The 72,089-nt window shown below is 23.6% G+C and overlaps 4 protein-coding genes across 4 annotated transcripts; 1 reads left to right on the top strand and 3 right to left on the bottom strand.

Moving 5' to 3' along the window:
- The first annotated feature begins 15,837 nt into the window (after positions 1 to 15,837).
- Positions 15,838 to 31,144, top strand: Dnmt3 (DNA methyltransferase 3). Its single transcript, XM_011503860.1, has 18 exons — positions 15,838 to 16,059; positions 23,083 to 24,025; positions 24,948 to 25,036; positions 25,686 to 25,814; positions 25,905 to 25,992; positions 26,119 to 26,232; positions 26,673 to 26,819; positions 26,909 to 27,000; positions 27,080 to 27,190; positions 27,261 to 27,480; positions 27,662 to 27,786; positions 27,883 to 27,930; positions 28,005 to 28,069; positions 28,518 to 28,783; positions 29,412 to 29,648; positions 29,723 to 29,864; positions 30,006 to 30,211; positions 30,903 to 31,144. Exons 1-18 carry the CDS (start codon positions 16,009 to 16,011, stop codon positions 31,097 to 31,099), a joined length of 3,270 nt encoding a protein of 1,089 aa, XP_011502162.1. The 5' UTR covers positions 15,838 to 16,008; the 3' UTR covers positions 31,100 to 31,144.
- A 1,144-nt stretch (positions 31,145 to 32,288) lies between these two features.
- Positions 32,289 to 36,506, bottom strand: LOC105365642 (polynucleotide 5'-hydroxyl-kinase NOL9). The gene is made up of 7 exons (XM_011503859.1): positions 36,061 to 36,506; positions 35,667 to 35,838; positions 34,228 to 35,593; positions 33,778 to 33,968; positions 33,651 to 33,698; positions 33,382 to 33,578; positions 32,289 to 32,680 (listed from the first exon to the last, which is right to left on the bottom strand). The coding sequence occupies exons 1-7, from the start codon at positions 36,338 to 36,340 to the stop codon at positions 32,463 to 32,465; spliced, it is 2,472 nt and encodes an 823-aa protein (XP_011502161.1). The 5' UTR covers positions 36,341 to 36,506; the 3' UTR covers positions 32,289 to 32,462.
- A 2,075-nt stretch (positions 36,507 to 38,581) lies between these two features.
- Positions 38,582 to 41,223, bottom strand: LOC105365641 (pre-mRNA-splicing factor CWC22 homolog). Its single transcript, XM_011503858.1, has 6 exons — positions 40,987 to 41,223; positions 39,643 to 40,702; positions 39,242 to 39,522; positions 39,050 to 39,151; positions 38,738 to 38,848; positions 38,582 to 38,662 (listed from the first exon to the last, which is right to left on the bottom strand). Exons 1-6 carry the CDS (start codon positions 41,151 to 41,153, stop codon positions 38,593 to 38,595), a joined length of 1,791 nt encoding a protein of 596 aa, XP_011502160.1. The 5' UTR covers positions 41,154 to 41,223; the 3' UTR covers positions 38,582 to 38,592.
- Positions 41,214 to 42,789, bottom strand: LOC105365719 (uncharacterized; the record flags this gene model as incomplete). The annotated part of the gene is made up of 2 exons (XM_011503952.1): positions 42,717 to 42,789; positions 41,214 to 41,827 (listed from the first exon to the last, which is right to left on the bottom strand). A coding segment is annotated over exon 2 (567 nt), but the record flags the coding sequence as incomplete, so codon positions are not given.
- Between the last annotated feature and the right edge of the window lie 29,300 nt (positions 42,790 to 72,089).

Raw genomic sequence — 72,089 nt, 5'->3', positions numbered from 1 at the left:
TTTATAACTCAAATTTATTTGTACTTATTGGAACTGATTTTAGCAAATTATTAATTTGAATCAAATATTCATGTTCGTGTTAAAATGCGGTTAAATGAGGTTAATTTTGAAGTCCAAATAAATAATTCAGCATACGACGAAAGATATTTATATATATTTATATATAATTTCGAAAAAGTGTTTACATATATGAGCTCACAAAAATGTAAAAATTACCAACGTATATTTGTATTCAGGTAACAATACAATTTGGTTGATGTTTTGTAATATAATTTTGTTTTATTACTTGGAATTCTAAATAATGGTTTAACGATATTTTACAACATTATTGAATGAATATTTAATTATGACAATACTATGTCAGCACTATTAAATATCAATGTATGTATTTATCATAAACATTAAAATATTTTATTAATTGAACCCATATAATAATCACATAAGAATGAATGAAAATAACTAAGATTATAAAACAACGTTATTTTATTCTCTAAATATATGTTATTTCAATATTTTCTCATTTCAATAATACTAAATAGATTATTATAAGTATTGCTAAAAATAATTACAATATAATTTAGAAGTTTTTGAAAAATGTTGTCAATTGAAAAGCTTATAAATCTAAAGAGAGCCATTAGAGTAGTCGTATTACAATGAATATTAATAAATTACATATGAAAAAAAAAAGAAACAGTACGCAAAATAGAGTATAAACGAAAAGAAGTAAGCAATGCAATATAAGAAAAGAATCCGAAAAGTCAAAGCACAGAAAGGAACAAGAAAATAAGGAAGAAAGAAAATAATAAAAATGTGTTAGCAAAAAAAAAAGATAGAAAATGACAATTTGAAAAAAAGTTTAACGAAAAAAAGGAAAAGGTTATAAAGAACAAGAGACACAGAGAAAAGAGAGAAAGTAGAAGAAAAAAATGTCGAGTCCGAAAGGTCGAGCGTAGTATGGGAGGAAACGGAGTATTAGTGAAACAACCCGTGCAAAAATGAATACTCACTCGCATGTATAGACGTCTATTTGTTGTATTTGTGCATTCGTGCATGCACTGCGCAAAATCTATATATGTGTGGGTGAACCTTCTCGTGCATGCACGTTTGCGCTTCCATTTACCTGCGACCCTTTATCAATGATGAGCACATGTATATAAATATACTAACCACACATGTACGTATTTGAGCATGTATATTTAGGGGGAAGTGAAGAGTGGAAAAAAATAATGAAAGAAATAAAGGATTTTGTAGTGCATGTGGGTGTGTATTTTGTAAGAGATTTCTCCATTTCGTTCTATATCTTCAATCTCACTCTGTACGTACATACACCTAATTTCTTGTTAACTCAATAAATTTGTATAATTATGAATGTAATTAGACAGTGCTCTATTTAATTATTGAATATACAGATAGGCTAATTAATGTTTTCATCCTTTTTTCAAAAAAATATCCATTATAAGAACGTTTATTAAAAGAATGTTTTAATACAAATAAAATAATATTATAAATAATTTTTGTAGTTTTACGACTTTATTAAAAAAATTTTATAATTACATTCGTAGAAATTGTTTAAAATTCTTTATAAATCTTAAATTCTACAATAATTATTGATATTATGTTGAAGAATGGAAAAGCAAAAGATTTTAACATTGTTTGATATACTTATGTGATGTTATAATATTATTCTGAATAATACATTTTTCTATCCTTTTAAAATCTAGTTCTTAAGAAAATACTACATACATATCACAAAATTTACTAGTATTTAGCATTTTATAAATACATATCTATTCGAAGACATCAATGAAATCTGTTTTTTAATTTAAATACGTTTCGATATCTGCAGAAGTCTACAAGAAATAAAATAATATGTTGTATAAAGAAAACTTTTTTCCTGTATTTTAATAATTTTATTAATGGGAGTGTTGACGTGACAGTGAATATTTATGTAAAAAGTAGTTTAGTTATAATGATGCCCAATAAAGATTCTTATGCTTATAATTATTTTAAGTAATTGCAACTTTTTTTATTCTTAGTTTTGGTTTCATTTTCAACTTTAAAGCAAGAAATTGCCTTTGAGTGGTGCGCATTAAGCACATTTGGAAGGTTTAGTTTTGCTTCGTATATTCAGATTTTTTTTAATTATATTGGATATTAGATCTCTCTTTGTTGTCCACGCTATTTTTACTGAATCATGTAAGAAGGAATTAGAGGGAAAAGAGAGAAGTCTAAGAATATGTGAGAGAAGTAAAGATAAAAGTTGTAGTTAACTAAGGAACGAGCAGATAAGTGGCAAAAGAAAAAAGCTTGAACTCCCTCCTCAACAAAATAAAAGGGAATAGAAATCCTCCAGCATCTAATGGAAAGAGGAAGATCAGCAGCTGATATCGGATACAACCCTCGTAGTGTCCAGTCGAAGTATCGTTAGACATCGCTAGAAGAACATTTTAGTTGTCTTTCAGACTGGCCAAAGCTCTGCCAACACAACCATTCAACAGTGGTTTTAACAAATAACAATAAATAAAATCACGCGTGAAAAAAAAAATGACTCAGCTACAATATGTTCATATTAGAATGGAAATTAAATTCATGCCTTAGGCTTCATTTAACTTTGAGTCAATCCTAATAATACAACCTAAATGTAATGAACGAATACAAATTAATTATTCAGAATTTATTAAAAATATAATTTTATGTACAATTTATAAAATTCCTTAAAATAGATCCATAAAATAGATCTTCGTGCATAGTGAAAGAGAGATACAACATTAAAAAAAAATTGCGTGATAAACTCTTTTTACAATCTTCTTGTTTTTACATGACCTTATGTTCACTTGTGTATTCAACTTACGACTGTATTCAAACGCGCTTAACTCGGATACACTCTCCGCGCTTTTACATGTTTAGGTTTGCGCGTTACTCCTGTCTTATCCTTAGAAACACCTTTACTCTAGCTTTACTAGACTTAAACATAATCTCTAGTAAAGACTAACTTTAAATTTCAGTGAAGGAAAAATGTACATATACATAATTGCGCACATATACAACATATATAATGCATGCGTGCGTGCGTGTATATATATATATATATATATATATATATATATATATACTTAAGTAAGTTCGTGTATATATGTATGAACAGAACTATGTTTAAGCGTAAATATCGATCAAATATTAAAGAATATTGATATCAGTTTTATGTTTAACTAATTAATCATTGAAAACTATCAACGGCTTTCATAATAATAGAAACGATACATTTCATATTGTGTAAAATCTCCCATGACGCACGCAACATTTGTAAATAATTTTTACATTATATCTACTCAAGTGAGCTATATTTGATGTTTGAACAATATTGAATGTAAAAAATAATAAGAACATAGCAGATATAGTATATAAATACAAAAAAAAAAATAAAATAACTATGTAAAATATAAAATATTTTTATGATTATTATTCAATTAATATTTTATGTTTTTTTTTAGTAAATCGCTTAATTAAATGAACAGTGTAAGAAAAAATAGTTATGCATTAGATTTTTTTACAGATTCTTATACATAAAATTCAGCATAATTTAAAAAATACTGGATTAAAGAAAAAATGTTGATGAACTGTACAATTAACAATTTGCAATAATATAATGTTTTTATAACAATTAACTTTACACGAGAAGTTTATTTATAAAATAATTTTCAAATAAAAGGTTAAATAGATAATTTCTTCTTCTTAATGAGAACATTGATTTAATCATACGAAAAATTATTATTGATTAAATAATTATTGATAAAAAGGTACTATTAAAAATTGAATATATGTGAAATAAAGCTCTTCAAAAATTCGAAGCCATTTATATTATCAACATTGTCAATTCAATAATTAAACTTTTCCGCTCTGAAATTGTTAAGATATAGATTGATGGTCTATTTTCTATCTACACTTGGGGAGCTGTGGAGGCTAAATATGCTATTAATTGTTTTTCCTTATCTTCTTATTGTGTGTATTATTAGACATCGAATATAGTTAAATTATAATGAAAATCAATGCTTATATTATTTGTAAAATCAAGAGCCCCTATTATAAAATATAATATATTACTAAGTATGAAGTCAGTTTGAAAATTGTTAAACTGTGATTCGATTATCAATTACTGTAATAGAGTATTAAACCTGTTATTGTACTATGATTATGTTTATATGAATGTAACGGGGACTCTACACATTGGAGTTACGTATAATATTAGTTGATTATAATTTTCTTTATTACTTGAACATAAATTCTCTGTACATTATGATCTAATTAAGAGCTAGTGATTAAAAAAAAAAGTTTATATTATAAAAACAAAGTTTAAATAAGTACGAAAACAAAACTACAAAACATATTTTTCAATTTTTAATTATAACTAAAAACAATTGTAATTTGTTTTTATGAAAATGCATTTATTAAAGGTATATTTACTATTAGACTTACTAAAAATGTTTGAAATTTTATAAAGTAAGAGTTAAATTTGTTTTATGTGTGATTGGTTGCATATATAACATATTGTATTTAATGTTGAGAAGAGTTTTTATTGGCATATAATATTTTTGTATTTGCATTTTTTTATGCATTTGCATTTACATTTACATCTATCACCATAATTGTCAAATCGATTAATTTGAAATGCTGGATTTTTGTTAATCAAAATAATTTTATCATCACATGTTTAATTATGAAAAGCTGCTCCGATTATATAAATAATATTTTCTACATTCGAATATTTATCTACATACATAATAGATCACTAATTTAATAAAAATTTGTATTACATTAATTTATAATATAAATTATAATACAATTTCATATAAAGTTTTTATAGACATTAAAAACACGTATTATGTATCATTGTTATTAATATTAATTAATTATTGAAAAAAATCCTCAATTAATTATTAATTTGCAATTTATGATTGTTGCATGCATATTTCAAACTATTATATTATCCAAAAACAATATATATATAAAAAGGCGGCGAAGAGTATGTTTGGTTCTACACAAATCTGCATATCTATAGAAAAGGTAAGTCTGTGCGTGGGATTGCACGCACGCTGTAGATGTGTATGTTAAGCTCACTTTAAATTATTTCTTTTATTTTTCGTCCAGTTACTCAGTCTATATACGTATACAAAATCTGCACACATGTCAATACATGTACCTACATTCAAGCACACTATAGATATATAAAAATGTGTTCACTTGCAGGCTCCACTACTGGTATACATTCCCACTACTAAAGTTTACAGAAAAATCAATAGAACACAAGAAAAGCACATCGTGCGCTCGGGTTGCAGTAGCCTTTACCATCTACATTTCTCTCTTCTCCTCTCTCTCTCTCTCTCTCTCTTTCTCTCTCTCTTTCTCTTTCTCTCTCTATCAACCCCTCCCACTGCTCCCTTTCTACTCACTCTCACCCCCCCCCCACCCAGGCCATCTTTCTTTTACGCATCCATTTATATGCGTTTGCTTGCTTAATTGCTATAAATTAGAAAATACTACTTTAATAATGTAATACCGTTTTTTAAAAATGAATGAAATATTAAGAATCTGCACTTAAGTACGTATATAAATAATTATAAAACATGTATTTACAAGTAGAAAATTATATCAATCTGTACATAGTTACACATGTGCATACATATATATTCTGATTCATAATTATTTAGTTTTAGTTTGATTCGATATGCTCAATTTTGTACGCAATATATGGGTGCGTTCGAATACGCGCGCGCGAGAGTAAGAGAGAGAGAGAGAGAGAGAGAGAGAGAGAGAGAGTCAAAGAGCATCTAATAACGCTTATATTATGGACTTTTGATTTTGCTTTAATTTTCTGTAAATATTGTATAACGAAAAATAATGTATTCTTTTATGGTAAGAGTGTAATAATGTAAGAGACATTTAAGCCATTTATATAGTTAATATAAATAAACTAACTGTATATTCACAACAGTATTTTCAGTAAATAATTATGTATACTTATATTTGTTATTTTTTAACAAAAATAAAATAAATATTTACAGCATTTATGGGACTTAAAAAATGTATTGATTACCTAAATATAATTAAGATAAAAATACAGAAATTTTTAAACTAAATGATTACTTTTTCTATATTATCATAATTTCGAATGAAACTAACGTAAATTATTTCTTTTATAAAAATAATTTTTAATTTTCTGTGGAACATAACTATTTCTGTAAAAATATAATTGAATACATAAAAAAAAATTTAAATATTAATATTTAAAATATTTGTCTTTAATATCTTGTTTTTAACTATATTAGAATAAAATAAATATTATACTTTAAAACTTATTAATCATTTATTACTATTCAGCTTTATAAATTGAGTCCAGCATTCTGGAAGAGTTCTTAAACGAATTTAATAGGATGATTTGTTAATTTTTTATAACAATAATAAGCTCATCATCATTACAGTCTTCGACAAAATATTTTTTTAGATAAGAATGATACGGAGTAATTTATTGATTTTAGTCTTTGTGATAATTGACATAATAACTAAAACATTGCCATGCTGACAAAACAACTTTCCGCTATTATTTGGCCACTATTTCATTTCGGTAATGTCATAGCAACAATCACATTTCTACTTTAAAATTACTTCAGATTGCAATAAAAAAATTGAAAAAACATTTTTAGCAATAATTTTAGTTAAGAAAAAGCATCTTACTACTAGGTACTTACATGCAGTTTGTTCTTATATCAATTTTATTATAAAATATTGTATAAGCTTTTAATTCATATTATTTTTCTCGCGCTCATTCTGTGATTTGCAAAGCAAATGGTTATTTTAAGCAGTTTTAGTACAATCGCATTTAAAGGATTTTTTCTTTGTGTTTTTATCATTTATTTATATTGTATTTATTTCAAAACCCATGTTTAATTTAGTGTTTAATAGATATTTTTAATACAGCAAATATTAAATCAAACTTATTTTTAAATCTGTACCACCCTCTCTGTACCGTTATTTTGAAGAATATTCGAAGTTGTACTAAGAAAGACAGGAAGGTAAAAGTTTTTAAGCTACCCTAATGAAGGATTAATGAAATGCCATAAAAAAAAACATAAAAACGCTATCTGCATTCAGGGATTGAAAATTTTTGCCATACTCTTGTAATTTATATAGTAATTATTATGATTACTTTCTATAGATATCATATTATTATTTCCAATAATATTGATGTTGTACATATATTCAGGTGAATTATTATGTTTAGAATATTTTCAACTTATTTACAAATTACAATGATTGGTTGATAAAAATAAAAAAAAATTGGAAATATTTTTAAAATTTTACATTTTCCTTTATCCAATATTATATAAACAATCATTTTTCAGTACACGTTCTACTTGATTCAAGCTCCATGTTTTTTGAAATCTAAAAACTTTATATATTCACCTACTTTTAAATTATAAACATTAAGTACTGTTGAAAGAAATACGTGACAATTATGCAATATAAAAATTAATTATTAAATATTATGCATTAACAAATTACGCGTTTAGGTTATAGAATTAGTTGTACATTATAATTGGATGAAATATTAATCGGATGTTGTTACTGACTCATTTTGGAAACCTCATAACCCTTGAATGCTCAATGACCACACAGAATGAACGTGGAAGAACAATTTTTGAAATTTATAAAATAAAAAGTAAAAAATATAAGCGCGATTGCGTTATTAAAATTCGGTGTTTGTGTCAGTGCTACGGCTGCGCGATTTGCAAAAATCGATCTTTTATAGAGGCGCAGCGCTCGTCATTCGCGTCCATAGATACACAAACTTCGTATCATGACTTTTGACCTGATTTTTGTGCTGTTCCGTTACAACTCTTCCTTTGTTCACTCGTTTTCAGTAAATCTTTCATGTTGGGAGGGAAACACTCGAAAGTGCAAGACGCAGTTTTGGCACGGACGTGGATTGTCACCGGGCGCACGATTAACGCACTCTCCTGTGCCCCATTTTATTTCAGGACTTGGCGTGACTGAGTAACTGCGCACTTTGGTCGAGAAGCAAGGACGAAATACAGGACAGCCAAGTACGCCGAATTTGGGACGAGTTTTTGGAACGATCGTGGGAATATAGCAGTCAGTACCGAGCTTTTGTTTCCAGAGTCATTTTATAAATTATTGCCTTTATTTTTCTTAATACATCTTCTCTTTGATGCTATATATCAGAGCAAATTTATCAGATATTGAAAATAATAAGATAAAAAGATTTCGGTGCTTTTTCTTAATCGAATGCTATCAAAAAACTTTCCGTGGATGCACTAATGGAAATTAATTCGAATTTTTTAATTTGCGCTCACTCTTTATAACACATTACGATCGACTGAATTTAAATGGATTTTACAGTTTTACTTAGAAATGAATTTTTATTACTGTATCAAGGGACTGATTTTTGACTTGTCTAAATGTGGGTTTAGGTGCGAGCGTTGGAAAAATACTTTAATTATGAAGGAAGGTTACATATAGGGTATAAAAATCACGTAATTTACTTTATCTATTTATTTAAAAAATAATTATTTAACTTATATAAACATAATCATATATCTTTGAATGTTTTTATTTTATTTTAATTATTATTTTTTACGTTGACATTGATCTTGTAGTAACGTTTAAATTACTTTGGAACACCATCACATGTACTATTTAAAGCGTTAGAATACTTTTATATTTTATTTAGGATAGTTGTATATGAGTTATATATGGTTTTCTTGTTCAACAGTAAAGTGGTGAATGCAGTTAGTATTTATACTACGTTACATTTGTTACAAAATTGGAAACGAGTGATTATATCGGCGATTCCAACAACGTATTCGAATTACAAACTTATACTTGTAAGTATAAGTTTACTTTTGTAAAAAAATTTATAAATCATAAAGATATTAAATATTCATAAAATTAATTTTCATAGATTTATAATATTACCTAAAAATTTAAATAAACAGTGTATAATATTTATTTAAATTTAAATTGCTCAATTGTTATAATACCAATGAAATTTTCAATTGTTTTTCAAATGTTCAATTATTTTCGAATTTTTTAAATAAATGAATGCTATCAGAACATTGTTAAACTATTGGATACAGAAAGTTTTAACTTCAAACACTTATATATGATACACAAAGTTTTTAATATACTAGTAGAACAGTGAATACTATCACAGTAGTATATTATCCTTTATATTTTATAAAATAATATTGTAAGAATATAAAAGTTGTTTCAATAATATAAAGATGTTTAAGTATTGTTTAAGTATTGATTAAAATTTTGATTAAAGACTATTGAATAAAAGTGAGAAAGTAAGAATTGGATGTGTAAACTAATACATTTAAGTAATAAAAGTAGAATATTCAATTAAAACATGTGAAAGCAAGATTTTATGAATTTGAAGGATTATCACAACACAATATAACTGAAATATATTTAGAAATACAAATAATAGTGTTTTTCATTTTTGTTTATAAATATAACTTTATTAAACTAACTACTTAATTTATTATTTAAAATTATTTATCTTTACAATCGCTATAATCATATTTATAAATTCATTATTTATTATATTTGCATATTGATATTGGTTTATTTATAATATATAGTATTCATAATTTGTTTTCATACTAATTTAAATAGTTATCATTCATGACCACTTAAGTGATTAACTTTAAATTTAAGTAAAGTACTACCCACAAATTTTAATATTTATTTTCAAATAATTAATCATTATTTTGTACTTTATACTATAAGTATAGTACTGATGAAACACTAATTCATATGTTTATATCCAAAAATATTTAATAAAAATTTGTAAACAGTTTAAATATTTATCTTTCATTTGATTTTCATTAACTACATATAAATAATAAACAGTTTATATGGATTTATAACGTTATATTAGTCATTAATTATATCAGTTATTATTAGAAATAGTTGGTAACAGTACAACTAAATTTACAAATTACCTTATGATAATTTACATTTCTATAGAATATTTACCAAAAATCATGTTCAATATAAAATATTTATAAAAATGTTTTGAGTGTATATTTTTAAGAAAATTTATTGAGTATTTATCGAATAATATTTGTTTACGAAATAGTTTAAAATGCCACTTATAAAATACAACCATAAATCATAAGTTATTAATAAAAATAGGAACAAAATTCTTTTCCTGTTAGATATGTGAAAATATAAATTTAAAGTATTAGATTAATTTGTATATTTTTTATTTTTATTCCTTCTTATAATTTACATATTAGAAAAATAATTTTTAAAAGAAATGAAGAAACATTGATATTTACAAGGCTAAAACGATCATCATCATAATAAATATTATGACTGAACAGTATTGTCACAATAATACTATTCCCCTAGTTAATGTTGAAAGCTCTTGCTTTGACATGGCCTAATTATGTTTAATATTACTCAGAAACTTTACAGCGGTCCTCTAATAGAATAATTTTACCTATTTTCAAGCTATCTTTTTTCAGTGTATATATTTATTTATGTCTAAATCAAGTTTCGAGCATAATTTGAAGCATAATTTGATAAATCACGTTTTTGTTAGTAATGCATTAATCGTATACAGCATATGATGTATTTAATTACAGTATAATATATTTTTATAGATAATAAAAGTGATAAAAATGAGAGTGAAATTTAATTAGTAATTAACAGTTCAAATTTCTTATTTTTATTCAGCATCTGTATATTTCCTTTTTTTCTTTTTGGCTATAGATTTTCATCCATATTTTTTACATGCACACCCTGTATGTCTCGTTTCCGTCTTTCTCGCTCTTGGGCACTCAATTCGTAACCTTGGAAACCTGTTCCCGTGAAAAATCAATAATTTGCCGGTACGGAAGATCCACCGACACCATGAATCCCACCAGTAATCTTCCCTCTCACTCGTCTTAAATGTACGTGAATAGATCTATCGTTCAAATTTTAAAAATGCTCTGTAGATCTTTCAGTATTTTTTGTAGATACGTAACAATGATATTTAATAGCAAAATTAGGCACATAAAATAAGGATTTCGAAAATAATTATTTGTAAATGAATATAATTAATCTAATCATTAGTTTTTGACAAAATGCTTTTGGAGTCCAAATTTAAAAAAAAAATGTTTATATAATTTTAGAAAATTTAAACAAATAAGACGAAAGAGAAAAAAAACGAAAAGAAATACGCATTATAGTTTGATATGTGTATAAAAGCTTATAAATTTCATAAAAGTGTATAATTAATTATTTTTTATCTGTATATCTAATAATAATATAAAATTTTTTTAATATAAGAACATAAGTGATTACATACGTATGTACTGCTAATGGAACTAATATCGATATATAAGAAATTCATATTTTAGTACTAGTTATAAATTACTTTTAAAAAATATTTTACTCAGTATTGTATGTGTATAAGAGTATGAAATTTTATAAATAAAATTTGAAATATATTTAGAGATTAAATTATTAGATCATTTATTTCAAATCAGTAGTCTAGTTTTATTAATTATTACATTGCAGTGCCGTTTATTTTTAATTTCATAAATTTGTTCATTATTATTGTAAAGTTATTATTTTGAATATGCTTATGTAGTTTCTGTTATATATATATATATATATATATATATATATATATATATTTTTTAAATAGAATATTACAATTATTACAATTTACGTTTATGTAAATATCTACGTTTATATATATTACAATTATTAATATACTTAACTATTTGATTTTTGATGATTATTTTTTGTTAACCAAAGCTTTCTGAATTACTGATTAATATAAAAATTAAATATTTTATAGATTATAGTCTATGAAAAGTAAAGACTATAATTCCATACTCCAATATACACGTACACGCGATTAGATAGTAAACTTTTCTTTGAGGGTTCGTGAATGTGTATGTGTGTAAGAGTAATGGCACATACCATATCAAACATTTTCGAGGAAACTGGAAACCCTTCACGTCGATCCGATTACAGACGAGCGAATCCTTCAGACACAAGCTTCCATACGCACCTAGGCAGTCCCACGAACGCGCGCGCACAAAATTGCTAAATCCCTGTGTAATTCTGTCCCCTTTTGCCCTGCCACATATATGTATTTGATTTTTGTTACTGCCATCGTTCGTCCCATTCGCGTTTCGAGTGAAATGCAGCGCTGCCGTGTCTGTGCAATATTAACCTGCTTGTAAAGAGGATATTTATCCGGTCGTCGTCTCACCGCTCATCGACAATTGCTGCCCTTTAATATACAATGCCACGTGCGTTTGTTTTCATATTGCGAGATAGTATCCCCACGATTCGCCACTATTTTACATTCGGATTTTTGGATGTTAACTGCGAAGTTAATGGCGAAGCATTTATAGCGTTGACCAAGCTTTTCTCAGCATTTATCTAAAGATAATGTTATCGGATATTGCCTCTTGAAATACAAATTTGTCGCTGATTCCGTATTCCCAATTGCAACGTGAAATTTAAATTTAAAATAGTGACGAAGATTACTTCGGAACTTTATTTCGTTTGAAGCTTGTATAATTTTTAGTTTGTTGAAAATGTTAGAGGAAATAATACTTTTTCGAGACAATGTAACTAATTTTTTATTGGTTTACTTACTATTTCGAGGCATCAACGAAACATTGAAAATATATGAAGTATTTTTTGTTAAAATGAAGGTGAAAGCCGATTGGGTATAAATCAATGTACGAGAAAGATGAATATTATTTCAGTTAATTGGGGTTATAAAGTTTAACTCATTGGCAATGTATAATATAATGTAATCGTTCGGCATAATAATTAGACATAAATTTAACAAACACCTACAATGAAATATTAGGATAGAATAAACAAAATAATTTGTACAGAAAATTTAATAATTGCAAAATTTGTTTATAGTTTGAAAACACGTAACAGCTGTAGCCTTTAATTGATTCAATTCTTTCTCTAAAAGCTTGAATCTGCTTCGCGTATTAAACTTAATCCGATCGTCTTTCAGATTAAGATTGAATGTTTACATTTTCCTCCTAGTATTGCATCTATAATAAATATTCTATATATAAATGTTACTCCGATATGGTTGTCGAGAGTTAGTAAAAGAAATAGAAAGGAGTAGCTAATAATCATTACACTTGTGTTTTCTTTGTTACTTGTAGATCTGTAAACCTGATAGATGAAATTAAAATTAAGATACAAAAAAAAGTTAATACTTTTTTTTATAAATTGTAATTATTATTAAATGTTAAATTATTTTTATATATTATTTAATTTTTATTTTTTAAAGATTTTATTATGATATATTAAAGCATCGATAAAAAATTAAGAGTATAACTTTCATTATATCGCTTTTGCTTTGCTTATTAGAAAGCTAATAATTTATAATAGCCAAGTACTGATATATTCATTCCATAAAATCAGTTTCAACTAAAACACAAAATTTAATCAATAATCTTAATTTTACGCATTATCGAATATATATTTATATCATTAATGTGTGAGGGTGTATATATGTATGTATTTACAATTAAAACTTATAATTTTTATCATTTCTACAATTAATTTATTATATATATTTTCAATATTTACTGTCAAATAGTTGCTTTATATTTTGATTGTTATATTAATGTGTTATATTACTGAATTTGTTATCACTTCATAAACATGTACATTATTTCTTCGATAGTTGGCAAATTTTTATGGTAACATCTTGGTTTTTGATATTTTTCAATTACTAATTGCCGTTCGTTGATATAACATAATATATGCTAAAGCAATAACAACCACATTAAATTGTAACGTTATATTTCGCATATAAATAGCAAAGAATAATAGAAATGTATGGAAATATGAGTGCATGATGGTTATTGTTAAAATGTATAAAATAACACGAATATATTTATCCATAGCATTACACATATTATATATAAAGGATGTACGTGGGATTAAATGTTTTTCAAATCTATGTTGTTAATCGGAGCTAATGCAAAATGGACTAATACGTAGTTTTTTCATACAGTAATATCTTCATTTACAGTTGATAAATGATATAAAGCGATAAGCAAATAAAATGCATATTTATGACATTCGTGCGAGTATTAATTTTTTGACAATGCCGTGTATGAATAAAATGCCTATTAAAAGTATTATTTACAAATAATTGGTAAAAATTAAATATGAAGTTGAATGAGGCATATTGTTAAATCTGATTTATTGGTCGGTTTATCATAAAGTTATTTTTGAAATGCGATACTTTAAAGTTAGCATTTATATACGCATAAAAAATATTAAGTCAAAAAAAAAAAAAAAAAAATTAAGTCAATATTTAAAATGTTTAATTAACATTCTTTAAAAAGCTCATAACCTATAGAAGTAAATTTTTTTTATATTTGACAATCTCTTGTCTTACTTAACTTTGTAATATGCAATTTTGTATAACATAAATTTAAAATAAAGAAAGATTTAATGCAAATTGAAAAGATATTATGAAAATAATATCATTAATAAAGTAGAATCTATGTAATTTGTTCGTACAGTAATATAAAGGAATGTAATATTAATTGATGAGTAGTTGGAAAATTCTATTCTAAACGAATTTAATATATTCAATTAACATTTTTCAATGCTTACTCCTTAATCTTACAATACCCATGATAATTTAATAAGTCGAGAGTAAAAAATGAATGCACTTCGAAATAATTATTTATACCGAGTTTAAATATTTAAATGAAATAGAGAATAAATAACGTGATAGTTTGTAAAATGATCCACTTTACGCCAATACATTTCTAATGTCCACTGAATACTGTTAATCAAAACAATTCTAAAATTGTAATATCGTTAGTGGAAGGTGGAACTCATTTTACCGGGAGTATAACTGCGTATCCGGGGCCTTTATATTATCAACATTCTGCTTCTTTCTAAACTTATTTAATTATCCGCCCAGTATCGGTAATTAAGAAAATTGCGTGTGCAAGTGCAAATAAATTTATGCTTATGTAAAACGATAGATTTTGCAAATTCATTTTGTATGCATTTGACGATTTCCTTTGACACTATTTATTGCGTCGCATTTTTTTATGCTTATATTTTTTGGAATTACTAAAATTTTGCGAAAAATGTCTTTATTGCATTAAGAATTTAGCCAGGCTGTACACTACTTATTTGAAAAACAACATGTTTCGGGACTTTCATTTTTCCTTATTCCTTGCGCTCCATCAGTGCAAGTATCTCTTATCATTCCTGTTAATTACAATTCTGTCGATAATTATTATTTGATTTTAAGTCCAAAGTTTATTTTCATATTAAACTTAATGCGACTTATATGAGGAGTATAGTTATAGATTAGGATTGACAAAGTTTGGCGCATTGCTTTTACTCATTAAAAATTATTAATATTTTAAATCAATAACTCGAAATCAGATTGATGCAGATCTTCATAATTACCTTGGATGTAGGTGTTATTATTTCTCCGAGTACAAATGGTACTCTAATCTACTTATGTGTTCGTCGTTTAGTTTCTTCATATTGTTACATATAACACCTCTCGGATCCCTACTTCTCGATCTTTTCATATACAACTATTCGCTTCTCTTTTTATCGACTCATTCTCTCTTTCTCTCTTCCTCTCTTCCGCCATTAGGTTTTAGTCACTTTTTAAGCCTCGTTGACTTGATATTCGCCGATTCCTTAAAGATTCTAGCGTAGCAAGTTTTTTTTACTTTTTATAGAATTCAATTTTAATATACATACGCGCGCATGTGTATACTGTACGGATTTATATTCGCTAAAACTGTGACTATTAAATTAATATTTTGTCCTTTTATTAGATCAATATAAAGTCTTATACTATTTGTTGCAGTTATTTTCGAAAAGCTGTGTGTAGTAAAAAGGTTGTATCACGTGTTTGCCGCAATCGTGTATGTGAATTTTTACAGAAAAATGCCTAAAAAGCGAGCACATCACGGAGCTTTTAATGTTGGTTTGGAGTCGGTGAGGGTACTCATATATTTTTTTTCGATTTAGTTATTTTTCCTTGTCCAAATACCTGCGATTCAAAATTCCAAAAAGCACATTGAAATTTAAATTTATACAAGTGACATAACCTTACTTTCTTCTATTGTTCGATAATTTGCATTTCGTTATTTTATTTTTTAACGACATATCTTATTTACATATGATATTTTTATTTTTATATTTTTTTATAATCTAATTAAACGATACAAATTTCTGTTTTTTGACATTTTTCTTTACTTTTATTATATGCTTGGTAAAATTAAAAACAATCATAAAAATGATAAAAAAATTTTCAACATTATTGTTTTACAAATTTTTAAATAAATACTCTAAATGTAATTTCGAGAGAATTTTTGATATAATAAATTATGAAAATCATTTATTAGGTAAATAAACGATGAGATATTATTTCGCAACATTTTATATTCTATTTTTTTCTCTTACATTAATATGTTAAAAAGAGTTTAAAAAGAACGAAAGTTTATATGAATATTTATAAACTTCTATTACTAACAATGACAAATGGTGTTATTATATGTATAAATATATATATAATAAGGGCAATAATTTAAAAAAATAATATATTGGACAAAATTTAGCTAATATATCAATGCCAAATTTAAAGATTTACAATTATTATCGGAATAATATTAAATAATTTTGTAAATTAATAATATCTTTATAAAAGCCTTATTATAGATAAAATATATTACCTAAAATGTTTCATAATAGTATTTAAGTTATAAAATATAAATTTAGATTTTTTATATATCAAAATATTTTTACGTATTAATGTTAAGGTTATGTGCTGAAGGGTATAATCATCATTCACCATTCCTCATGATAGCATATATTTAATTAGTTTACTTTGGAAAATAGTATTAAAATATTTTTGATTTTCCAATGACATATTATTAAAGTAAATGGCATATAATAATGTCTAATCTTAAGTACGAAATTCGTAAGCTATAATCTTATCTTACGCCGCATTACGTAGGGTTTTTGTAATTGGGACTAGTGATGCTAGAGTAGAGAATTCAAATGACTTGAAATATTATGATCAAAATGAGATAGTAACATAAATAATTTAATTAAATACTACTAAACATAATTTTATTTGAAGTAATTTACGAATAAGTTGTATTTGTTCATAAATAAGCTCATTACATATAATTGTTAGAAGTAATACACTCTAAGAGAAAATTGATGAATTTAAAAAATAGTTATAATTATTAATTAAAAATGATAAGGAATGCACTGAATTTAAGATTTGTGCAGAAATCTGAACAATAAAAATATTTATCGCTTTTAGAATAATGAAATTGGTTTATCAATAAAATTGGTTCTTTTAAAATTGTACGTGTTATAATAGTCCTTTAAAATATATCGTTAGTCAATTATTAAATTTCAGTCTATTTTGTTATCCAAGAGTAGGTTTTGAAAGTTAAGAACCACATTATCAAACGACGAAGCCATAAAATGAGATTAAATATGATTTTAAATAGCAACCTGTAGAACATAAAATATTCTCGTTTACTTAATCTGCTTTAAATCTATCGAACTTTTTCGAATTTATAAGTTTAATATTTTCTAATAAAAATAAGAAAACTTATGCATTTCTATTGTTTATTATTATTTATTATAAATTAATTTAGAAAATATATTATTATGAATAATATGAATACAAAAATGCAATGCTTAGGTAAATACAATTTGTAAGTTCGATTGCATTCATGTGCATTTGTTTAATTTGTAAAATTACTTGGCAATCATTTTGATTATCTTTTATGTATATTATAATATGTTCTATTTATTATATAACAATCTGTTTTATATCTGACTTCGCTATTGTGCGATATTTACTCTTAATCAAGTAACTATTAGAGTTGAGTATACCATAAATAAACAATAATAATTTTGTTCTGAAACATAGTTTGTTATAAAAATATTTTGGAATTATTTTAGATTTCAATATTTTATTTATTTTTATTATCTGGCTTAATTGTTATTTCTTTATTAATCTTGTTAAAATAATATTAAATCATTGGTATCTTTAATTAAATCGTATATAAATTCAGCCAGAGCTTAATGTTGAAATTTGTAGTTCGAAACCATATAGATTATAAGTTTATTAAAATTGTATTGATTGTTTATTACAATTTTATTTAAACAAATTTTGTCTGTGATTTCTACATGAAATTGCTAAGTATATTAATAAAATTTGAATTGTATATGAACAGCTTATGTAGTAAAAAATCAATTAGTAATACAATCGATTTAATATTCCGATGCAGTTTCATTTTATCAAAATATATATGTTGATTGAAAGGAATAAAAAATATTATATGACTTATTTCAAAGTTTTATAATACTTTTAACGCATCGTCCTCTCATAATAAGCAATATATTGTGCATTCTTTAATTTTTTTTTTTTTTAAATTACCTAAAATTTTATATGATATATTCTAATAAACATAAATGTAAAGATAAGGAAATAAATAAAAGTCGATTACTTGTTAATTTTCAATATTTGATGAGAAATTTTGATTTTTAGTTATATTATTTTTTATGATTTATGATTGTTGATATTTTAAAATGAGAATTTTATTTAATGAGATCTCTATTAACGGAGACATTTTTATTTTAAAGAAAACAATATGTTTGTGAATGTGTATTTACATATTATGTGTTTAAGTCTAAGATCATTATTTCTCCCGATTTTATTAAGAACCGAATTTGAAAAATTGACAAAAATAATATAATTATTAATGGATTAAAAATAATAATATTATTTGCTCAGCGATTTTTATTGAAATTTTGTATATGCACTATGGAACATAGAAAATACTATTTTACTTGCTACTTTTAATAATTAATACAAGTTTGTATATACTTGTCATATATTCTATAATATTAAAATTTTTCTTTTTATTGTAAAGAAGAGAAACAATTGATGATGAAAAATGTATGACAATACTGATTGGTTGCAACTTTTTATTATTATGGTAAAAATAACATAATTGAGAATATACTGAAGTATATGCATTGTTGGTATATTTACGTTTCTTACAAGTAGGCTGAAATTATACTTGACCTTAATATGTACATCAACAGAATAATAGTAATATTGACTTTAAAGTAAGTGCCTGGGCAATAAAACGAATCGACAATTCGTATTGAGAAGGGAGGAATCTTTTGTATCCATCTATCTATAAAGTATTACAAGTTCATTGTGCTAAAAAAATGTAATATTAACTAAGTTGCATTGACTTATAGAAAAAAATCATCTTAAAAATTTTTTGGTAGTTTTTTTGGTTTTTTTTTAAATTTATTTTTAGTGAGATGTGTTAATCATTCAGTTGTTTAGTCAATACATAATTCCGTTATATTTTGTCCAATGTTTCTATTTTTATCGATATTTTCTATTAAAATATATTATTTAATGGAAAGAAGAATTTTAAGTTTTATATTAAGAGATCTATTTAATTTACGTAAATATATATAATAAATAATTCTATAAAACAGTGCAGTATCCATATTTATCATCGCTATACAACAATCAAGCATTTGAAAATTTTAATTGCATAGATTAATCATTCATTATCTTTATAACTAATAAAATGCATTAAATAATTAACAATATTATTAATTAAAATTTTAAGATTTTTACATGTTTCTTAATAAAGAAATATATAACAATAATTAGTAAGAATTTATAGTTTCTCCATGAAGAATATATTAGAAAGTATGTTTCACTGTTATAAAAATTCAAATTCAATTTTTAGATTTTTATTGTTTATTTTAGTAACGACTTATATGAGTAATAACATATCTTACAAATATATAATAAAAACAAATACATTTAATCTTCAAATCATTTTACTTTTTATTAATTAATTTCAATCTAATACTTATGAATTAATAAGAAAAAGATTATTTTTGTCATAGCCAAAATTTTGTTTAATCAAAATATGGTTCATTTGATTTGATTCATATAAATACAAATTCTGTAATCAATAAGTTGTTTTAATGAATAAATGATATTTATTTACACAAACGTAATATTTAATCTTCAATTTAGGTAAATCAAGTGAATATAAATTAAAACTTTAAGTTAAGTTAATGCGTCACTATTTGATTTGTTCTGTTAAAATTATTAGAATTGTTTTAAAGGTAACGATTGAAATATTATATATATAGACAAATATTTCTTTAGATATTAACAAGTTTCATATTATCCATAGATACAAAATAATGTTATTAGCAAGTTAAAGATTCTAATATGTAATACGTTAAAATTAATTAAAAAATTTGAAGAAACTGTTATTCAAATAATAATGACATTTTCATATTGTTATCTTTTCGACGTTGAAAATTTAATTCAAAATAAGTTATAGCCGAAAATTTGCGGATTTAAAGATTAAAAGGAGCGTTAAAAATCATGGTAAATGCAATAACTAGGAGAATAACCGAGACCAAAAGACTTATATTTGAAAGGAAGAGTGGAACGAGTCAGGGAACGAGCGAGAATTAACTTTATGAATGAGCGTTTGCGCGCGATTGTAAATACAATAAGCATGAAACGCATTGCAACAGTTTCATTCATCCGAAAGAGAGAGAAAGAGAGAGAGAGAGAGAGAGAGAGAGAGAGAGAGAGAGAGGTGGGAAGGTAGATAGAAACGTACGGTACAACTTTTCTCGAGCCTTGCACCCGCTTTCTCATCCCCCTTTTATAAAGTTTTCATAAAGGGAGTGAGAGGCGGAAAGAGATAGACTGTAGACTCAGTATAGGTATGAGTTTTATATAGATACGGAAGGGAGAGAAAAAGTGGAATCATAAAAAAGGGAAGAAAAAAAGTCGGCTTTTTGCGTACAGCAAACCGGTGACCTTTGACCCTTTTTCTAATTATATGCAAGTAGCTTAAAAGTAAATCAAGGCCAAACGATGTATTTTTAATTAATGTTTATATATTTATGGATTTTCTTATATTAATTTACATGACTACAATCGATTCAATCGATTATCCTATGGGTAACTATTGTTTTTATTTGATATTTTTAATTGATTCAAGATTTTTATTCTATAAGCAAATATTGATTTTTTGCTTAATAGAAAATTATAGATTCATTTTACTGATAAAATTTAATTTTACTAATAGAACTAATTAGAATTTAATTATTCATACCAAAAACGATATTTATAAATATCAATAATAAATCTATAACTACGTTCCAAATTAATTTCAAATTAAATCGCACGTATATAATATCGCATAGAACTTAGATTTAATCAATTGATTTAATTCATAATATTCAATGGAACTTAAAAATATTGTAAATTATTTTGTAATCGCTCATGATTTCAATATAGTTTAGAATTTAAAATCGGGTATATAATTTTCTATAATTAAAAAACTAAATCCTAAAAATTACTTTTTATCTTAGTTTTGCAAATCTACAATTTAGTATATTTTCAGTTAAAATTAAAGTTAAAAGTAAAACTTTGTATTAAGAAATATTTTTAATTAAAAAATCACACGTTGGTTTTATTATTTTTTTATGAAAATTTTTAAATTTAGCTAGACAGAATTTCAATTATTCGACTGTTCAGATTTCTAGTTTACAATGAAAGTAGATCAAGATGAATGATTATATTTGTCGAATCTTACAAAAGACGGATATCAGGCAAATTGAACTTTGTAAATAATAATAAAAAATCTTAAATTTCATTACATATTATATTCATATATAATGAAACGATAGTTTATAATATTTTTTAAAATTACACTTAAGTGTAATTGTGTTTAACTGTAAATCTTAAATTAAATTATACGAAAGTTTGGAAATTCGCAAATAATCATTAAATATAAATTTATTTGTATTCGTAAATTTTACTTTTTTGTGATTGTAGAATATATATTAATAGCATTATCAATATTTTTATTAATTTTTAAATATATTTCAAAACGAATAAATAAAATGTTGGATATGTTTGCTTAGTTATAATTTAAATTATTTCATTTCAACGTAGCAACTTTATTGCTATACAACTCAACGTTTTTTATAAATTATATTATAATCATTATTAACAATTCAAATAAATTTGATTTTTTTGGATGAACTTCTCCGTTACTTTTAAACAACATTGAAAATAAATAAGCTTAAACGTGAATGTTAATCAATTATCTTCAATTGTATGTCAATGGATAGGTGAATAGATTGTTTGAGGATGAATTGTTTAAATGGAAGAGTCTTTGCTTTAACTGCCCTCTATGGCCGTCCATCAAAATTAAAAAATATTTTCTAAAATAAGGTGTCATTTACTAATATTTTTAATAAAAATATTGTCTATACTATTATCGCTTACTTATTGTGAAAATAGTAATTCTGAATTATGGAATATTGTATAAATATGTAACAAATTTCGCTTTATTGTATTAAGCGAATTAAATGCGTACTAAAAATAAATGATTTAGTATAATTTTATTTTACATATTGAATACACATTGAGCTAAAAATTGTTATATTATGTTGTATACAAAGTATATTATATGAATTTTGTAAGTAATATCATCAATACCGGTAATACAGTTTCCTACATTCTCGTTACATGGGTTATCCAGTGTCAAGATTCTATTGATTTTTAATTCCAATTATTCTCGACTAATATTTAATTAATAAATGATTATTGTCTAGTAACCATATTTTTTTTCAACAAAATTCAACAAAAAATTAATAAATCGATATATCGACACTTTTCAACTATTTTAGCAAACCAAATTTAATGAATGTTTTTAGCCAACTGTTTTTATTTTTAAAAGCTAATTGGTTTTAATTACTTTTCATTTCCTTATTGTATAGAATTGTACATTCTCTCGAATAAATCATGTAATAATCATTATACAAGTTTACATTTCGCAAAATTATATTATAAATAATTATTCGAGTAAAATTGACTTTGAATTAATTATTATTTTTTTCATTAAAATTTTATTCTAGGTCCAAAAGAAGATTACTAGTAAAAATTATTGGTCTAATAGTATTTGGATGGAGTTAATAGCTACGGAGTTATTTAACGATATTTCAAATGACAGTAATTATTGCGAACACAATAATTCAAACAATAATATTGCCGAGACTCATGAGAAACAGCGTGTTGAAGAAATTGAAAATTCAAAATTAGATATAAAGAAAGAACTAATTAATAAAAATACAACAGACGTAAACTTTGTATTACTAGATACACAAAACTATAAACAGAGCGGAAGATTGAATAAAAATGATAATGATAATATTAGTGACGCAATAGAAGTGAGGCACAGCAATAATACACAAGGGGAAATAGCTCATAATAATAAGAAATATTTTGATATAAATACATCAAAAACTTCCTCATACAATGAACATCAAGATAGGTTTTCCTCGTTTACAACAGACGATAGCGGTATCGAAAGTTCAAACTCAGTTTTTACAGAAAATGAAGGTAGTTTCGTTAAAAATAACATGATTCTGACAGACTTAACAACATGTGTCAAAGGAGTTTCTGCCGATGACTGCCTTAATCCACCAGATGAAGAGTATAACGTCTCAATAGAAAGCTGTTATAAGAGCAATTATAGAAAATTAAGTTTTGAGTATAGCAAAAAATTAAATTCTGAAATTGATTCAATATCACTTCCTAAAATTACAAATTCATCTACTTTAAAATGTGGTAAAAATTGTCAAGATTATAATGAAGTTCCAAAGAAGAAGTACTTTGTTTCAAGAAAAAGTAGAGAGGTTTTCGTCAGCGAAGCATCACCGATAATCGAAGGCGAATTCGAACAATCTAGAAGAGTGACGAGACTTTTGGTGAAAAATAATGTTCCTATACCGGCAAAACATATAAATAATACTCCAGGAAAGTTGGTCTGGGGATATTTCAGAAGTGGATGGTGGCCTGGTAAGTTTTTTTTTCATACCTAGTTAATGTTGTAATTATTATTTATCAAAGAACATTTCATATAAATGTGAAAACATGTTGAAAATTATTTTTTCATATCAATATTTTCATGCAACATATGTTTTTAATAACTATTTTCAATAATTACCAACTCTTTTAATACATTGATAATTGTCTTTATTTGCTTAATGAAATAATATCTTTAATATAAGATATAAGTATTTGTTTTATATACTATCCAAGAAGATTTTTGTAAAAGTCATAGACCGTTGCTTATACATTTATTTGAAAAATTATTATTTTTAAATTGGAAGAATATTTTCAATAAAAAATAATAAATGGTTGGAATAAAACAAATACTACTGGCTTCTTAATAAAGTTAACTTAATTTTTTATGTAACAACAGCGTTATTATCTTTGAATGAGTACGATATGCACGCTAAAAAAAACTTTCAAATGAATATCTTAATATATAACTGAATGAAATGTGTAAAGATTATAATGCATATAACATTTAAAAAAAAATTACATTTAATCTAGTTATACATTATTGTTGCAAAATGGTTTTACTGCAGTTAAATAAGAACAGGACCTCTAACACTAATAATATTTTGGGAATGTTATAAATGAAAGTTGTAATAATTTCAAAATCCCAAAAATCTTTTGAAAATATTACTGTAATTATTTATGAAATGTAAAAACTATGAAGTGTGATATTTATAAAATTTGATTTCTAAAAATACATTTAATAAAAATTTTCTAAAGATGGATCTGATTTCAAGATACCTTAAAACTTGAGTATGTATCTGAATTTATATAAGAAATAATAATTTGAAATTATTATTCCTTTTTTTATCTATTAATATTTTTTATATATTATATATTTTATATATTATATTTCTTTAATTTTACTTGTCGACAGCAATTATTATTAAAGCCGAAGACGCTGGAATGATTTCTACAGCTGGAAAAATTTGGGTTTCTTGGGTTGGTGAATCACTTATTTCGGAGGTATAAAAACATAAAAAACTTTAGTTTAATGTATAAGTGATATAAACACTTACAAATGATAAAAAAATATTCATTATTATTGAAAAAGTGAATGAAACTTGAGTTTGTACAAAAAATCTATATTTATCTATTATAATTTATCATTAATATTCACATATAATTAATTTAAAAATAATTCTTTATATCTTTATTTTTGGAAAATAAATGTATATATAAAATACTGAACCATATGAATTTTTCCACAAAATATTTTTCATATGCTCAATTTCATAACTGTTATTTTATGTACTGAGTGCTTAAAAAAATAAACTATTAAGTAATGTTTCATCATCCTCTTTGGTTTTTTGTTTTATTTTTCAATATATTTGAAAAATCTGTCAGTTCCAATTTTAATTCAAATTTTATATAAAATTACAATTTTTTTTTCTAAATAATTATAAAAATTTTTTATTTTTTATCGGTCATATTTATGTAATGTATTAATTATTAAACTATACGTACATTCCAAAAACCTTTTCTTAAAAATTGGTAAAGAATATTTTATAAATATTTTTATAAAAATTTAAAATCAATGTTTTTCTGCAATTAAAATCTTAGAATATTGACAAGCTATGCCTTAGTTTATTATCAATTAATCATAATATTACAGTTACCTATAAAAAATGTGGATTTATTTTCGAGTAAGTTAGACATACGATTAAATAATTTAGCAACTAAGTCAAAAATCAAAGCAACAAGCAAGAAGCAAAGGGAAGTTGCATGCTTAAAAACTATTCAGGTAATTTTTATAAATAATTTTATAAAATATTTAATTTATTATAGCCAATGAATAGCATGGAAAATAAAATTAATTAAATACTATTTAAAGTTATTAAGGAAACATTTTAATAGTGGAGCTTTAGTAAGACCATATATTTCATGGATAAAAAACAATATTGTTCCTCATAAAGATAAGCGTAAGTAATTAACTTAAAAAAAAAACAAAATAAAAATAGCTTCTGTATTGTAATAGTGAAAATAATTCAATACTATTATTATGTAAGAATGAAATTTATGAATTTCTAAATAATACTTATTTCTAGTGGATGAACTACTTTTTTATCCGTATCCAGAAAGTCTTTCAGAAAGATTAAGCAATTTGAAGCATGTAAATTTTGAAAAAAATGAAAAATACTTACGTCAGAAAGAAAAAGAAAGTAAGCATTTAAACATTTACGTTTTTAGAATATTTTTTGGCATCAAACGCTATTAATTTGATTACTTTCCATTATCTTTTAATTACAAAATGAATTATATATTTAAAACGATTATAATGCTAATACTAATTTTAACGATAACATCAATAACAATAATAACAACAACAACAAAAACAATAATAATAATAATAATAATAAGCGAATCTTGTTATAATAAATTATCTGTATAAATTGTTATAATATAGAATAAAAACGAATCAACATTATTTAATTATTTTAATGAAGTCTTTTAAATAATATTCTATATATCTTCTATATTCTATATTCTATATTCTATATTCTGTATAATCTATAATTTATATTCTAATATAATGAATAAATTTTTATACTATCATTTATAATTGTAATGAATTCAAAGACATTATTTATTATATATATAGGATTGAGTAAGGCAACGGAAACTAAGAGTTCAATGAAAAGAATTGAGAAAATTGAAAAACCTGTTGATGAAGGTGGAATAAATATTATAGATCAAAAACCAGGAATGATTGTATGGGCTAAAATGCCAGGCTATAGTTTGTGGCCATGTAATATATGAATTGAAATAAATATATATTTAAATCATAATTTATTCATGTTCCTTTTTCAATTAGCTTAACCTTTTAAAATTGCATAGGTGTTATTATGAATTATCAGCATTTGAATCGAAAGCAACCCCACGTGGCACATCAATGGGTTATGTGGTATGGAGATTACAAGTATTCTCAAGTAATATTTTTATGTGCTCGAAAATATAAATAAGATTAATTTATTGCATTTACAATAATATCATGCTATTTACATTTAGGTTGAATACAGACAAATACTTGTATTTTCAATGGGTATGGAAAAAATGGAGAATAAAATTCAGACAATGAAGGATGATCTATTCTGCAAAGCAGTTCTTCAAGCATCCAAAGTAATATATTATTATTTTAGTAAATATAACGATGCTTAAAATTTAAAGTATGATGATTGGAAATTTATAGGACTACTGTGAGAAATTGGGATATTTGACAGAGCCGTGGAAAATAAACGATGTTATTAGTCTTTTTTACAAATCGAAAGATAGATTTAAGTTAAAAAATATATTATCCAATGAACCAAACGATGAGGATCTCTATTCTCAAACTATCAAAAAGCAATTGAGAAAACAGATTAATAATCAGCCTGTGAGTGAGGAAAGAAAACGGCAAATATTAAATTGTAGTATGTAAAAATTGACAATTTTAAGCACATTGAATTTTGAAATGATTTTATACTGTTTCCCTAATAACATTATTTTACGATGTATATATATGTATATATATATATATATATATATATATATATATATATATATATATATATATATATATATATATATAAATTAAAATATTTTAAATTGTAGAAAATTTAAAACTCGTGCTTTCAAAAAAATGCCCTTTAGATTCCTTATGTATAACCTGTTTTGAATCTAATGATGAATTAGAAGAGCATCCATTCTTTTACGCATCAATGTGCAATAAATGCTTGGTAAATATTATTTTTCCTATTTATTAAAAAATATATTAAAATGTTTCTATTTTAATCTTTATTTATTTTTAATATTTCGTGAAAAAAAAATTCTAGGAAGAGTTTAGACCGAAAGTTTTTGCTTATGGAAATGATAGTAAATGCGTGAGTTTTTTATTTTTATTTTATTAATTTATTTTGTCTTAAATTAATAACATTTTAATGGGTATATTTTATAGTTTTATTGTACTCTATGCGGTGGTGAAGATTTGGTTGCAATGTGTGACAGTATGAATTGCCCAAGGTAATTTTAACGTATTTGAATAAACTTATGGTGTATTATAATACAATTAATGACACGTTAAGGCATTTAATTTTTTTAATAATAATATTTATGAAAAATCCATACAATTAAATGTATATGAGAAAGGTTAAAAAAATATATGGAAATTGTTTTTCGTGAGTACTAATTGAAATTCAATTTATCTAAATTTATTTAATATTTACAATTTTTTAAAAATTAATTTTTGTTTTATTACAATCTTATTATTAATAAAAAACAAAACATGCCATGATAAATATTATATATATATATATATATATATATTTGAACCATTGATAATAATAAGGAAATAATGTGGTTTTGTGTAGTCAGAAATTTCTTTTGCATATTACTATTTTAATATAGAACAGTTAATAATTATAATATGTATGCGCCAAGATAATTTTTATTTTATTTATTTATTTTTTAGAGTATTTTGTACTGCTTGCATTAAATATATCATTTGCCCAGATTTTTACGAAGAAATTTTATTGAAGCATCCTTGGTACTGTTTTCTTTGCGATCCTGATTCGGTATCATTTAAAGACAGTGTAATGAAAATTCGCTGTGATTGGAGAAAACGAATAATTTCCATTTACCGATTAAATTGCGATGACAAATCGCTTTCCAATTTAGAGCGTCTCGATCGGAATAGAAAAATAAGAGTCTTATCGTTGTTTGATGGGATTGGAACTGGTACGTTAAAACCAATAAGTGTCTATTGAATTCTTGAATTGAAGCAAAAGATACTCTCACGATGAGTATACGTTTAAATCAATCTAATAATAAGAAAATTATATATAAAAAATTGAAGTAGATACTTTATTTATAACTGTAGTTTATTTGTTTAAATGCAAGTAAATTACAAAATTATTACCCATTAAAATTTCAATATGTAAAGGTAAGAAGAAAGCTAAAAAAATAATTAATGAAATTAAACTTATAATAAAAACAGTTGAAGTTAATTATAGACATTTCTAGATTTTGAAATAATATATATTACATATCAAGTGTGACAATGCAAATACACTTACATTTAATAAGGTATGAGAGGGAAAAAATGGTATATATTTTTTCGTATAAATTAACATAATCTATTTTTAATAAATAATAAAAGTTTAATAGTAATAATGTAGGTTTGGTAAGTTTTCTTTCATATTTGATTAAATGCATTAATTATTTATTAAAATCTGATGAACAATTATTTATATCGATTGTTATTCCTGAATCAAAAGTATATAAAGAATATATTAAAAATATTTTTTGTTTATAAAGTTATATCGTTTATAAATTGAGTATTTAATCATCTGAATAATCTTTATAGGACTGACTGTATTAAAAAAGTTGAATGTAAATGTCGAGTGCTATTATGCAAGTGAAATAGATCCTGATTCAATACAAGTCACCTTTTTTAATCATGGCAATGAAGTTGTACAGTTAGGTGACGTCAGAGATATAGATGAGAAAAAAATTAAAGAAATTGCTCCTATCGATTTGTTAATTGGTGGGTCGCCCTGTAACGAATTAAGCTTGGCAAATCCCAAAAGACGAGGGTTAGATGGTAATTATTTATCTTAAGAAAATATTGTTTAGTTCACAAGCGTTTCACAAGTAATTTTTATATTTAAAATTTAGATCCAGAAGGAACAGGTATACTTTTCTATGATTATTGCCGAATTAAGAAGCTTGTGAAGAAATACAACAAGAAATGTCATTTGTTTTGGCTTTTTGAAAATGTTGCTTCAATGCCAAAGAAATTTAGGATCCAAATTAGCGAGTAATTTTATAGTCTTAAATAACACGAATTTTTTATATAATGTCTTGGGAATTCGAACGCGACCTAGATTTAAATCGTTTTATAATAATATTGTATATTTCTTATTGCTTTTAACAATTAAATAATTATATTTGATTTTAGAAATTTGGGACGTGAACCGAAATTTTTAGATTCTGCGGACTTTTCTGCACAGCATAGGCCCAGATTATACTGGGGAAACCTACCCTGGGGTCCATACCAAATTAATGATGTGATTTTACAAGACGTTTTAAGAAAGCAATGTAATCGACAGGCACTTGTAAAGAAAATAATGACAGTTACTACGAGGACGAACTCGTTAAACCAAAGTGAGATCATAATAATAAATTCTTTTTTACCGTTAATTATCTTTTAAATTAGGATAAATTGATTTTTTATATCATGCGCGTGAAGTTTGACTTTAAACATATTTAATAATGTGCAGTTTTTTACAGTGTGTTTTACAAAACTTAAAGACGAATTAAAAGAAATTATAAATATTAAATAAAGTATAAGAGTGATTTTTATGCTATTAAATTTGTCAATTATAAACAATATTTTTAATGCGTTTAATTTTAAATGACGTTAAAATTAAAATTTTGAATATAAGGTTCCTAAGATATAATTAATTTTTATATATTTAATTAAAATTATACCTTCATAAAATATTCAAGTATATTAAAATGAATGTTTTGAATTTTATTAATATATCGTAAGTCTTCAAATTGTTTACAATCGACCATTCTATTAAATAACCTTCTGACATAAGGGCGATGAAAATTTAAAATTCTCAAGAATATTTGCTTCAATGCAGAAGCGGGTTAAATTTGAAAAAAAAGTACCTTAATAATATTAAAATTATAATTTTAAAAAGCATTAAAATTTTCGAGCATTGTACTTCAACACTGTTGCAACAATAAACAAAAATATTGAAAAAAAATGAAATTATATCATTTCATTATCATAATTTGTGTTTTCAATCGAGTATTTTCTTAACAAATTATTGCATTCAATATATAGCTAAAGAAAATTTGAAGCCAGTGCTAATGGATGGCAAGAAAGACGGACTATGGGTAACGGAGCTCGAGGAAATATTCGGCTTCCCCATGCATTACACGGATGCTAATCTCCAAAAAACGCGAAGACTCCAACTCATCGGTAAAGCATGGAGCGTACAGACTCTTACTGCCATTCTTCGTCCTGTATTTTATTTGTAATCTTAGATAAAAGAATAATAGAAGTTGGTGAACTACTTGAAATATTTTCAGAGGAAACTTTTAATAATTATACGTTTTTTTAAGAATATTTTAAGATGTTAGAAAATCTTCTAAAAAGTATATTCAAATTAGAAAGAACATTGGCATGATATGAAATCTTAAAATAATTTGATTTCATATATAAGATAGTATTTTTTATATACATGCTGAATAGTTATAATTCTTTTTTTAATTTTATTATTTGTATTATTTTACGTCCGCATTACAGTTTATATATATATATATATATTTTTTTTTTTTTTTATTAGTTGCTTGCATTGAAAGAGAAAGGTTAATTTTGAAAAATAATTACACTTTATAAAACGTTCACCAAAGATTTTGCCTTAATATTCAGATTTAAATTGTGATAATATTGAAGCGATCATTTTGTAAATAATATAAAATATTTTATATAAAATATTTTATATTATTTATTAAACTTTATATAAATGAATGAAGGGTGATATATGCATTTATATATATTAATTCTTTACAATTTTATACATTAATTATTATTTACAAATACTCTTGTTTTTTTATCGATTAAGCATGTTGTAATTAAAATCATATATTAAAAACAATAAGCATGTTGTATATAATATGTAATAACATTTATACATATACATATATTTGTTAATAAAAGATATCGATATATGAACTTTTGAAATATAAGTCTTTTTATGTAGTTGTAGAAAATTGAAAATATACACTAATTAAATTAAGTTTAAGGTTATTAATGTATTACAAATTAATGTACATTTATGTTTAAATTATTATTAAAAAAAAAAATGAATAAATTCAATTGAAACTTGTTTGAATAATATTAAGCTACAATTCGTCGTCAATGTTGGTTGTGTCACGTTATACGGATTCAATATTTCGAGTCACTGTAATGTTTACGTACTTAATAAATTTCTCATTTAGATTCAACACACTTACTTGTTCTTCCTCCATACATAGAATTCTGAGAGAAATCAGATCTCAGAAATTGAAAATGAAATATTAAAATGACGATATATAAGATGATTTTTTCTCACAACAACAATTGTTTATTAAAATAAAATGTTATTTCTTTACAATATATTGACATAATTTCATTTACATAGATTGCGGACATTCTATAAGCATCTCCAAATTTGTATTGTACGTAACGTTATAGCTTATACTGTTGCATCGGGACCGAAGTTACGAAGCTGCTTCATCTTTAAACGATGAAAGAATTTCGCGATACAACGGGATAATTGATCAAATGAATATGGTTTGCAATTCAATTTAAGTCGACTGGTCAAAAATGAGAAGTCTCATAGCTGTTGTAAATATATTATTAGTGGTTGACGAATTTTGTTTGGTTGCTGCGGTAGTAGCCGCGACGCGCTTCTCGACTCGTTGGCAGTCCACCCTGATTGCCTGCGTACGGGATGCCCGTTGGTTTATCAGAGCATTGCAATGCGAATGGCATCGTCATACACCCCGCCAACAGATTTACCTGTTGCAGCTCTGACTCGATGCAACGTTGCTTCAGGTTGACGCCGCGTACAATACCTGGACAGTTACAGGGATTTTCTTATAAGGATTTAGGTACATTATTACAAGCCGAGGGTGGCTTCAATTGCTTCAGCAAGTTCATTAATCGTGATATAAAATTGTACGCTGCACACTGTCTTGGGTTTTTTCTATAGCTCCCATATACCATTTAGAAATGTATTTGCAATAACTACTTATTTATTTTCTATTATTGTACAAAAAATATTCTAGTTTTTTTGTTTTGTTTTGTTTTTCTTAAATAATTATTATTATTCACGTACATTGCTTTATATTATAATAATACTATCTAACTGGCGTAAAATAAAATTGAAAATGCCTAACTTAAGTAACTTCTTTTCATGCAATTACTATTTGTAGATTATGTTCGGTCAAAGTAATCTTTAGGATCATAGTTTGATTAGCGTATTATTATACTATTTCTTGCTGATATTGTTGATAGTAATAGTGGATGATATGAAAATGTTTTAAAAATTATAATATTAAAATATATGAGTTGATTAAAATGATTAAATATTATTATTAAACAGTGCAAATTTTTCAAAATAAGTACAATAAAAAAATATAAAAAATTGAAGTAAAAATATTTTTCTAAACTTTAAAGTATTTTAACTAATTAAAAATTAATAAATCAGTACAATTTCAGTAGATAAATATGAACTATAATAATTGTATAAGTATATATAAATGTATAAGTTTACCATATCCATAACACGTGTATGGTGGTGGTTCCATTAGAACCTTTGGATAAATTGAAGAATTTTTATAATTTGTAGAAGTATAATTGTCCAAGTCAACTCCGCATAAAGCGATGATGTTTCCATTCATAGCTGCAAGTATATGAGTTGATGCGACGCTTGATTTTTGTAAAGATATACAAAAAGCTGAAAATGGTAATCTGTAAAAGGTTTTTAATTATATTTAATCTTAAATAAATGCATATATCGTATAAATTATAAATAACACCAACTTATATGGAATTATATCAGTGATTTTGGTCCATGTATAATTTAAAAACCTATAAAATAAATTAAATTATATATTTAATATATTAATTATTATTATTATTATTATTAAAATTATAATTAAAACGGTACTGTTTATCAGCGTTTTCCATAATTTGACTAAGATATGCAAGTAACATAAGCTCGCGTTGCTGTCGCGGTTCAATATTCCAATTATTAAATTGTCTTTTTCCTTCAGCTTTGGAAAATGTACAATGCCATTTATAATTACAAACTTTATTCATTACTTCATCATCATTAATCCATAATCTGTTAGCTGTTTTCTAAAAATCGAAAACATTTAAAAACAATTTAAATTAAACTGAAGTATCATTTATACTTGTTTTTAAATTTTAAAATTATTTAAATTGCCAGCCATTAGTTAAGTTAAATTAATTTTTAAGATAATAAAAGTATTATAGTTAAATTATAAAAAATATTCATGCCAGAAATAACAAAATTTTAATGAATTTTAAATAACCATTCTATATGATTTTACAAAAATATAAATAAAAAGTATGTTAAAAAAACTAAAATACCCACATATTTATTAATAATTTGCTTTGTTAATGAAAATTTAAAATTATTTATTGTTCTGCTTGATTGAATTTGTATGACATTGGTTGGTTCAATTAGTTTTATAAGGATAATACAAATGTCAAGTCCAATTCCTTTGCAAAATCCCATTGTATTTACAACAACAGGATACTGACTAAGATCTTTATTATTCTTGAGATGTCGAAGCATTTTCTTAATACATATAATGTATCGAGATATAGAATTTTCAACACTTATATCTTCTATATATAATTGATAAAATGGTTTTTTAACGTGTGTAAAATTTGGTCCCAACAATGGTTCATCTAAAACATTTAACGATACAGAAGCTGCTGGTGTCATTTCAGTTTGTCCTGGATCTAGATCAAGAAGTATTACCTTCTTCGAATGTCTTAATAAGTTGTTAATCAAATAACGAACTGTTGTGGACTTGCCAACACTTTTACCACCAACAATTATTGTACAGAAGGCTTTAGTACTATTCCACTGATTTACTAGCTGTTCGGTTATAGTTGTGTTCCATTGAGGACAAATTGATATTTCCTTCTGTGAATTATCACATTGGAAATTAGCTTGTAATACATATTCAGCTCTTCTTGGATCATTCCATGAATACCACATATTTTCTACTTTTGGAAATAGTTTAAATTTGTAGAATTTGTTTAAAAAATTGGTTAAAGTATTTGTTAAATTTTGTAATAAAATAACTGACCATCCACGTTTGCATGCATTAATAGCACTGTGTAACGTAGTAAATAAAGATCTGTCAACACCTTCAATTGTTAAAGCATCCCATAAGGCTTCTTTATCATATGTTTTATCTAAATCAAAAATTGAAATATCAATGGAACTGTATCCTCTAGGTGAATAAATTTCTACTGGTTTCATTGTATTTTGAGAACTAAATATAGCACCATAAAGTTGAACAGCGCCATATAATACTTGTAATTTTAGTTTTCCTAGAAACGAAAATTTAGCACTGGGGCTAAGTATTACAATAACTTTATTTTCTAACGAAAAAAACTGTATTATATGTTTTTGATTTATCAAAGACAGATTTTCTAGGGAAGCTGTATTCGTTGATGCAATATCCATCAAATGATTAGAATACCTATCCGATGTATTCACAATTGATTCAGATGTTTTTTCTAAATTTTTATTAACTTGCGACGATTCCTCTGTTTTTGGCTCAATTTCTTCAGTAATTTCATTATAAAAGTCCTGTAATGCTTTTGGAATATTACAATGTAAATTTTGCGTAAATACCATCGAATTATTAGAATTGAAATCTGCTATATCGATAGTTTTTACACTTTCAGATGTTTCTTTTACAGTTTTTTCAGATTTTTCTTTTACTTTACAGTTTTTTCAGATTAGATGTTTCTTTTACAGTTTTTTCAGATTTTTCTTTTACAGTTTTTTCAGATTCTTTTTTGATTTCCTTCTCGCATTTTAAAACTTTTGGAATATAGTAACTTGATGATTTTTTAAGATTAGCTTTAACAATTATTGGCAAACTTTTTGTATCAAGGTCCTCGTTTATTGCATGTTCTAAAGGAGTAACTGGAAATTCCAATTCTATATCTAACGATTTACCTGCAATTATAAATTTAGATAGAAACAATGATACAATCCTTATGTATTCCAAATATTTATTTGTTCCAAAAATTTCAAATATTTATTTATTTATTCCAAAGGTTTATTTGTTATTTTAAATTAATGTTATAAAAAGTATATTTTAATAAATATTATTTCAAGTCGATTAGTTTATTACAATGTATATTATTAAAAAAATTAAATATTCTTTCAGATACTTACTTGTACTTGGTTCATCATCTGCAATGGGAGATATAAGACTTACTTGAGGTGTTATTATTGTAAACTCTGATATATTGGCAATATTTTGTTTAAGGCATTTTTCTAATACCTGATTTTCTTTACATTTGGTGTTAATTTTTGCGTGTGATTTCATTACTAATTTGTTGATTTTAGGTTTAGCGGAAATTGAAGAAGCTCTTTCGGAAGAAATGGAAAATCTATTTCTTTTCAATTTAACTCCATTTTCAATTTGTGCATCTGCATATTTTTTATTTTTCATTTTAATTTTAAACGTTCATAAATTTTCTGCACTTGTAGCAGAAATTTTGTACAGCATTACTTCCCCTATCTATTTAAATTTTTAAATATGACACTACACGTTTGTTACTCTTTTAAGCAAAACATTATTTATTTAGAAGTCAGATTCAGAAATTCAATATAAGCAGAAAATAAGCGAACTTAACCTATATTTAACATACATTTAAAAAAATGCAATGATGTTCCATGTGTACAGTATTAAAAATCCGCCTCTGACGGTGTAGTAGTATAAAGGCAACTATGCATTGAAAAAAAAGATAGCGAAGACAAGTGCGTAGTGTGCTTTACAATGAAAATTTGAAAATATTTCGATCGCTATTAATGTTTAAAGATTGATACACATTATAGGAAGTACTCGAGAAATTCAATTCAGAGCTAGCAATTGTTACGCATGCAACAATAGACGGTCGTGATGTAATAATGAAAAATACGTATATGCACGCGTATTATAGTATGTCGAATTGATATGCTTAAGCGCGTAATTCAATCTAAATTCCGAGATAATAATGACTAATTTAATAAAGTGTTGTACGGGGCTTGAAAATCAATATTATAAAAAAGAATCTTATTTAATAAACAATCGATATTTGTAATAAGACTTTTGAAGCTTGACAAAAGATATTTACGTATTTTGCAAGCTAATGAATTCAGATAGATCTTTAGCTATTTAGTTATATATTTATATCCAAATGCATATTCATGTATGCATGTGTGTGAATATATATATATATATATATATATATATATTTATTTATTTAAGAGCAAAACTTATCTGAATAATCACTTATTTTGCTACTTCAATTTTCAATATACGAGTTTTATCAATCATAACTATAATAGGCAACGTATGGTTATTCTGCTGGCTCGTAAGAAAAATTATAGAGTATCGTTTATAATTAGTAATGAACCAAGTGTTTGGAGCAGTCATGTGCATAGAAGTAAGAAAAATAATAAAACTGCAAGTAATTATAATAATTTGATTACATGTTTTTATAAAGTTATAAATAAGTCTGTTTTGAAGCCATAACTTGAAGATTTTGAAAACGTATCTACACATTTGATGAAGTGATAGGGTCTTCTTGCATATATTATAGTATAATTCCAAAGAAAAAAATCCTAAAAATTGATATTTCATTGGTAAATGTTCATTATTTAAAAATATTTTTCATGCCTTCGTTTAATTTTAATTTCGCCTATAATTGCAAGCATATATTTTAGCAATTATTTCATTTTATATATTTAGTAAAACCTCAAGAATAATTTTCCGATTGAATGTAAAAACGGTTATAGTTTTTGTTATTTTACATTGGTAAAATGTATTGCTTTAAATTCCTTCATTTCCCAACTAAAATGTTGGATAATTGTGCAAAAATATAATAGAATAATTCAATTATATTATAGTGAAAGATTAAATATCGATAGAAAAATGTAATTGAATACATTAATAATTATGAAAAGTTAATTAATTCATTGTATTATAATAGTTTAGTGCAATTGTGATTATATTTTTCAATAATTACTGATTTTGAATACTTAATACATTATTAATCATTAATTATTAAACAACAGAAAATAGTAAAATAATATGATAGAATTAAAAAAGAATGTTATTTTATTTTGTAGTTATGATATAAGATTTTAACTAAAATTATATTATATCTCGAATAAATCTTCAGATAATAAGATAATGAATATTTATTATTATATTATTCAAAAAATTTTTGGAAACAAATTAAAATATTTATTTTATATAATCGTACTGTTTTTATCAATACTGATTGTAAATTCGTTGTTTACTTCTGATTGAAGTACTGAAGGATATTTACTATTCAAAGGAACTTTATTATGAAAATACTCTATCTTACGAAGTTAATTAAAAAAATAAAATGTTGAGCATAATTGTGAAAATGACGCATCTCCATAAAAAAGTCTATAACAAATTTTTTTAGTATTAAAATAATTACTAATGAATTTATAATTTTTTATTATTTTTGTATTTTTTAAATAACTTAGTTTTACTTTAATCCCCTAAATTAAAGTTTAAATCGAATAAGTAGCTTGATAAAAATAAACAATAAATCATTTTTGTACAATTTCTTCTTAAAATAAAATGTATAGCGCTGTAAACATGATTTAGAAAATAGAATATTTATATTTCTAACATGAAGAGTTCATTGACGATAATTCTTTTTTTAAAACTTAATTTTACTTATATTATTTAATTACAATAATTTTTTTTTTTTCATCTTTTAATTGCTTTTTATCACCATTCTTCTTTGAAACCCTAAAGAGTAAAGATATTAATAATTTATATTGACAAATTTTTAAGAGATTACAAAAAAGAAATTCAAATTTTTACCTGACTTCTATAATAAAATCACATGATGAAGTTGTAGACGATATGCTTGAATTACTTGTGGAGCGTTTTAGCTTTGAAGATTCTCCTTTCATATTTTCTTTCAATATATCCCTTAGAAAAATTAACAATAAATTACGATATGAGGTTCATAAATGATTTAATTTAACTTAATTATACTTTGTTAAAATATTGGTAGTAGTATAAGAAAATCAAGTATACATTATAAGAGATTCCAGGATAAAAATCAATATTATATATAAAAACAACATATTTGTACGAAAGGTTAAAATAAATGGAATTAATGATTATTACCCTAAATATCTTAGACCAATGGATTTGAAGAAAAGTATGGCATAATTTGCATTTTTTGTAGTATTATTAGGAAAAAGTCCTTGGAGTGCTGGAGTATTGATTCTGAAAGAATTATAAATATAAATATATATATATATATATATATACCAATATGACTAATAATAAAATAGATTAAAATAAGTAAACTTATACTTCTTTCTGAATTTCTCTTGAAGTTTTGTAACACCCATATGTTCGGATAATTCTCTAAGAAGAATTCTGATAAAATTCTTTTTAGCACTTGTCAGCTCCTTTTCATGTAATTTTAAAACAGATAAAATTTCCCATGAAATAGTATCTGTTAACAAAAGATGTGCAAATAATTTACTGATATTTTTTAATTCATTCTTATCAAATAATTCGACTGTATTATAACATTCTATAATAATTTGTCCAAATGCATTAGCAAATGCATTACTACTTGAGCAAAATTTCTGTAAGAAAATTATGGATTAGTTATTTATAATATTATTATATTTTTAAAATAATTAAATGCCATATACCAATATTTTTTACTACATTATTATTAAAAAATTGATTGTTATTACTCTTACCCCAGCTATTATTCCAAAGAATTTTTCATAAGTTTTCATTTGTGCACAGCAGTCCAAAAAAATTTTACAGATTACAGTTTCTTGTTCAGCGTTTAATTGCATTCTTAAAATATTTCTAACACTTTCATCAAAGTCAATTAAACTATGAATTGTAGACAGAATAGTATTTTTAAAAGTTATTAAATCTAATTCTATCTCATCATTTACTTCTGATTTTTCATTAAGAATGTTTATTTCAATTCTATTATCTAATTTACTTCCATTATTAGAAATAGTTTGTGTTAAGTAGGTATGATTATTTTTATAGTCTCTTTTATAAAATTCATTTTTATCTTTTGTAGTTTTAATAAAGTATTTTCCTAGTTGCATTAAGGATCTTATTTTATCTAAATGATATACCATGAAAAGTGATGGATGTACAGGATCAACTATTTCAGTCAACATAGATAAATGTTCGGTTGAACATACTGAAACCAAAGTGGAACATTCACTTTTCTTGATAATTTTGGTCCATGACGGAAACTCTATTAAAAGTTGTATCAAATTTTCTAAAACTATGGGACAATAATAATCATTTGGTGTCTTTTCTAAATCCATACTAAAATCACATTTTTCAAATGCTTCCATTTTCAACTGATTAATATAATCATATATTTTATGAGGACAAGAATCATCGATTACTGCATTTTGTCGTATATCCAAAAAAGAAAAGCTTTTTATTCCATTTTTTCCTATTACATATTGAATATACTGTTGGTTCATTTGTTGAATAGTATCCGTAGTTAAATGTACCCACAAAGCTGCCCTTCTTGATTCTGTCTCTTTATTTTGAAAAGGACTTTGACACATAGTTAAAATACTTATGATGGTTTCCCTGAATATATCTAAATTGTCAATTGTACTCAAATACATTATACTACATAGATAAAAGTCTTTAACTGGTTGTAGGATATTTTCAAAGCATGCCCATGAATCAACAACCTTGATTAAGCCAATTACATCAATCTGAATTAATGTAGATGGTAACTCTGACGTTTCATTTATTAAATAATCATAGCACCTTGAAAAATATTAATTTCTAAAGTAAATAAGCCATATTTAAACTATTTATTTAAATTATTAGAAAAATTGCTTACACTAAATATGTTAAATAGTGCTTTTGTACTTAAGTATATATTATCGTTATAGTATAATTAGAGAGTAGGATAAAATATTTTTTTCTCTAAAATAAGATATCAATTTTGATTTTTAATATGTTAATTATATTTTTTACATTTTCAATATAAAATGATAATATACACATATTTTAATAAAACAGTTGACAGTGTATTCATAATTACATACCTTAAATTATAATTATCAAATGTAGAAAAGTTAAAAGCTAATGATGCAGCATCTAACATAGAGTATGAATAACCAATTACTATTTCTTGTGGAGCTGGTGCACCAGTTTCCAACCAACTATTGAGAAAACACTGTAGTTCTGATGACTTTGTAGAATCACTCATCATTTGAGCCAATAATATAATAGAATTTTCTAGTTTCACTGTTAAGGCATATAATAATATATTCTCAGTTTCAAGATATTCTGTAATATTTGAAATAACATTGTTTAATGCAATAAAGGACACAGTCGATTCAATATTTATTAGATCGGTCCAAAGAGCAACTTGTTGTGGATGCCAATAATGAACAGAAAAAGGTAAAATTCCTATTTTGTGTATACTATTTTTAAATTCTTCCTTAGTTTTTAAATTAACCAAACTACTAAAATCAGTTTGTATAGTTTCTTGATTATCTTCATTATCAAGCGTTTCATAATAATCATAATTATCCCAAATATCATCATAATATTCTATAGGTTCTTTTTTCTTTACTTTCTTATTTTTTGGTGGTACACCTACAATATTTAAGTGTTTCATCAAATTAGTTTTTATTTGTCTCCTATCTTGGTATACAAATAAATACAAATTGTGCACATTTATTTCTGGCATAATTTTGCAGGCTTCTTTCCACACTGGGTCTCTTTGTTTTTTTAATTCACCATTTTCAGTAAAAATGGGCATATTTTTTAATACTTCAAAAATGGTATCATATTTCACTCTTGCATGTCTTGGCATCTTGTATTTTTTAATCATTTAAAGAACTTTTTAATAGTGTCGTCATATATTTGATTATTGCAAATCTGATAAATAAAATAAATAAAAATATATAGATTGAACTATATTTAATAAGAAGAAAAATATTTATGAATTTTTAGCAATATTTTATACTTTTCATATATTTAATAAGCTAAAAACTAAAATTTTTAATAATAAATTATTGTTGTAAGTATAAATATATTTACATTTAAAAGATGATTTATTATATTTATTATAAAACTTATAACTAACTTACTAAAATTTTCTGTTTAACATTAAATATAACAAATATTACTATTTTTAATTATATAAATAAAAGAAATAATATTTTTAAGATGAGATTGATTAGATTCATCTTATGATCAAATATATTATAATTTCATTTTATTACATCACTCAAGTAAAATAAAATATTTAAATATTTATTTGAAGAAATAAATAATCTTAATATGTTTAACAAATATTAATTATATTCATTTAAAAAATGTAAAATTCAAAATATTTCGAGGTTACATTTGTATACTTTTCGTATCTGACGTTATTCATAAAATCTATTACAAAATGATTTCATTTTTATTGTAATATAAACGTTTTTTTATTGTTTTCGGTAAATTATTACAATTACTTTCTAAAAGTCTATAAACTATTTTGAATAAAGAGAAACCGCTTCTTATATGTTTGTGTATGTTGTGTGCGTATGCATAGTTTGTGGGTATGTGCATTTATATATATATAAATGCATGCATGAACATAAGAAGTTAATAGTTGTGTTCGGATAGGAGCCCAAACAAAAAGTATTATGAATGTAAGAACAGTCATGTTTATTATAAAAATTATCAGTAAATAATTTTACTGGAAAACAATAAATTTTAAATGTTGATTGCTAAAAATTTGCTTATATTTAGAGCAATAAAATATAGTTAAAATTCTAACCTGTGTTACAAAAATGCAGTAAGGAATATTTTTTAACACCAAAAAGTCAAAACGTTTTAAATAAAGAAATCACGTATTTAGTAAATAAAATTTTAAGTTTAAAATAACAATCATATTTATTTTTATTTTTATAAATTAATAAAAAAATATATTTTTCCCGGTAAAAGTTCGTTCAATTATTTTGCTTTTCTTGTCGATTTTGCAATTTCTGTGTTATAGCTTATGGTCGCCGTTAAATGTATAGCATTTTAGAAGGTTCACTCTAAAGAAAGAATTGTTATCTGCTTGAAAAACAAATTCAAAATGGTGAAATAGAGAGGAATGCTATCTGTATGTATGCATTTATTATATATTTACAAATAACTACCTTACTTCCTAAAACGTCATATTGGTTTCAAATGAATATCATATAAGTTTGGATTGTAGGTTAAGTTTTAAAAAGATCGACAACTCTGGATGTAAATAGATATTCAAGGGTCTCCGCATAATGTATTGAAACCTATGATACTTTGATTTTGTAGTTGCCTTAAATAGGAAATAAAATAAAGGAAGTAAAACTCAAACTAATTACTTATTATTATGATATCATATGTATCTAAATCTTAACATTATTGCACGAAGGCTGCATAAAGTATTTTATTCCTTTATTAATAGATTATACTTCCTTAAATATATTGTGTCAGGTAAAAAACATTTTAATGTTTGAAATATTATATTTATAGCATTACGACTTTAAAAATAATAAAAATCATATTTAACATTAAAAAAAAAAACGTTATCTTTTCCATCCAGTTTCTTAATAATTTATTATAGTTCTTTGTGCTCGATAATTTATTTACGTTCTCCACATTTTTAATTTTTAATACTATGTGCGTCATACACAAAAGTGTAATCTGATATTTGCCTTGAGAGTGGCACATGATGAGGTAAAAGTGGCTATGGACCAATTAGCCAACTATCGCATCAGTTTATGAACATTAAAATTTCGTAAAATATAGATGGAGGATGATTTTCCAATTGTACTGTCCTGTTATAAGACTATAAAATTATAAATCGCTTGATTCTTTATATCAAATTACACTTCTTTTAACTTTATTTAAAAAATTAATATATAAACGGTCTGTTCAACACATACTTAAACAAGCTAATAATTTTATAGCTATCGAACATATAGACCACATTTTTCCTTATAAGTAGATTAGTTGTTTCCTTATACTCCATTCAAAATTTTTAAATTAATTGTTTAGCATGAAAAATAATAGAAATTATTGCACATGCGTAAGCTTTGAGCGGACATTATGAAAAGTCTACGAAATATTAGGTGGATATTATTTCTATATATATTCGGTCCTTCTTCATTTTAATTTTATATTATTATTATTATTATTTATTGTACGGGGAGAATTATTTTTAATGAATTTTTTTAGCGATAAGGCATTTACATAATTATATACACACGCTGGACACATAAATTAGAACACATGAGTCACATGGAGGATGACTATGAATAATACCCGCGAATATGGATATATTTTAAATTGAAGATATACTTGTATAAAATAAATTTAATGCAATATAAATCCAAGATATAATTGCAATAAAATTGATCCGAACTAAAATTGATTCATTGTAAAAAATTTTATTTTTATTTTTCATCTTTGATACACCTTATGAGACGCATTTATGTATTTAAGATTTTGCTTATGTTTTTTCCCTCGTTTTATTTTTATTTTTTTTTAATGAAATTTACGAATGTGCATTTTCAAGTACATATAATTTTGAAGGATTTAATTGGAAAGTTATTGACTTATAAATCCCCCCCCCCTCCATATGTATGTGATGAAATTCGTAGATTTGTAGGGTGATATTTTATCACATCTATAGATTATTAATTAATAATATTACCAAGTTTAATAATTGATATAAAATACATATAAGATATTCTAATGTAATAGTCAAATATTACAATATTATATTATATTAATAGTTTGCATAAATTATTACAATATAAATAGTTTTGGCGAATATTAGTTTTCTTTTCTATTAAAATTTTTTACTCCTTCTCTTACATATATTTATAGACACTAATGTTTGTACATATTTATACAGACATTATTTATATATACCACATTGTTGTGTTATTGCACAATTACCTTGTCCTTAATTTAATAAGAGTTTATTTATCGTAATTTTAGATTTTTTAGAAATTTATTTCCGCTGCTTATCCCGTATTATTTGTCGCTCAATGAAAAAATTCAATAATTAATTTTCTTAAAGTATTGTATTCAATATTTTAATTTGTATTATTTTATAATTATTTTGATTTAAGACGAGAAAAATAGGCATTAATATTAATTAAATTAATTATTCTATAAGTTTATGTAGATTTTTAAAACTAACAATTACGAGAAATCATGGAACTTCTCGTATTAGATGATGTTTCTTTAATTTTTATAGATATTGAATGTGATAAACGACTTTATACATATTCTAGTTTATCTTTTTTTTATTTTTTTTTTAAATATGGCTGTAATTTTAAAGTTTATGTTTAAAATTTTATATCATCATTTTATTTAAAAAAATACACGTATGTAAAAATTGTATCGAACAAGCACTAAATTTTATATTATATAATATGCCAGTAATAAAAATATTATAAATTATAATTATATCATAATTATATCATAATTATATCATAATTATATCGTCAATTATATCATAATTAATTAACGATTTTAATAAATTCGTATATAAATAGTATTTTATTATTATATAAAATGTTAAATTCCTTTTAACATAATTAAATGAAAATCGTATATAATTATAGATACATTTTCTTATCGATGTTAAGATAACATAATCATAATTAGTACATGGCATTTATAAAATATTTCATTTAATTTGTAAAAAAAAACGTAAATATTATTTATGATTTTTTATTATACTATTACCTAAATATTATAAATTTTGCAATTTATTTTTTTAGATACTCAATTTTGTTTGATGTTTACAAAGAGTAAAAAATTATATTTTGAAATTATTTGATTGAATTATATTTACGTTAAAATTGAGAACATTCAAATTTGGGTCAAATATTAATATGTATTTTACATAATTTTTTTTTGCATAATTTTTGCATAATTTTTCTAAATTTAAAATTTTTCGTAGTTTTCTTGTTTATATTAAATGGTATAGTAAATTTATATAAAAACTTTGAAGCTTTTTAATATAATTACATATTTTAATATATTTGAATATAAATATATATTCTCTATATATAAAAAAACATAGAGAATCAATAATTATTTGACATACTTTATTTCGTTCTACTATATTTATAAATGTAAATGTAGATAAAAAAATTCGTATTAATATTTTTTTAATAATCTGCAGGTAATATTTTAAAATTAAAATGCATAATTAATGTCAATATTTAATATTATACAATTAAGAAATGCAATATAATTTAGATTAAAAATTTATGAACAAAAGTGAAATATACAGGCGTCCTTCCATATTTTAAAAATACTATTATAACAATATATTTATTTCGCAACGAATGACATAAAATAAAATAAAAATCTATAAAACAATCTAAGCATTTTCATGCTTCTAAATATACCTTAAGTGCCAACTATTTTTAGATAGAAAAGTATGTGTTTAATTTCATGAAAAATCTATTTTAATTAAATTTCATCTGATGCCCCTTGAAGATGTTCATCGATGCTGTGATGTATTTGTCGCGTAATGTGTTGACTACATTCTAAACACCTCAGCAATAGTGCCAGGGTCAGTTAGAAATTGCGATTCCCAATGCAGTAAATGAAACGAATGGAGTGACAAAGGAAGTGGAGGCGAATTCAGGGTGAATAGCTTAATGTTGTCTATCAGCTTTCAGGCTGGTGGTGTTTAACAGCAGTAACCAAGGAAGTCGGCGAATGAACCAGTGGAGAATCGAGATTGCCCTGAGCTCCATTAAATTCAAGCACGCAGCATTATTATTTCATCTCTTTCTATTACTACAGGAGAATACAATTTGCCTGGTCTTTAAGTTTTAAGCGATATGTACTCTCTCGGTAGCACCAACATATATAAGCGGAACATATCCATGTTCGGTTTGCATAAGATTTTCATCGGCTCGGCCTCCTTACAGGTATATTTAAATAGTTGGGAAAAATTAAATATTTGTTTTTATATTAATTTTCCAAAATAATTACGAAAAATCAAGTTTAATATAATTTTATCATTATAATTTATCATTAGACCATTTAAACCATTTGTACAATTAATATTATAGATACCATTTGTGACCCGAGATAAAAAATTCATAAGTGTATATCAATACTTATTTCTAGTCCATTGCTCAAAAATAATCTTTAAATAAATTATAAAAACTTCATTTAGAGGCTGAGAAGGCAACGAAGATCTTAATGCTTATTAATTTTATATATTTCATATGCAGTTTTTATTTCCTGTTCTTCATTTCTCCCAGCTATGTGGAGTATCGATAATGAGAATTATCGTAGCTACAATATCATTATAGGTTGATAAGACCTCTTTATAAGTCTTATTTGATTGCGAAGAATACCTAATTAATATTTTATATCAATAATTATGTACTTCTCTTTGCATCACAATAAGTAACCTCAAAAGATCGTCCACTGTTAGATTTGTATTAGATAAATAGTACTTTTCTTTGTTTACAAAATTTTGTGCTTTGCTTTTTTATCTGCTGAATGTTGTGGTATGTGTTGTGGTATGTGGTAATCTTTTTACTTATTGTCGAAAATATTTTGAAGCCCCATCTCTTTTAACAGTTAATACATTATTCGAACATTATGCTCAACTTTTTATACAGCTTCAAATAATAGAAGAAGAATCAAAATAAATTTATCAAGATTGTATCATCTTTTTAAATTTAATTTGGCTAATCCCGTTTCATTAGAATACATTTGTCCTCTTCGCTCTTTTTTATAGAGTAATATAGATATGATTAGTGGAAGACATTTTTCTTCAGCTATTCTATATTTATATGCCAACTAAGATTTTACTGTAATAAAACTAAAGTGATATTGCTTATAATAACTAAACTGATAGTGTATAATTGTCATTATACTTGAATATTCAAGTTATTTTGACCACACATGAATCTTGCATTTATTTTCTTTTCTTTCAAAAGTTTCAAAAATAAATACACCATAAGTATGTATATAGCCTCAAAATGGAAAGTAATAACATAATTAATAAAGTTAAAAATATTGTTCTGATAGCTAATTAAATTTATTAAATATATTATATGTTAAATATTTATATATATATATATATATTTTTTTTTTATATGCACATATTTATAATAGAAAATTTATATAAGCAAAAGGATGCATTTATTTACGTTTTAATTCATGTATATTAACAACAAGCTTCAAAATTATTTTAATCTATCGCTTAAAAATTAACGTAAAATTGATATAATCTATGAATACTTGCTATAGTGATTAATTCAAACTAAGATTATGTAAAATATTAAAATATATAAAAGTAGAAACACATCGTTGATTTTTTCGATTAATGTAACGGAAGAAAGTACTTCCAAAACACTCCATGCTAGACGTGCGATTGAAAATATATTAATCTAATCCGAATACTATACAAGTGGCAAGAATACTGGAAAGAGAAAGTAGTAAAGTGGTCAACTAAAATTTTTTAAATTATTTTCTATTTACGAAGCATCCATGGCATAGTCTGTGTAGTTCTATTAAAAATTTCCCCATCGATTGAATTGCCTGTACTCGAATAAATTTCTTATTTCATTAATTATAAAATTTTGTGTTAGGAATGGCTTCTATTCTCGATTATGCACTCTTCTTTTATTCTTTTTTTTCGTATTTCTTACTTGTATGAGTGCAATGAATTATAAAAATCATGTTAAAATTATTATTTTACAGAGTGCGACGTTGATTGTTAGCATACAAATATAGAATTAACTCATTTTACACAATTGAAAGTGTTATATTATAACACTTTCTTAATTTAATTTATAATAAATATAAATTATTAAGAGAAAAAATAGATAAGATAAGACGAATGACCAAATATTTGTATTTCACACTAATTTTTAGAAATAAATATCTTTCATCAGATTAACTACAGAAACAGCATAGGAACTGTTTTATATTAAATATACAATTGATAAATGTATCTCATATTTTATGCTGTAATAATAATTATATTTAAATAATTTATTTAGATTATACTAAACATAACATACGACTAATTGAAGCAAGGAAATACATACGTGTACATATATTGTGGAAAGATTATATAAATTTAATATACTACGTACTTAATATGAATTAGCTATAATATATACACGGACATATACGTAAATACTATTGTATATTAACACTCAAGTTGCTAGAAACAATTTTTAAAAATTATTCTGGCATACAGTAGAGTTTTGCCGCATAAAATATTTCTTAAACATACAAAAATATTATATTTTTAAAATACTATTATAAAAGAATGTTTTAATTGTGCAATATATTTTTTATACTTACAACACACCAATTATCACCGGGAGGTGGATAACTTTTACAGTATTGTTTTGCAGCATTAAGACAATCTCTACCATACTGTGGAAAAAAGTGTTGAATAGTACCGTCATTATGGAAACAAGTCTGCAATATAATTTTAATAAAAACAAAAATGTGGAAATTTTTTAAAAAATACTGCCAAAAAAAAAGTATACATCAGCATTATATAAATAGTCTTATTGAAAAATATAAGAATAGCATAAAACACTTAAAATTATTTATCCTATATAAAAGCCGTAAAACAACTTGTGAATCGAATGTAGATTATACATAATACATTAATTTTCAATTAAATGATAAATATATTACATTATCTTATGGAAAATCAATTGTGAAATGATACTCACAACAATGTAAAACATTATGAGAGCAGAAAATACTAAAACAAATGTAAAACATAATATTTTGCTTTTGCTTATTCAATTTTATAGATCTTATTGAAACGTGTATCTATGAATCTTATCAATGTTATAATCTTATGAATCTTTGAATATTTCAATAATTATTTTATCTATATTATATATTAGAAGCTACTGATAAATAATAAAATTAAATATTTGTATTCAGATATTCAATTTAAAAAACTAAATTTTTATAAGTTTACTTGATATATGGACTACTAAATAGTTTAACTATAATTTAATTATTTATCTACATGTACTTGATGAGTATTAAATTATGAACGTAATTAAATCAATATACATACTTTCGTAATAATTATATATGTCATTAAAACAATATTACATTGTAATTTCATAAAAGTATCAAAAATGTATATCAGAAAAAAATGAAATATTATTATCTTTGGCCACATTTTATTGTTGACAGCTGCAAAATTATATGCGTACATTATTAAAGAATATATTATAATTTGAAGAATATAGTATTTCAAAATATTTATAAGTAATAATAGGCAATAAATTGGCATATTGAATAAGATATAAGAAGACAATTTAAACTGTAACTAATCATATGACGATTAAAATAGACGTCTTAAATTATATCAAATCTGATCTATTAAAGTGTCATATTATTATTATTATTATTATTATTAATAAATTGCACTTGTACTTTTCAGTAATTAATAAAATTATTAATAAAAACAATATTTATTTTCAAATGATTCATAAATTTAATTTTATTAATTAATGTATAAACTGCTACGTATACACAAACTTCGCGTTATATCTATATGTTATTCTCCATTATTATTCTGTAGTATCAAAGTATACTATAATCTACTCTAAACTACTATAATACTATAATCAAAGTATACTCCAATAGTACAATAAAATAATAATCGGTTTTATTATCCTGAGCAATTTTATCAATGTATGATTACATCAATGTGTCATTACAATGTCACTGATATATTATGTTATAGTTAAGTTAAATAAAACAATATTTATTGCAAAATTGGAGCTAATTAAATTTTGAATTCAGATTGGTAGCAAATAATAACTTAAAGTCACTTGATACGAGACTTTTATGTTTGGAAGCACGTGAAAATAAATGATGGGCCTTAAATTATAAGATTGCAGTTGTATATAAAATTATATTATATTGTCAGCTTCAAACAAGTTTGGCAGCAATAAAACTTAAATATTCTGAGCAATGTAATTATAGAAGACCACAATATAGTAAAATTGAAACATAAAACGCAACATAGAACTATTTTGAATTATATAAAATTTAAATATATATATATATTTTTTTTATCAACATATTGTAATTCATAATATTAAATAATATAGAGTATTTCAAACAGTCAAAAGTGTTTTTTATCAATACATATGTAATAGATTCTTATAGATAATTCATACAATAGCTATATATTTCTTTAATTTCCATAATGATATACATATTTTGTTTAAATACTATCTTCCTTCTAATTAAAACATGCTCATTTTGAATATTAAACAATTTTTTCTTAAATCGTAAGGAAATATTAGCTTCCGTTTGTTAAATTATTTCTTGATAGCAAGATCATGCTTGTATGAAATAAATAATATAATTAAAATTTTGATCATATATTAACATCTTTAAAATAATGATTATCGGATAATTAATGAAGAATAAAGATCGTAATATGTTAATAAAAATGAAAGATGAATGAAAAAGCTGAAAAATGAAGAATTTATATATACTACAGTAAGTAAACTAAAAAAGCAACATATATTATTTTAATTGCATCATTCGGACTAAAATATCATTCGGATTTGGAAAATTAACAAATTTATATCCAATTACATTTTTTTATTTGAATAAATTTTTTAAATTCATAACAGTATTATAAAAATAAGTAATATTTATAATAATAATAATAATAATAAATACTACAATTTACTCATTTGTATATGAAAATATTTAAAATTTATCTTTGTAATAACGAGTAGAAAAAGTATTCTAAATTCAAATAAAAAATTTGTTAATTCAAAAAAATATTTGCGTTGATTTATATACGTAATTATTCAAAATTAGTCATCTGCCATCTGTTGAATAAAGATATACGTTGATATTTTATTATTTACATTTATTAGATTTATAATTTTATGATCATCATATGCGCAACATTTTTTTCATTGGGCTAATATAATCAATGAAAATAACTATTGGTAATTTAGTAAAATAGTTATATACGTGCTCGACGAAAAATAACAATTATAATCTTCATTCAAATATCATGACAAATTTTACCTCAATTTAATTCCCAACATATATAAATACCTTATTGTCACAATATATGATCAATGTTATTGATGCTGAAGACAGATATACAACGTTACAAAGGCAAAGATAAAACATTTGTAAAAATTTGCCTTTGTTCAATACAAAAAAATAAAAGAATTATCACGCCAATTGGTACTGTAATTAATTCAGAATATGGTAAGGCTACATCTCTCCAAGTATGATCCTCGTCGCTTTTTCGATATACCCTCATGACAATTCGAGACACGATTTTATTAGATCGCGTTATTGTGGTCTTAAAAATGCTCGAATATTTCACTTGTATATACTACAAAATGACTTTCTTGTAGATCGGAAGTCTCTAAGGCAACGTTATCAACGCAGCAAATCCCCTAACTGCTTGAAACATTAGGTGCTGAGAGGGTTAATATGTGATAATATGAGGATTAATAACTATGTTAACAACATGAATAAAGTAAAAAAATTGCTTACTTAAATTTATAAAATTTATATTAAGTAGTAAATCTCAATAAGATTAGAAAACAATTTATTAGAATAAATATTTGAAAATTGCATATTGAATGGGAGCGATTGAATTTGAATAATTGAGTAATAATAATAAGGTATAGTAATAATAATAATTCGATATAATAAGAATATGAAGAAAGTATAACAATAATAATAGTAAAAATATAAACAGAAAGGAGGTTATTGTCTAAATACATAAGCTTATATCAAAATATTGTTGCGGATGATATAAAAGAATTTCTGCATAATTCGTTAAAGGAGACTGCAAGTGCATGTGCTATGAATAATCAGAATCCAAAGTTACTGCAATAAAAACAACTTCATAAGTTATAATGGATACAAGTAAAAATAAAATGAATAATTCGAAGTAAAGTTAAAGTAATATAATAATTTATTAATTTACGGTATTTAAAGGAAATTTTTTAGTTTTATAATAATATAATTTAATCTGATGTATTGTAGTTTATTTGTAATAATATGTCAGTGAGCGATTAAAAATGATGTATTTTAAAAGGTAATAAATTATGAATAAATATTATATTATGAATAAATCATTAAATAAAGAAATCTTAAATACGAATTTATTTATTCACCTCTTTCCATAAATTTCAAAAATATATGAAAAAAAATGAAATAAGTAAATTGCAATGTCATTACTCTATGGTATTAATAATTTTAATTCTCATAATATGAATAATACACTGTTGGGTGGTTAATGAAAGGGTTAAAGAAAAATATTCCAGTCCACAGGGCTTGACAGAAAATGACAGATTTATGCAATTTTTTTCTTTCTTATTTTATTAAATATTATTTATTTTGTATATAACAGTTCATTATACATTTCATTAACTATGACAATATGACACCGATAATATAATGATAACATTATTATGCATGAATTTGTTTATGACACGGCTCAGATGTATTTATTCATATATATTTCTTGATATTTTATGATTAGAAATAATAGTTGAAGTAAAAACAAAATCAATAACTTGAAATGCAATCAGAATAAATATCATAATTAATAAATTTATATTTAAAAATGAATTTTCAATTTCGGTATTTAAAAAGAATTTTATTTCTTCTAGAAATTAAATAAATCCGTTCACATGTATTTTTCCATATTTCGTTTAATAAGTTTTCAGATGAAAATTAATATATTCAATGATAATTATAATATTTTTAACGGTAATTACTGTACTGAATTCAATTAATTGCCTATTTCGTAGCATTCTTTGAGATTGCTGGTGAAGTAAAATTTCTGTAAAAATATTGTAAAATCATGTATTGGTGAATCGAAAAAAATTGTAAATTATTGTTCAGAAATTGGTTCCTACCGCACACATCTGAATTAATTGTTTATCATCATAATGTCCGCATTCAGCGACAGCTCCTTTAATACAATCTTCAGGAAAATGACTGTATAGTTCTCTGATTACATCTATGGCACTATCAGATTTCTATAGTTAAAAATTTCAGAATTATTTATGGTGTGAATTGGTTGCGTATAATAACAAAAATATTGACTTTGTGCAGAATCTATATCATCATCAATTAAAAAATTCTTAATTTCCTTTTCAAATTTTGAAATAATTAAAATTTATTTTACACACAAAAAATTATTTAAAATGCATATAATTTTTCAATATATTAATATTTATTTACTTCTTTTATATTATGCATCGAATTTTTTTTTCATATAACTTTTTTCATATAACTTCATTGCATATAACTTTTTTTTCTTAATACTTTATAAGAAGTAAAATTAAATAATACTTACAACAATGGTCAAAAGCATGAGTAAGCAAAAAACGAAACAGACGTAGAACCGGGAAATCATTTTCGTACTTTGAGGATTATCTTAGTTGGTGTGATATCGATTAACTAAATTGAATAGTTATAAGTACGTATAAATACGAGTAAAATTTCATTATAATTATCTTAATTCAAATACAAAAATTAGATAAGCAGGGAAAAATATTTCAACATATATCCTTTAATATTAGACAATAAATGTATGGGTTTCAGTTTAGATGAAAATTGATAATAATTCGATTTGTAATTTATTAGTATAAGATAATATAACATGTTTTATTAAGCTAATATTAACAGTGCTAATATGTATTACATAAGTTTTTATACACAAATGATGACGATTTTATTTCAGGATAAAGTCTTAAAAAATATTGGATAGGCATATAATTTGAACGAGAATCTTCAAATATAATGGCAAATACATATGCGTATGACTTTGATATAACGGCAGAATTGACGGCGCAAACCCAAGCGACAAATTTATCCAACGACAACATAAATATTCTCATTATTGCATAATCAAAAATTATGTCCATAACAATAATTATTTTCCCTCGATTAGAAAAATTTATCATAATTAAATATAAAGGCAAATAAATTCTGTTGAAATTTTTACTACTATGGATGTAATTTAATGAGCAACAAAATGTAAATTATACTACTTCAATAACAAAATTAATTTGTGGTAATTGAATAAATGAAAAGTACTTATTTTCAATAACCATTTATTCGCTAAATTAATATGCCAAAGGATTTACATTTTTATATATTGTTTTTAAATATTGTTTTTATATATTGTTGATATCTGTTAAAAATTGAACGTGGATTTATTTCTTTAACGACATGCTTCTGGTGAATGTGTTCTTAAGTACAGCTTCTGTAAAATATTAAAAATATATTAAACCCACATAAATCTTAACATTTAAAGTTTGCTGAAATATGTGAAGTTCTGTAACTTACGGCGCATTGAATAAGCGGCTGTTGCGATACACCATAGTTTTTACAACCATTAACAAGTACTGCTATACACGTCGGTCTTAGATTCGGAAAAGCCTTTTGCAAAATGTCAGTTGGTGTCACAGCATTCTACAGAATAGTAACATAGATTATTTACACTTTAATTAAAAAGATATTAGGAATAATGTTATGTTTTTATCACTGACCAAGTGATGATGAACCTTATTAGACATTATTTTATTATATATATATATATACATATATATATATATATATATATATATATATATAACTACTGAAATTTATTCATAATTTTTTCGTTAGTGGCTGATTTTTAGTTTTTTTCAATGACACTCGAATAACTGCGAGTATATTATACAATGCAATAAGCTGCTTAAATGGTTTATTAGAAAAGCATACGTAGCTCAAATAGTTGAATATAAATATTTTCCTTTATTACTAGTAATCATGAACTTATGAACACGGTAAATACTTTGTTTTGCAATTATAATTTTAAAGGTTGTTTAAAAAAACATGCATACATATTTGATTTCATTGAATCGAATATTTTCCTATTTATTTTCAGTTGAGAAAAATGAACTGTAAATTTTTAATTATGCCATTCTAATTTTTAATGATTATCGATAATATAATTAAGTAAACAATACTAAACTATGAATATAAATACACTAAACTAGAAAATAAATATAATAGACTTTAGAAATATATTTATAATAATACTTACAACAACGACAAATACCGTAATTGTACACACCATGAAGAAGATTAAGCGGACAAACATTTTTATATAATTTATTGTGTTTAATATTGTTGGTGAACTTGAATTAAAATAATTGTGAATATTGAATATGGTTTTTATATTTATAGATGTTGTAAGATAATATGAAAATGTGTAATTACACTCTTCTTATTTTTTAGTATTTAATTTATGATCATTTCAGAAGAAAAATAAAGAGATAATTTGTATTATACAAAAGTAAAGCTACTAAAATAAACTGAGGTATTAAAATTAATATATGATAAGATATACTAAAAGTATAGGTGGAAATACTCAGCTCCAACATTAAATTTTCTCACGTATTGTATCAAGCGCCTGCAATTATTTACTTTTCTTTCAATTTTAAGATTTTACGCCATTGTTGAATAATTTATAACTTTATATTTGAATACAATTTATTGTCATCCTCATTTTTATTTTTTACTTTTTAAAATTACTACATCGATGAAGAAGTTTAAACGAAGAAATAAGAATCAATATAATATTATGAGCATAGCCTATTAAAATTAATTGGTAATCCTATGTCACCAAATAGTAGAAGAAAAAATTAATTAGAAAAGTTGGTATTTATTTTTAACTTACTTCCTTGTGATATTACAAAACTAAATATTATCGAATACAATCATGATAATATACAGTTATAGCCTTTTGTTAAATATAAAAACGATTTTCCAACATTTAAATCAATATATATTATAAGTTTTCATAAAATCTCAATGTAAAGTATGTAATATTGCAATATTTGAAATATAATTGTAACATTATTTTGAGAATATTGATATTAAATACATTTATAAATAGATCGATTATGGTATTATGAATTACAATAATTGTATAAATTAAAGTTTTTAACATATCATACTTAATATATATTTTTTCTCATTAGAATATGTATTTATCCATGTCGTAAAATGAAGAACATGTTGTTTCCGAATTAGTCATATAATTTTTTAAATAACAGTCGGGCTTAAGGTAGTTAAATGTAAAATTCTGTGATATTGTTTAAATTATAAGTACATACTTTAACAGAATGTAATATATATAATTTATATAATCAAGTTACACGAATCATATCTATTAAATCACATTTACATTACAGATCTAAGAATTTTATGATTCTTTGCATCATCTTTATATTCATCTATATTTATAAGTTAAATTACCCTTTTATTCATCATATTTTAGAATGTTTACTTATGACATTTATTTCATTTATGTATTTTGGAATGAATAGTTGAAGTTATACACGCATCTTTTTGTAGGATATTTGTTAAATACATTAAAAAAAAGAGATAAGTACATTTTTCATTTGCTCGAGATGCACAGACATTGATAAGAACATAATTTACATAAAATAAAGAAGGATCTTAATCAGTACAATTTAAGTAATTTCTTTACAAGATTTCAAAAATTATTTCACATATATTTTAAAGATTAATCAAAATAAAATTAATAAAATTTTTATTTTCCAATTTGCTAATAAGTTCATTCTCAATAAATATTCTCAAATGTTAATATAAAAAACTGAGCCATTGAAAGAGATCATTTTCTTAGAACTAGTTCCATGTGCGTTATATAATATTCCATCGTTTTATAATATTCAAATAAATTTTTCGAGATTATTCTCAGTGACGGTTTATTTAGACACTGGTAGATAATCCTTAGATTCGCTTATGCATTTACACATTGCAGGTTATAATTTATATACCTAACAATACATTTCTAAACTTTGTATTGTAAACTTTGAATTTTTTATCACTGACTATCTTTCACTAATTCTAAACCACACATCGTCCAAATTATTACTATATTTGTACCAACTATTTTTGTATAAACTATATTTGTATAAACTATATTTATATAAAGTATATTTGTATAAATAAATAAACAAATAAAAATAAACCAATACAAAAAATCTTGTTCTTATATTAATTAACTAATCTTCCTTTACTAAAAATTTTAAGTTAATATTTATAATTAAATAAACAATTTTAATTCTATTTTTCAACTCATATCATGTTAAGCATATTAATTGTCAAATACAATTTGGAAATATATTCAGAAAAATATCAAAGAACCCTGTGATAAGATATTTGAAACAATGATATAATGTAATATAATGTATTGTATAGTATTGTCTCATCTTTTCTAAAGTTGGGAAAAATCGTTTTAAGGATATCGACAGGTTTTTGCAATATAATTATTGCTTAAGTCTTAATATCCAAGAATAACACTGTAATGTGGATATTATAAATAATTACATATACATGAACATTATACACACAATTATATAAACAACATTAATAAATTGTGAAAATCGAATGCAAACACTTTTAACTTACAAAAATAAGATTTATCATATGTTTTTGATAATTTATCTATATATGTATCAATAGTAGCACAACAATATATAAAATGAAACATAGTACATGTATATTGCTTATCTGATGATTCAACATTATAAATATAAATTAACCAAATAAAATATTATGTACTATTATATACTAGTATGTATTATTAAAGAATAATGAATTTTATTTTTATTTCAAAATTAGGGTTTGTCTAGTATCGATTTTGTTATATACCAATAACAAAAATTAATTAACTCATTTTAACATCCATGGTTTTTACATCCATGCTTCAGATATTATATATAAAATGTTGTTTAACCTAGTCCTAGTATGAAATATATATATATATATATATATATATATATATATAATTAGTAATTTAATAGATATTTAAAGGCTAAGGCAATAATATACTAAATATTATTAAACCTGATTATTAATTGATATAAAAATAAACTCCATAAGCATTTAAATATCGTCTAAAATATTATGATGATATAAATGTTGAAGAAATTTGGTAAGCTATCATATAATATAAGGATTATTTTTTTTTATGTATCATTCGGTCTGATTTATTATTATTATTCAAAATGGAAATTAAAGAGTTTTGACACATAAAATAAAACTACTTATATATACTTGATTTGTATCTATTAAGCGACTATCTTATATTTTATCCTTAAATTTAATATATAAACTTAAATTATACTAGATTATATACTACTATACTATAATATAATTATATTATACTATAAATTATCATGGCTTACAATAAATCAAATAAATCACAGTAAAGCTATATGAGATTTTATAGGCAAAGAAATATATTTCGGACCTTTTCACTTCCTACAAACAGTACAACGAAATTGAAAGTCAAATATAGGTTCATTATCATTACCTATAGAACTTCGTCATAATTAGTATTTTAATGTATATTTTCATAAAATGTAATATTATATTTTAAAATGTAATAGTATATTTTATAAATCATCAAAAATTTATTAATTCTGATAAGTTTTATGCATGAAACGTGATTTATGGAATGAAGAGTTCCATTGTCGTTCATGATTACACAACAAGAATATGTTTTAAAGACATAAATTATAAATTTTAATACATTTGCTTAAGAACACCAATAATTGTTTTAAATAATTTTATTTCCAAAAACTAACATTCTTAAAAATGAGATCATATTATATGTTAAATATAATAGCTATAAAATAAAAAATTGAGGGAATCAGATTCGCCATAATTAGGGTGTCAATCATAAAATAAATATAATGTAGTTTGAATTTATCTTTAAACGTAAATATGTATAATGTTAGTTTCATTATTAACATTTTAGATTAGTGTCTTATGTTTTTATATTATTTATTTTCAGTGTTAAATAAAAATAAGAGAAATGGTATTATATTGAAATTTGTTATAGCATCTGTAAAAAATAGAACTTATAAAATTAATCAAAACGATAAATATCAAAATATTTGGAAATCAGTATTCACGATTAATGAGTTACGAGGCTTAACAAGTTTCATTATTCATTATTCATTTTTTTTATTAATAAAGCACTCTAATGCCTCTCAATACAAATAATATTTCAAAATACGCTTAATAGCATTTTATTATAAAAATTATAGATTTTGGGCATTCTGCAATTATCAGTACACACATTTTAATGATATTAACTAACAATTCGTCAGTTGCACCACTAAAATAACAACTAATGGAATCGGGTTAACGGGACGCTCACCCTGAGTGATAAGACATACCGCTTGTAAAGCCCAGAGACGCAGAAAATTTTACGAGATTTCACATTCTCTCTCTCTCTCTCTCTCTCTCTTCCACTCTCTCATTCTCCGATTCGAAAAAGAATGCGTATTTTTATTCGTCGGCATATGAATGCTTTACGCGCGTATTTTATTTAAGTAGTTTTAAAGTATTATTAAAGTTTTACGAATCTATGTAAATTTATAAAACAATTCGGAATTGGTAATAACAGAATAATTTCATAATACATTAAAATAAATAACTTAATGTATCTTTATTAATTATTATTCCGAAATGAGTCGTTAAGTATTAAGTATAGCTAATAATCTTAAATATTTCTTTTCAATCCCATGAATACTTACAACAATGTAAAATAACATGGAAGCACAAAGCGCCAAAAGGTACACGCGTAAAAGCATTTTTGCTATTATTAGTACTGACTTCGAGACTAAACAATTCAATATTAGCATTTATTCATAAAATCTTGTATTTATAGTTAACCCTGCGATGCAGGACAGAAAGTAAACGTGACTTAACAATGCCGCATTAATCGGTTATGAATATTAATTTGAAAATATTTTATGCTTTTGTATATCTATTTAATAAATTATCAATAACAAATAAGTCAGGCAAAAAATCTTTGTTCATTATATTACGAATGTGCATTTTTATCAATGTCTAAGATATCAAAGTTGGAAGAGTATATGATATTTTTATGTTAACGTACCTGTTATAAAAAAATTTTATTAACCATAAATTATTAAAAATACCAATAGTTTAATATCCAGATTGTGTAATTAATAAAAATCATACTATTTGTTATTGTAACTTTATATGTATTTATTTATACATACTTACAGAACCTAATAATGATTCATTTTATAATTACTTTAAGAACAGATATAGATCGATTTCGAAGTTTCTTGCTCTAACGGCATTCGTCAGGTACACGGGATGCCAATGTCCCCTTCTACGAGAATTTCATATGAAAGTATATTAATATGCTGCGATAAATATTTATTTTAATGAGATCGATCGATGTAACTTACTGCACAATAAATGAGTTGCTTCTTGTCGTTTTTGACAAAATTGCAAAGAGTAATAAGAGTATTAATACATTTTTCACTTAAATTCGGAATTGCATTTCTAATAATATCGGCAGGGGATTGAGCGTTCTGCAATTAAAATTATATAAACTTTAATTCATTTAATTTATTATATACGATTATTTTCTTTTATCTAATGTTGCTTTTAAAGTCGTGTAATTAATTTGTAAAATAAATTTAATTCGCTTATATATATATATATATATATTTAAATCCTACTTACTACAATCACCAATAGTGATAATACGGAAAGTGTTAAAAGACAAATGCGGGTAAACATTTTCGTAATTTTCTGTGATCTAGATAAATGCGAAAATAAAATTAAAAGGCTTATATATTATTTATTAATTACTATCGATATATTTTATAACTACAATTATATTTAATGTGTTTACTTATATTGTGCATGTTGCTATAAAACAAAAATTTATTAACGTATTCACGTCATTCACGATTTGAGAACAAAGGCAATTCTTTAAATAATTGAACATTTTGTCTGTTTGTTTACATTTTCTAATATATTTGTCTAATAATATTATGATATTTTGGTTACATGTATCTCTTAATATAATAGTTAAATTGATTTTTTTTACTCTAAATATCTATGAATTTTTAAACTTGAAACTTGGCTTAATATATTAATGATTAGTGTTTCATATATTTATTTTATTTATTATAGTATAGAATATATATTTAAAAATTTGAATTATATTTACAAATATATTGATTTCGTTTCCCTATAGAAGTGAAAATAAAATTTAATCATGATCTGTATTTAATTTCACTTTCAAAATATTTTTTTTTCTATATATTCGAAAGATTAATGTTAATTAAGAATTAATGCTATTTTATCGCATATTTGTATAGTATGATTCTTTGTTTTTTAATCATATATTAGCTCAAAATTAAAGTAATTATTTACCATTAATTATTTTTTATTACATTAATCGTAAAATCCATAATATAAAAATGAATTATTTCCGAGTATTTCTTATATTTTCAATAGATTATCATCACATATATTTATGAATTTTAATTTTTTATTGATATTTTCCAATTATATTATAGCTTTATATAGCAGAATTCCACTATATAAATTCCGGTTATATTAATATAACTTAAGATTTAACAAATCATGTTTATCCGTAAGCAAAAGATAAAATCTAACTATGTTAAGAACATGAATAATGTAAAAAAATTGCTTACTTAAATTTATAAAATTTATATTAATAAAATTAAATAAAAAATTAAATTAAAATAAAAATTAAAAATTTGGATACAAGTAAAAATAAAATGAATAATTCGAAGTAAAGTTAAAGTAATATAATAATTTATTAATTTACGGTATTTAAAGGAAATTTTTTAGTTTTATAATAATATAATTTAATCTGATGTATTGTAGTTTATTTGTAATAATATGTCAGTGAGCGATTAAAAATGATGTATTTTAAAAGGTAATAAATTATGAATAAATATTATATTATGAATAAATCATTAAATAAAGAAATCTTAAATACGAATTTATTTATTCACCTCTTTCCATAAATTTCAAAAATATATGAAAAAAAATGAAATAAGTAAATTGCAATGTCATTACTCTATGGTATTAATAATTTTAATTCTCATAATATGAATAATACACTGTTGGGTGGTTAATGAAAGGGTTAAAGAAAAATATTCCAGTCCACAGGGCTTGACAGAAAATGACAGATTTATGCAATTTTTTTCTTTCTTATTTTATTAAATATTATTTATTTTGTATATAACAGTTCATTATACATTTCATTAACTATGACAATATGACACCGATAATATAATGATAACATTATTATGCATGAATTTGTTTATGACACGGCTCAGATGTATTTATTCATATATATTTCTTGATATTTTATGATTAGAAATAATAGTTGAAGTAAAAACAAAATCAATAACTTGAAATGCAATCAGAATAAATATCATAATTAATAAATTTATATTTAAAAATGAATTTTCAATTTCGGTATTTAAAAAGAATTTTATTTCTTCTAGAAATTAAATAAATCCGTTCACATGTATTTTTCCATATTTCGTTTAATAAGTTTTCAGATGAAAATTAATATATTCAATGATAATTATAATATTTTTAACGGTAATTACTGTACTGAATTCAATTAATTGCCTATTTCGTAGCATTCTTTGAGATTGCTGGTGAAGTAAAATTTCTGTAAAAATATTGTAAAATCATGTATTGGTGAATCGAAAAAAATTGTAAATTATTGTTCAGAAATTGGTTCCTACCGCACACATCTGAATTAATTGTTTATCATCATAATGTCCGCATTCAGCGACAGCTCCTTTAATACAATCTTCAGGAAAATGACTGTATAGTTCTCTGATTACATCTATGGCACTATCAGATTTCTATAGTTAAAAATTTCAGAATTATTTATGGTGTGAATTGGTTGCGTATAATAACAAAAATATTGACTTTGTGCAGAATCTATATCATCATCAATTAAAAAATTCTTAATTTCCTTTTCAAATTTTGAAATAATTAAAATTTATTTTACACACAAAAAATTATTTAAAATGCATATAATTTTTCAATATATTAATATTTATTTACTTCTTTTATATTATGCATCGAATTTTTTTTTCATATAACTTTTTTCATATAACTTCATTGCATATAACTTTTTTTTCTTAATACTTTATAAGAAGTAAAATTAAATAATACTTACAACAATGGTCAAAAGCATGAGTAAGCAAAAAACGAAACAGACGTAGAACCGGGAAATCATTTTCGTACTTTGAGGATTATCTTAGTTGGTGTGATATCGATTAACTAAATTGAATAGTTATAAGTACGTATAAATACGAGTAAAATTTCATTATAATTATCTTAATTCAAATACAAAAATTAGATAAGCAGGGAAAAATATTTCAACATATATCCTTTAATATTAGACAATAAATGTATGGGTTTCAGTTTAGATGAAAATTGATAATAATTCGATTTGTAATTTATTAGTATAAGATAATATAACATGTTTTATTAAGCTAATATTAACAGTGCTAATATGTATTACATAAGTTTTTATACACAAATGATGACGATTTTATTTCAGGATAAAGTCTTAAAAAATATTGGATAGGCATATAATTTGAACGAGAATCTTCAAATATAATGGCAAATACATATGCGTATGACTTTGATATAACGGCAGAATTGACGGCGCAAACCCAAGCGACAAATTTATCCAACGACAACATAAATATTCTCATTATTGCATAATCAAAAATTATGTCCATAACAATAATTATTTTCCCTCGATTAGAAAAATTTATCATAATTAAATATAAAGGCAAATAAATTCTGTTGAAATTTTTACTACTATGGATGTAATTTAATGAGCAACAAAATGTAAATTATACTACTTCAATAACAAAATTAATTTGTGGTAATTGAATAAATGAAAAGTACTTATTTTCAATAACCATTTATTCGCTAAATTAATATGCCAAAGGATTTACATTTTTATATATTGTTTTTAAATATTGTTTTTATATATTGTTGATATCTGTTAAAAATTGAACGTGGATTTATTTCTTTAACGACATGCTTCTGGTGAATGTGTTCTTAAGTACAGCTTCTGTAAAATATTAAAAATATATTAAACCCACATAAATCTTAACATTTAAAGTTTGCTGAAATATGTGAAGTTCTGTAACTTACGGCGCATTGAATAAGCGGCTGTTGCGATACACCATAGTTTTTACAACCATTAACAAGTACTGCTATACACGTCGGTCTTAGATTCGGAAAAGCCTTTTGCAAAATGTCAGTTGGTGTCACAGCATTCTACAGAATAGTAACATAGATTATTTACACTTTAATTAAAAAGATATTAGGAATAATGTTATGTTTTTATCACTGACCAAGTGATGATGAACCTTATTAGACATTATTTTATTATATATATATATATACATATATATATATATATATATATATATATATATAACTACTGAAATTTATTCATAATTTTTTCGTTAGTGGCTGATTTTTAGTTTTTTTCAATGACACTCGAATAACTGCGAGTATATTATACAATGCAATAAGCTGCTTAAATGGTTTATTAGAAAAGCATACGTAGCTCAAATAGTTGAATATAAATATTTTCCTTTATTACTAGTAATCATGAACTTATGAACACGGTAATTACTTTGTTTTGCAATCATAATTTTTGGACAAAGATGAATATAATAATTTATGATTAACAAAAATTGTTAAAATTTTCGAGTAACTGAATAGATAGTTATTTTGTGCGAATAAGTAAAAAATTGATAAATAACGTAATAAGATTAAAAATGAAGAATTATTAGTAAGTAAATGTATTTTTATTTTTTTTATTACTATCAATTTGTCATTTTATATTAATTTGTCAACTTTATCGTCATTAGTCTCTTACATTAAATGCTTTGATATGAGTGTTGGCATCTTATTTTTATAAATTGTTATATAAATTTGTGAAGTGTAGGTATAGAATGAAATGCATCGAATGTTTCTATTGTACTGAATTATATATTTTAGTAGTATAATTCAACATTAAAACAGAAGTATATCCTAAATATTGAGTCAGATTATCATTTGAAAAAATAATGGAACCTATTATGACCGTGGAGAAGGTAAATATGAAATTTGTTTAATTTGATATAATCTAATTAAAATTAGCAATCACTACTTATCATGGTTATGCAATAATTGAATAGACGTTTGTATATTAAATACAAGTTCTCGAAAATTATTCGCGCGTCTATGAATCACCATTAATTTTATGTAACGAATAATGTGTTTGTCTGATGTAAAAAAATATTAATTTTTTTATATTAATTTCGATAATATACTTACAGAATTAAACTAGAGAAATTGTGGGTTGAAATTGCAATCATTTAAGTTTTCAAATCCCAAACAAATGTATGTATAAAATATCGAAGATTGTTCAGTTATTCAGTTTGCAAATTCATTTTTCATATTTAATAAGAAAATATTTTAATTTATAATTGATACTCATATAGTACGATTTTATTTCCAATTATTTGCCTATTTTATTTTAAATTACTTCGATTGCAATTTAATTTTTTATGGAATTTTATCTAAAATAGAAACTATGAATGATAATTGTTTTCGAAAATCAAATTTTCCATATAATAACGATAAACTATAAACATAATAAAAATAATTCTATATATGATAAAGAAGTAATGTGCCTTAATTTGACTTTTTATAATTTTTTTTTTTTTTTTTTGAGTAATTAAATCGTATATTTAATTATAAGTTCAATTAAATATGTACATCTATTTAAAGAAGTTAAATTTTTATTCTATTGTGCATATTACATGATTCTGGTGAACTGGATGCCAAATGTGCTTTCTGTAATATATCAAAGAAGTTATTATAATATTCTTTTTTTTAAATATAAAGCAACAGAATTTATTAGCATAGCTTACTGCACACTGAATAAGTGGTTCTTTCGCTGTTCCAGAGTATATGCATAATCTTATAAGGGCTTGTATACATTGTTCACTGTACGTCGGGAAAGCTTTTGTAAGAATATTGATTGCTCTATCAGCGTTCTATAATGTAATTTTGTTTATATTTATAACAATTTCTGCAATATTCAATTACAATTCAGGTTCAATTAGAATTAAGATTAATTGTTCAGGCCATTGTAGTTACAACGAAATATGTCCATACAATGAGATTATTATTTTATAAAAATAAAACAATTGTTTTTAGAAGTTGAAAAATTTTATATTACTTTATATTATTTACAATTATTATCCTATTTATATTTATGAGAATTGTATTTAAAGCTTTTATTTTTAGTATAAAAATATATATAATTTAGTTTTTAATCGATCACTTATACTTGATTATACACCTTGATTATTCAACTTGATTATATTTTTTTTATTTTTTATATTATTATTTATGTTATTTTATATAGAATTTATATAGAATTTATATCAATTCATATTAATTAAATGAATGTTACAAAAAAATTAAATATTATTATTTTTCTTTTGTACGTTTAATACATACTCACAATAAAAATAAGTAATGAACATAGAGAAAATGTTAAAAAACATAAGCGGTAAAACATTTTTGCAAATTTTGAAATTCTAATTAAACAATTAATCAGAAAACTCTTATATAGCTAATAATTAGCTGTAGGGTTACTTCATCATTGAAATAAAAATACACCTTCTTTCAACATTTTATACTTTGTAACAAAGCAGAAAAATATTTAAGTAAATTGTATTCATACGTTAAACGTGACTTCCCTAAAAAACGTGATTTTTTCTTATGATTGCACATATTAATAAATTATATATTATAAAATATAAATATTATTGAAATTAATGCAAAAATTTAATGCTTTATTGAAATGAAATTGAATTTTAATGCTTTATGCTGAAAATGATAATTAAAAGAAATAAAATAAAGTCGAATGTATTTGTTATTAATCCTTAATAATGTACTGAATTATATAACTTATTTATAAAATTCACGTTTAAAATATTTTTAAACATGTATAATACTATGCATTGCATAACATAAAGAAAAATAGATACAATAAAAATACTATGAAATAAGTTAAACATTTTCAAAAAATTATAATTATTCATAAGAGTTTTATATTTATTTTCTAAAACAATCTTTTATTTTTAATAGATAATGTAATAATAAATAAATAAGAATATTATTGTAATTTATATGTAAATAATATAGACAGTAAACTAATAAACATTAAGCTACTTTAAATTTTAAAGCTACAAAGAGATTTAAAAGAACTTTTAAATATAATGACGATGGGAAAAATAAAATTTTAATTGATCTGGCTGATTCATACTCTTTTATTATATTAAAAAAATACAAAATATACAAAATTAAGTAAAGTAGAAAATGAACTATATGACCGCAAAGGCCACTAATGAAGTAATCGTTAATAATTTCATTAACTATTACGATTTATTAATTAAAATAGTTATATGTTTCATCTAAGAAATGAAAAATGTAGTATTAACAAGTTCTTTTTATGCAAGTTCTTCCGCAAAAAGCTGGTATTCTATTTCTTGATTCAAAAAATTAAAAACTAAAAAAAAAGGTGAAATTAATTAAATTAATGGCATTTTTGAATCGTTCATTGAATTATGTACTTTTAATAGTTTATTTCTTTTTGGAATTATTCTTAAGACATTTAATTTAATATATATTATATATTATCTATTATCTATTACATAATATTATTAATTATATATTATCTATTAAAGACGTTCAGAAATATATTTCTTAGAATTTTATCGATTGTATATATATTTTGTTAATATAATAATTTTTTCATATTTACACAAACTATTAATAGAATGTACTTAAAACCATATAATTATTGCACGAATATTTATCACAATTGTATTGTAAATTATTTAGAAAAAATAATGCCTCTCAATACAAATAATATTTCAAAATACGCTTAATAGCATTTTATTATAAAAATTATAGATTTTGGGCATTCTGCAATTATCAGTACACACATTTTAATGATATTAACTAACAATTCGTCAGTTGCACCACTAAAATAACAACTAATGGAATCGGGTTAACGGGACGCTCACCCTGAGTGATAAGACATACCGCTTGTAAAGCCCAGAGACGCAGAAAATTTTACGAGATTTCACATTCTCTCTCTCTCTCTCTCTCTCTCTTCCACTCTCTCATTCTCCGATTCGAAAAAGAATGCGTATTTTTATTCGTCGGCATATGAATGCTTTACGCGCGTATTTTATTTAAGTAGTTTTAAAGTATTATTAAAGTTTTACGAATCTATGTAAATTTATAAAACAATTCGGAATTGGTAATAACAGAATAATTTCATAATACATTAAAATAAATAACTTAATGTATCTTTATTAATTATTATTCCGAAATGAGTCGTTAAGTATTAAGTATAGCTAATAATCTTAAATATTTCTTTTCAATCCCATGAATACTTACAACAATGTAAAATAACATGGAAGCACAAAGCGCCAAAAGGTACACGCGTAAAAGCATTTTTGCTATTATTAGTACTGACTTCGAGACTAAACAATTCAATATTAGCATTTATTCATAAAATCTTGTATTTATAGTTAACCCTGCGATGCAGGACAGAAAGTAAACGTGACTTAACAATGCCGCATTAATCGGTTATGAATATTAATTTGAAAATATTTTATGCTTTTGTATATCTATTTAATAAATTATCAATAACAAATAAGTCAGGCAAAAAATCTTTGTTCATTATATTACGAATGTGCATTTTTATCAATGTCTAAGATATCAAAGTTGGAAGAGTATATGATATTTTTATGTTAACGTACCTGTTATAAAAAAATTTTATTAACCATAAATTATTAAAAATACCAATAGTTTAATATCCAGATTGTGTAATTAATAAAAATCATACTATTTGTTATTGTAACTTTATATGTATTTATTTATACATACTTACAGAACCTAATAATGATTCATTTTATAATTACTTTAAGAACAGATATAGATCGATTTCGAAGTTTCTTGCTCTAACGGCATTCGTCAGGTACACGGGATGCCAATGTCCCCTTCTACGAGAATTTCATATGAAAGTATATTAATATGCTGCGATAAATATTTATTTTAATGAGATCGATCGATGTAACTTACTGCACAATAAATGAGTTGCTTCTTGTCGTTTTTGACAAAATTGCAAAGAGTAATAAGAGTATTAATACATTTTTCACTTAAATTCGGAATTGCATTTCTAATAATATCGGCAGGGGATTGAGCGTTCTGCAATTAAAATTATATAAACTTTAATTCATTTAATTTATTATATACGATTATTTTCTTTTATCTAATGTTGCTTTTAAAGTCGTGTAATTAATTTGTAAAATAAATTTAATTCGCTTATATATATATATATATATATTTAAATCCTACTTACTACAATCACCAATAGTGATAATACGGAAAGTGTTAAAAGACAAATGCGGGTAAACATTTTCGTAATTTTCTGTGATCTAGATAAATGCGAAAATAAAATTAAAAGGCTTATATATTATTTATTAATTACTATAAATATTCTATAATATACATTATACGAAATTTTTGAAAATGTTTTTGTTTTTCAAAGATAATTATTTATATACTATGTATTGATAGAATATGTATTTCATGTATATAATATATCTATTGAATTTAGTAATTATTTTATTATTAATATTGTTATTAAAAAGATATATTCTCGTATGGTAATATTATTTTTAATATTTGTATTTTAATGAAAAAGAAGAAAGGCATGTAAAATAATTTGTAATATATATTTTTTCATATTCAGATTTTAAATAATATTAATGTTGTTATATTCATTATTTCTTAATATTATAAGAAAAATGTATTTGAGTTAGTACTTATGAAAATATTATACAATAAAAGTACCTTAATAATGAAGTTGAACAAAAATGAAAATTATGTGATGCCTTTTCACATATGAATAATTTCAATAAATAAGAATTAAGATTTGTTCATATAGATATTTGATCTCATATATATATTTAGGTATATATATGTATATATATATATATCGGAGCATTTATCTTTCTTATCATCTGTTTGTGAATTTTATAAATTAAAAAGTGCAAATATTAAATATTTGCTAAAAATTATTCTGCTGTAATCTGCAATGTTTCTGATCACTATTTAAAATGTAATTAATTGTCAGATTTAAATTTCCTACATTATATATTGAGTTATCATATTCATCTTATTTAAAAAAAACTTCCATTTGTTTTTATTGCCGTACAGAATATTATTATTGTTTCTAAAAATGTCACTGCAATTAATAATTGTAAAGTTTTAATTTTTTTATTCATGGTTAATAAAAATTTAATTTTGCCCATTTTTAAATTTTTTATAGATTTTTTTATAGACTTTATAGACATATCTTAAAATGTTATAAATTAACTGTTTGTGGTTGTATTATCATATTATTCTTATTATTTAATTGTTGATTTATAAGACTTATTTAGTCATTTTATTTATAACCAATATAATTAAAATATTTAATGTATTATCTTAGGTAGGATTATTTAAAAATGTAAAGTAAGAGTTCTTAACGTAAATTTGTATTGTAATTATATATTGATTTATTACATGAAATATTATCTTTACATAAATTATTATATTTTTTTACGATTTAAAACATTAACGAGTCCAAATATTACTATAATAGTGTAAAAATTGATATAATTACTTGATAACAGGTTTTAAATTAATTTACAATTCTTTACCATTCATTTTCATTCGAAATGCTTAGTTGTGTATTTTTGATCTATCATATTATATTATAATTTTAAAAGTATTGTGTTAAACAACGTCACACTTTTGGAATGAAATGAATTTATACTTGATAAATATTCTTAAAAATACATGAAATAAAATGTGAAATGTTTTATATTTGTATGTATCTAAAAAGTAGCTCAATATTTTTTACTATTCCATACTATACATACATCTTCTTCAACCTTCATTCTGTTATAAGATCATGTATAATTAAATTTATAAACAATAAAATTAAATTATATAATATAAACCTTTAAACACACGTCTTTCTTTATATGTAAATTAAGTAAATAGTATTTAGTATACACGAAAAATAGTCAACTACATTTTTATACATTTTTAATCTTCAAGAAAATATGAT

The sequence above is a fragment of the Ceratosolen solmsi genome, unplaced genomic scaffold (genome assembly GCF_000503995.2).
Source record: "Ceratosolen solmsi marchali unplaced genomic scaffold, CerSol_1.0 scaffold53, whole genome shotgun sequence".
In the NCBI taxonomy this organism is placed as follows: domain Eukaryota; kingdom Metazoa; phylum Arthropoda; class Insecta; order Hymenoptera; family Agaonidae; genus Ceratosolen; species Ceratosolen solmsi.
The sequence above is the reverse complement of the archived record's forward strand: the minus strand, read 5'-3'. Positions and strand labels throughout refer to the sequence as shown.

Coding starts and splice junctions, on each gene's coding strand:
- Dnmt3 (XM_011503860.1), top strand. CDS start 16,009: ATGCCTAAAAAGCGAGCACATCACGGAGCTTTTAATGTTGGTTTGGAG. Junction 27,931..28,004: donor ATGGAAATGATAGTAAATGC/GTGAGTTTTTTA, acceptor TATATTTTATAG/TTTTATTGTACTCTATGCGG. Junction 29,649..29,722: donor CAAAAGACGAGGGTTAGATG/GTAATTATTTAT, acceptor TTTAAAATTTAG/ATCCAGAAGGAACAGGTATA.
- LOC105365642 (XM_011503859.1), bottom strand. CDS start 36,340: ATGAAAAATAAAAAATATGCAGATGCACAAATTGAAAATGGAGTTAAA. Junction 35,594..35,666: donor AAGGAAATCAAAAAAGAATC/TGAAAAAACTGT, acceptor CTGTAAAGTAAA/AGAAAAATCTGAAAAAACTG. Junction 33,969..34,227: donor AGCAAATTATTAATAAATAT/GTGGGTATTTTA, acceptor TTCGATTTTTAG/AAAACAGCTAACAGATTATG.
- LOC105365641 (XM_011503858.1), bottom strand. CDS start 41,153: ATGATGAGTGATTCTACAAAGTCATCAGAACTACAGTGTTTTCTCAAT. Junction 40,703..40,986: donor TTTGATAATTATAATTTAAG/GTATGTAATTAT, acceptor ATATTTTTCAAG/GTGCTATGATTATTTAATAA. Junction 39,523..39,642: donor TCTTTGGAATAATAGCTGGG/GTAAGAGTAATA, acceptor ATTTTCTTACAG/AAATTTTGCTCAAGTAGTAA.